At 41.7% G+C, this 71,232-nt stretch overlaps 3 protein-coding genes, 1 long non-coding RNA gene and 2 other non-coding genes across 7 annotated transcripts; 1 reads left to right on the top strand and 5 right to left on the bottom strand.

The window, feature by feature from the left end:
- Window positions 1-24,205: 24,205 nt before the first annotated feature.
- Rpsa (ribosomal protein SA) lies at window positions 24,206-28,839 on the bottom strand. The gene is made up of 7 exons (XM_046437447.2): window positions 28,736-28,839; window positions 27,643-27,809; window positions 26,729-26,847; window positions 25,608-25,853; window positions 25,103-25,231; window positions 24,827-24,992; window positions 24,206-24,567 (listed from the first exon to the last, which is right to left on the bottom strand). The coding sequence occupies exons 2-7, from the start codon at window positions 27,773-27,775 to the stop codon at window positions 24,473-24,475; spliced, it is 888 nt and encodes a 295-aa protein (XP_046293403.1). The 5' UTR covers window positions 27,776-27,809; window positions 28,736-28,839; the 3' UTR covers window positions 24,206-24,472.
- LOC124088240 (small nucleolar RNA SNORA62/SNORA6 family) lies at window positions 25,406-25,554 on the bottom strand. Its single transcript, XR_006850308.1, has one exon. It is a non-coding gene; the product is annotated as a small nucleolar RNA SNORA62/SNORA6 family (small nucleolar RNA).
- LOC124088239 (small nucleolar RNA SNORA62/SNORA6 family) lies at window positions 27,002-27,151 on the bottom strand. Its single transcript, XR_006850307.1, has one exon. It is a non-coding gene; the product is annotated as a small nucleolar RNA SNORA62/SNORA6 family (small nucleolar RNA).
- A 66-nt stretch (window positions 28,840-28,905) lies between the features above and the next one.
- Window positions 28,906-33,049, top strand: LOC124087989 (uncharacterized). The gene is made up of 2 exons (XR_006850242.2): window positions 28,906-29,050; window positions 32,779-33,049. It is a non-coding gene; the product is annotated as an uncharacterized LOC124087989 (long non-coding RNA).
- On the bottom strand, window positions 32,211-48,863 carry Slc25a38 (solute carrier family 25 member 38). 2 transcript variants are annotated; one of them, XM_046437233.2, is made up of 7 exons: window positions 48,416-48,860; window positions 42,103-42,224; window positions 41,436-41,520; window positions 38,862-39,041; window positions 38,430-38,598; window positions 34,997-35,163; window positions 32,211-32,996 (listed from the first exon to the last, which is right to left on the bottom strand). In XM_046437233.2, the coding sequence occupies exons 1-7, from the start codon at window positions 48,482-48,484 to the stop codon at window positions 32,874-32,876; spliced, it is 915 nt and encodes a 304-aa protein (XP_046293189.1). In that variant the 5' UTR covers window positions 48,485-48,860; the 3' UTR covers window positions 32,211-32,873. The 2 variants fall into 2 exon arrangements, with proteins under 2 accessions (XP_046293189.1, XP_046293191.1); XM_046437235.2 differs by lacking the exon at window positions 34,997-35,163 and having other exon boundaries at window positions 48,416-48,863.
- A 6,865-nt stretch (window positions 48,864-55,728) lies between these two features.
- On the bottom strand, window positions 55,729-60,328 carry Ccr8 (C-C motif chemokine receptor 8). The gene is made up of 2 exons (XM_046437184.2): window positions 60,202-60,328; window positions 55,729-59,095 (listed from the first exon to the last, which is right to left on the bottom strand). The coding sequence occupies exons 1-2, from the start codon at window positions 60,240-60,242 to the stop codon at window positions 58,015-58,017; spliced, it is 1,122 nt and encodes a 373-aa protein (XP_046293140.1). The 5' UTR covers window positions 60,243-60,328; the 3' UTR covers window positions 55,729-58,014.
- Between the last annotated feature and the right edge of the window lie 10,904 nt (window positions 60,329-71,232).

The raw sequence follows: 71,232 nt of genomic DNA, 5'->3' as shown, positions 1-71,232 counted from the left end.
GTGCTAGCTTATATAGAAAGTGAAAGTTATCTTTTTTTTTTTTAAGAGAGAGAGAGAGAAAAAACTTTAATATTTATTTATTTTTTAAAGTTTTCGGCGGACACAACATCTTTGTTTGTATGTGGTGCTGAGGATTGAATCTGGGCCGCACACATGCCAGGCAAGCGCGCTACCGCTTGAGCCACATCCCCAGCCCCAAAACTCAGTTATCTTAAACCAGGAGGCTCCCGGGGTCAATTATAGTAAAGGTCAGGTCATCACCTATGGTGCTTGCACGTCCGCCCTGCATAAAATTCATGGGGATCACGAACTGTTCACGAGCACGGAAGATGGGAGGACCAATTAGAAAATTTTCAAAATAACTGTTATCCGCCCACTGGCAACTTGCCCACTGCCATGTTACATTAGGGGCCCCTTATCTGAAAGGCCCGGGGAGTTCTAGCCACCCACTGGCAATTTGCCCACCGCCATGTCTGAAAGGCCCGGGGAGTTCTCAGGGAAACTCCCAACACTTTCGATATCGTATTTTGTTCTCCCAATAACACTGTGCCATGGCACTCCTATTCTAATATTTACAGATGAAAAACTAAGGCACAGAGAAGTTAAATTGGGTCTCCAAGAACTGAAAGGCAGTGCCTGGTCTTGAGCCTGAGCTCTCTGGCTGCCGAGATCACACTGATACAGCAGGGCTTCTGCCCCCAAAACAACCACATCAGGATGCACCTCTGGTTTCTACAATTTCAAGTCACTTTCTTCCTCCCTTTGTTGTGGCAAAGAAAAGTTCTAAGAGTACTTCATGAACCATAAGCAAATCTTTGGGTTATATTCATTGATTTTTCCAATGTCATCCAAGGAGTCACTATGGACCAAGCCTTTTGCAAAGCTTTAGGGATAAACAGAGGTGGAAGACAAAGTCTCTGGCCTCAAAGAGACACCTATATTTGCTGGGATAAGGACTCTGATAGGGTTAGCTGAGAGAGCGTAGAGGAGGACACTTAATTCAGCCGTAGGAGACTTAGGAAATCTTAGGATGAGACTTCCAGGCTGAACTGTAGAGGCACACTCAGATTCCCAACCCAGTCCTGGCCTCTGGACCTCTATGCAGGGCTTGATGGGAAGAGAAGAGTAGGTAGGGAGAGGACCCAGGGTGCCCAGGACAGTGGCTCCCACTAGGTAGGCTCAGAGCTTCCTCTCTCCCTCCCCTACCCCCAACTCCCTGGTGAAGGAGCTCTGGCTCCTCTGATGTCCTTGTCTAGACATAAGAACCCTCTTGTCTAACGTATGTCAGCATCACAGGTCCTGACAGTGGGGCGGATGCTGCTCCTGTTGAATCTCCTCATGGCCACAGATTCAGGTAACAGCTACAGGCCTGGGGAACTTCCAGCCTTAGCGGAGCCCTGCAAATGCCCCTTCCAACAGAACCATGAAATGGTGACCTGGTGAAGGCGATCCCCCACTCACTGTCTTGACAGGGTCACAGTGAGAAAAAGTGTCGGCAAAGCCGCTCTCCCACTGTCTTGACAGGGTCACAGTGAGGATGAATGCTGGCAAAGCCATGCTGGTTGGTGGGAAACCGAAACCATGATACCCTTTTTTATGTAATTGGGACTTTTCATTTTCATGCTTATGTTTCTGACAGGAGGCATGAGTATGTTAAATGCCAAACAAATTAAAATTCAGATGGCTAGAACATAACAGGTAGTTCATGCCTTGAAGGCTGTTCTACTACCCCTCAGCATATCAAGGACAAAGTAGAAGGCTGTTCTTCTATCTCAGTACATTGTGGATAAACCTGATAACGGACAACAATCATCCTTTGAAAGGTCATGAGAATTTTAGGCACCACGTTGATTATATCAACTAGAACCCAAGCCCATATTTCCGGTCTCTTAGAAAACCTAATCAGTATGCTTATTTCACAAAGTTCACCACAGGCAGTTTTATTTTTGATTAAGGAAAGTTATATTATACACTTAGAAAAGTTAAAACATATAAAGATATATTTTTCTCTTTTTATAAATCCTTTCTTACTTTACATAGGGATATATGATGAGCATAGTTAATATTGGTGGAAAGTGGATTGATTTTTAGAACTTACTTTCTATTGAGAAAGATTATAAAGATATGAGAACTAGTGCACCTTGACTGAGAAACAAAGAAACTCTTTGAGAAAGCAGCTCAACCAGTTTTATGAGAATAAATTTAGGAATTAATTAAAACAGCTTTATAAGACACAGTTTCAGAATAATGTTAGAAATGTTATTTTATTTAGATTCTTTTTTTTTAATGTATTTATTTATTTATTTTTTTAAGAGAGAGGAGAAAGAGAGAGAGATGGGGAGAGAGAGAGAGAATTTTTTAATATTTATTTCTTTTTTAGTTATTGGCGGACACAACATCTTTGTTTGTATGTGGTGCTGAGGATCGAACCCGGGCCGCACGCATGCCAGGCAAGCGCGCTACCGCTTGAGCCACATCCCCAGCCCATATTTAGATTCTTAAGTTTAGAAATTCTTAAGTTTTTAGTTGTATAGGTTTCTGATATGTTTTAAGAATGATTCATAAACTTTAGGATATTTTAAATATAAGATTTAAAGGGACTTTTTTAGATGGGAATTTTAGATTAGAAATAAAGTACAAGTGTACTTTAGGTTAATGATTGGTTAGGAGACTTAGAGTCTGGTTATGTAGTTTGGCATTAGTTAATAAGAAAATAACATATCTTGGGAAAAATAGTAAATCTTGGGAAAATCTGAAAAATGTAAATTAGTGACGTATTTTATTAATGATTCTGTACTTTTAATAATTATATAACTGAAGGACATATCCTGGAAAAATGTAAATCAATGTTACATTTTTTGTACCCCCAATCATGGTTAAGGAAATGTCATGTCTTGGCAAAGTTTTAAATTATATAATCAGTGACGTATTCTGAATCTATAATGATGAGAAAAATTGTAATAAAAGATGACCCAGAGAAAGCTGCATTAGCTCTCTCTCTGGAGATTGCTCCAACGGAACGACTCCTGTCTCATCTTTTCGCCGACACCACTCATCCTTCAGGACTCCCTGGACCCTGCTAGGGCAGGACCCCGGCAGTGACCAACTGCTCCCCGATTGGCATCATCTCAGATTTCCATCACCTTCAAACAGGCGACTAGCAATGTTCCATAGAGCACCGTCCTTCTGGGCACAACTCAGGAGTCCTACCATGACAGCCTCACAGCTACCCGTGCCAAGGGAACAGACAACCACATTCAGATATTGGTGGCTTTCTTGGTGATTTTGTTCTAATATTGAGAATTTTATCTTATGTTCATATTAGATAATATATATATGTATGTATGTATATATTAAATATGTACATATATACTTTTATATTTAAAGAGAAATTATGAATGGAATCATTAATGAACATAGTACTTTTGTTTAAGGAAAATCATTCAGAGACTAAATGAGAAAGAAAATGACATTCAGTTTTAATTTGGAGAAATTTTCTATTTAAAATAATAATATACGGGCTGGGGTTGTGCTCACTGATTCAGCGCTTGCCTAGCATGTATGAGACACTGGGTTCGATCCTCAGCACCACATTAAAAAATAAATAAACAAAATAAAGGTATTCTGTCCATCTACAAAAAAAAAAAAAGAAATCTTTAAAAATAATAATAATGTAAGCTGATTATTCATATAGTATGTTGTAAAAATGTGTAAAAATCTCTTTGATTATTTAGGGGGAAAATATAATGCTTGAGCATTGAAGATTACAAATACCCATTCAGTTCCAGTGCTAACACGATAAAGCAGTTCGGGCCTCATGTGAGGCTGTAGGTACTCGGTTCCATGGAACCAGGAATTGAAGAAATAAACACTGATAGACAGGACTAGCATCCAGGAAGACTAATAAGGAACGTGTTACATCTCTCAGCATCTGCAGTGTCTGTGTTAATCACACAAAACGTAACTTTGCTTCCTAATTACAAATGTCATCAGCCTGTGTACAGGTTTGAGTGTAGCAAGTCCCAATCAGACATTTTACAACATAGATTTCTAATCAAACAAACTATTAACATTTGTACATTATTAAATTGCAGTAGCTGTTTTCAAAAACAAACTACTGGCGGGGGGGGGGGGGCGGTGTACTTACAGCAAAGCATATGCTTGGCATAGATGAGGCCCTGGGTTGGATCCCCAGCAGCAAGAAGGAAAAACAACTAAAGGCCAAATACTGTTGTGTGGTTAAAAACAGAATCATTTTCTTAAGAAACTCACTGTACAGGCTATATTCTATGGTCAGTATTTTCATATGAATATTTGATAACAGTTCATTTTATTTATTTTTTTAGTGAATTGCAATGTTCAACACAACTTTATATTTCATGTTTATTATGGAAAACTTAAATGTCCATAATTAAGGGACTCTTCTTATTTTTTTTAATCTGGCCTCAGTAACTACTAACATTGTCTTTTGTTTGTTTGTTTGTTTTATTGATCCTTCATTCTCCCCTGTTCCACCTCCCTCCCCAACTGCATACTGTTTTGGTTTGGTGGGGGTGTCTGGAGTTTGGAAATCAAATCTCAGTCATCATATTATTTCACCCACAGTCTGAATACATGCTATATGTGTCTAACAGATCATTATTTTTTTAAAGAGATCACAATGCCATTGTGATCTAAACATTTCAGCCAAGCTCCGTGGTATATACCTGTAATCCCAGCAGCTTGGGAGGCTGAGGCAGTAGGATCTTAAGTTCAAAGCCAGCCTCAAGAACTTAGTGAGGTTCTAAGCAATTTAGTAAGACCCTGTCTCAAAATTTAAAAATTTTTAAAAACTGGGTGGTTGGGGATGTGGCTCAGTTGTTAAGTGCTCCTGAGTTCAATCCCCAGTACCTCCCCCCACCAAAAAAAAATTTAAAATAATTCCATTGTTAACATAACAATTTATTAGTGATTGTTGTTGGTATAAATAACTCAAACTGGCCTTACAGAAAAACAACAACAACTCAGAAGGTACTTTATTTGCTACTGTGAAAATACCAATTGTAACAAGACTTTTTCTTCTGTTTCAAATTCACCTGCTATTTTTTTTCCAGCATAGTCAGTAGATTCTGGAAAAAAAGAACATGGAGCTGTTATTGTAGGTAGAAATGTTTGAGGCTGTACACAAAAAGAAATATTCTCTACCCTTGATTTTAAGTACAAAATGCTTATACTCTGTTTTGTGCAGTCCAGAGCAATATTTAGGACTGTGCACACAGTTGAGAGAATGTGTTCGTGCTTGGTTACTGAGCTGGGGGAAAGAGGGCCCCCAGGATGTGTGAGACTTAAGGAATAAAACGCTGCATTTCTCTGCAATGTCAGTTTCACTCTAGTGCATTATGGATTAAATCTCATAATTTTAAACATAAACAAGAGTATTTAAAGAAATATCATTCCCCTTTGGGTCGCTTTCCCAGCTCTCTTAGATTTCAGTATGATCTCACTCCTTCCTCCACTGCCAAAGGGGAGGGGCTTTCTTTGCTGGAGAAATTTGAAAAGAACAGAGTGCATAGATAAAGAAGTATAGCCCAGCATATTGAAGGAGAGCTTTATTAGGCAATGCGTTTTAGTGGGTTTGCAGATGGTGAGACTGACTTTGGTTATTCAATCCATAATTCAGGATGTAAAACTCAGGGCAAAATCTTTACTAGTGTATTTGGTCATGCCAGAACTGAAATCTTCATCATGTGGACCCAAATAAATAATTACAAAGTCAACATTCCAGAAATATATATATATCTCCACCTCCACTTCTATGAATATTTTTTATGTGCTGTGAGTCCCAGCTTTCAAGCATGTTGTCATTAACTTACCATTTCTGCTTCCACAGTAACTGATTGGTATGAATCTGCAGTCATCCAAAAGGCAGAGCAACAGACAGAATGTCTCCAGCACGTGTGGTTCAGATAGGCACGTAGGACACAGATCAATGTAGATTAAGCCTGTGAGATGTATGTATGTTGTGCTTTTTTTTTTTCAGTGTTGGGGATTAAACCCAGTGCTTTGCACTTACTAGGCTTGTGCTATACCTCTGAGGCAGGGTCTTTGAAGTTTCTGAGGGTCTCGCTCAATTGCTGAGGCCAACCTTAAACTTGCAATCCTCCTGCCTCACCCTCCTAAGTCTCCAGAATTACAGGTATGCACTACCACACCTGTTACAGTTTTCTAATCTGGACATTAAACCTTGCTTCCGTTTTATCATTGGTGTTATTTTTCTTTGCAAAATATGTTGCAAATCATAATGTCTTTCTTTGTAAATATTTTATAGTATCTAAAACTTTTGTTTAACTTCTTTAATTTCCTGATATCCTTTTACTGCAAGTCAGTTGAGGACTTTGTGGACTAGGACAGACATTTTCTGAAATGATTGTATTTCTAGATGTAGGAAGACAAAAATCCTCTTTTAAGTATTCAGTGTATGAGATATATTTCTCTGGCTTGGGATTTTAAACAATTTAGATGTAGTTTCTCTTTATTCTTTGTGGAACTTGTTGATTATAAGATCACTGTTTTCAGTTCAGCCAGCTCTTGTTTTCTATGGTAGTAGAGACTTCTTGTGGTTGCAAAGGGCTCTTTAGCTTTTTGGATTTAGCTTGGATTTTTGCTTACCTAGACAACCATTCAAATTAGTGGGCATGCTCTGGGGATTTACTAACTTGAAAATAGAGAAAGAGTCCCAGATGGTGAGTCTAAGGAGTAACCAGGGGCAACCTAGATTTAAACTTTTTCCACATATATGCTTTTAAACAAATAAATTGAGCACAGATGGTTAAAAGTTGGCACCATGTGAGACCAGCTGCAATTAATTTGGGAAAGACATTTAAAAGAAATATTTATGTAAGATTTTTATTAAGAATTATCAGCATGTAGCATTTCACTGTTGAATAATAAAACAAAACTGTGTTCTCTTCTCCAAAGAAAATCACAAAAGCTGCCGAATGCAAAAAGCAAAACCACAAAACTGCAGGAAGGAGGAAGAGTTTCTGTAAAGTTCTAGAGAGGAGAGCAATCAGGGCTGCTCAGGGTGAACTGAGTATGTCACTGAAGGGCAGAATTTGAAGAGAAGGATAATGAAAGAGGCCTGGAGAAGTGAGCTGAGAACAAATGATGACATTCCTGGAGAGTTTAGCCTGAGCAAAAGTGGTTTGTTATCTAACATGTCTGAATTCTGGCCACTATGGCCCCAGCATCAGTGCAAAGGTTGGATCTGAGTGCATTGGGTTTGGGGTAAATAAATGGATCAATCATTATTGTACTTGTTAGGTGCAGGACAGGCTGAATAAGCTGTCTGCAGGGCATGCCAAACAAAGTTAGCTGCAGGGTGACCTGGCCACTCAAACCCTCTGTCTGGTTCTTTGTCACCTGTTTGCTTCAAGCCCAAACGCCCAAGCCCCCACTCAAGGCTGAACACTCAACCCCCTGCTCAAGGCTGAGCACTTAACCTCCTTGTGTGCCAACAAGGCAGCTTGCAGACCCAGAGACCCTATTAGATTTGGGCTATAAAAACTCCCTCCTGCCAGACCCCTCTCTCTCTTCTCTCTTGCTCTCTCTGTCTCCTTTGTGTGCGTGCTCTCCCCCCCCCATATCTCTCTCTCTCTCTCTCTCTCTCTCTCTCTCTCTCTCTCTCTCTTCTGTTGCACTTCTGCAATAAAAATCTCTTGGTTGCTCTGAGTGTTGTGGTCACTTTCCTTTCATGGGTGCCAAAACCCGGGAGAGGGTTAAAACCCACTTTTGGGTCCCTCTTCCTTCGGAAGTGCCACTCACCGGATGACCTGAACCCATTTTCTCGATCACCAGAACTACATCCACCACCGGCCTTCGATTGGTGAGTTTCCCCTTCCTGGAGTCCTAAACCCAATGGTGGTGTCGGGAGGTTTGCCATTGATTGTCCGGCAAACCTCTTTGCCCACCTGCGGGGAGGAAAACACCCCACCATAGCCTTCAAGGCCACAGTGGTCCTCAGAGACTCTTTCCTAGGGCAGAATAGACTCCTGGGTTCAAACTTATTCCCTCCCCTTCCCAGCTGGTAGTTTACCAGCATAGGCTTTGTAGGTCTCCCTCAAAGGACTGTGTAACCTCCAGGGACACATAACAGAGAACTGAACATCACACCTCACCCAGACCTTCACGGTCTCGGTGGCTCTCCTAAAGTCCTAGTCCTCACACCTTCAAGACTCGGCCGCCAGAGAGATGCTTACCCTCCCCTTCCTCTCTCTTCCCCTGTCTCTCTCTTTCCCCTCTTTCCGGCCCTGGGAGTCTCCGGCCTCTCCAGGAGGGGTCCCTAAAAGCCTTGGCCAAGGTCTCCCATGGCTCCGGCTCCACCTTCTACTGTCAGGATTCAGTGACGACCAATCTCTGCAGCTCGAACCTGCCACTAAGGCACTCCTGATTTTTGGCTCTAGCGGGGATGCCCCTTTTGCCAATAAATCAGTTTCCTCCTCCTCTCTTATACTATCTTTGAGTCTCCTTCCCTCTCCCTTATACTACGTTTGCGTCCTCTTCCCTCCTCCTTATACTACTTTTGCGACATGGGTAATATGTCCTCTCTGTGGTTCGACTCTCCCCTACAATGCCTCTTGGATAACCTCAAAACCCTCTCCTTGACACCAGACATCAAACCCCAAAAATTGATCAAATATAGCACCCAGGCCTGGCCCACTTATCCCTTAAACAACCAAAACAGATGGCCCCCTTTTGGGTCCCTGGATCCCTCCATTCTAAGTGGTCTCTACAATTACCGTGAGCATTCAAAAAAATGGGAGTGATTGCTTATGTCCAAGCTTTCTTCTTGCTTGTGCTCTCTGCACCTCTTGCAAACCTCTGCAAATTTTTCTAGCTTGCAAACCAACACCCACAACCACTGATCCCCAACTTTCTCCTCCTCCGGACTCATCCACTACTTTTGATCCTGCTGATGAACCTCCACCCTATAACCTGGCTCCAATAGATCCTCACCTTAGCCTTCGGCCCCAGCCCCTCCACCGTCTCCTCCACCTCAATAACCTGCTTTCTCCCCTCCAATTACTAGATCAAAAACCTACATGACTTCCCTTCCACAGACTGTTGCCCCATTGCATGAGGTAGCAGGTACTGAAGGTATCCCTCCACCCATTCACTCCTCTCTTCTCCTGACAGTGCCTACACCCAGTCCCACCAGGTCCTCTTACCAGCTAACCCAAAGCTCAAACCAGCTGAGGAGAGCCCTCAGACCCCTATCCAAGATCTAATGAAAATAGCCTTTAAAGTTGCTTTGTCATCACTGAAAACAGGTTACTAAGGATTAAAGTCCCTTACAGGCTTTTTGGGATACTCACTCCCGTCTTCCCCTCTGCTCTACCTGTTCTGCTGCTCAAGTTTTCCTTGCTAGGGAAAATCCCAAACCCCTTTCCCATTATTCTTTTACATCTTCTTCCTCATTCTCAGATCCACTGGAGCTGCTCTCAGCGACCTTCCCGTCTTCCCCCTCCCTACCAGGCCCACAGAAAAGTCTTAACTGACCTTCTCCAGAAATCTTCACCATGGCTGATTTTAGGACTTTCAGCAAAAGAATCTCTACAAAAGAGTTTAGTGTAGATAAACTTCCTATTTTAATGTTGCCCTGTTTTACTTGGCCACTGTCTGGAAAAATCAGCACTCCAGATGCTGGACACCCCCTTACTAGTTTTTCACAAGATATGTGAACAAGGCCTCTGGCCTTGACCTGGGCTTCACAGAGATGGCTACATGGGAGTTACTAACTGGGCTCCATGGTAACAGCTGGCAGGGGGAGGAAAGAAAAGGGAATAAAAGCTCTCCCCCTCCCAGGTGTCCTTGAAGGGTTAACTTGCCCAGAACAGAAGGAAAAAAAAAAAAAACTGCTTTTTGTGAACTTCTGCAGACTGTGAACTTCTGAGCCCCTCCCCTTACATGTTGGGTTCAAATTTCTAAACTACCTGAACTTGGGGTTCAGGGATTAATTGATTACAGCAGAAGCTGTGTCCTCTGAATCTGGCTGCAACCAAATAAGACTGTTTCCCTGTCTTTGGTGCTATCTTAGGTGCCTTGCCTTGTCCGTCCCTACAACAGCATAATTCTATACACTTAAACATTGTTTATGTTTTCATGAAATGGTAAACAGATGTGATTAATTGTGTACTTCAAATAACAAAATATCTCTTATCAAAATGGAATAACTTGCCTAAATTCAGAAATTTACAAGGATTGTTTCGAAGTGTAAATAAAGAAAGAGTTAAAAGATGGGAAAGAGAAATTAGAAGGTTCTAAGTATGGATTTAATAGAAGGAAAAGGTGTTTCTGGATAAGAGAGTCTATGTGATTAAGTAAATAAGAGGGTTTAAGCAAGTGATAAAGAAGGTCTGCGTATGTTGACTATTTAGGTTAAGTAAGTGATAAAGAAGGTCTGTATATGTCGGTTATATATGTAAGTTTTTTGAACAAGTAATCTTGAAGGAATTAAGGATTATACAACTATGGTTAAACAACAACTGTTATTTTGCAATATTGTAATATGTTATTTCTTTAAGAGCTAAACTTGATTAATATAAAAACATCAATGTAATTGTGGTACTATTACTTTTCTTTATATATTAAATGTGTTCATATTTTCCAGGTATATAAGTCATTAAGATAGAAGCTTAAAAAAAATTATATCAAGCTGATGTTCTCCAAAAGGTTGCATGGTAATTTTAGGCTTATAAAAATAACATATTGGAGATTTATTTATATCATTTAATTTTCTATAACTGGACCTGTTATTAATAAGATTAATATAAAGTTCTATACACTGGGTACAATTTAAATGTAATATCATATTGTGTTAATATTCATTTGACATCAAGCAACAATATATGTAAACTTTATAAAATAATATTTAAAAAAAAAAGATCAGCTTCAATACTAGAACACTTTACCTAAGATTTATAAAGAGCCCTGGCTTACCTGAGATAAGGCTATTCCTCCCATCTTACTACATGTCAGAATGACTCCAAAGTAGGCCAGACTTCAGCTAAAGCCCAGTACTCTTAATTTAAGGTGAAACTGACTTTGCTGGATGTTTAAGATCAAGACTTAAACTTAAATTAAAATGGCCAAGAAAACCAATATTTGGCTCTGGCCCTCTGAGTCAGTCTGAATCCAGGGAACTTCTCTAAAGCGCTTTGCAACTCTGGGCCACATAACCTCCTGATCAGGGAGATTATTGAGACCACTGGAGAATGAAAAGCCAATCAGTGCACTTGCTGTGAATACGAGGTTCATTGGAGACAGGAGACATCCCTGATGCTTCCAAGGGAAGCCACATGGTCAAGCAAGACCTGGACCCATCCTAGCGCAAAAGCACTAGCAGAACTAAAAAGCTGCTCTCAAGTTCCCCCATGAGCGACCCCTATGGGAACTCGGCTGACTCTTAACAATAGATAGAAATAAAATCAATTTTGACCAACTTGATCTTAGACACCTACCAAAACCAGTTAAGCCAAAACACAGTCATTTCTGGGAGTAATGAAAGACAAGAACAGCTAGAAAAGAGGAGACAGCAACTAAGCCAACAGGCTCCATGGGGAATGTTCAGTCAACTATGGCCTTGGCTCCTCCCCCTCACAGGACCTCTATTAGTCCTTTTTATGTTTCTCCTAATAGGACCATGTATGTTAAATTGCCTACAGAAGTTCCTGCAAGATCAGATACACAAATTCACCAAGTCAGTCAATCAACTACCAGCCCCTGATGCCCAAGACAGAGACCTACAACTCATGACCAACTCCTCTAGCTCCAGAGACTCTGCCCCCACCTAAAACCCTCTCTAACCCCTTTTCCAGATTTTACAACCCCTCTTTCACCTCCTAGGAATGAGAACTACTCTCCAGCAGGTCCACTCTGCTTGTTCAGTCTGCTCTACAGTATCCCCACAAGGAAGCATCAAACCTAAACTCCCCACACATCAGTTGAGGAGCCACCAGCCAGACAAAGACTGATAGATCAAATTCGCTCACATGCCTAGGCACAAAAAGCTTCGCTACCTACTTACTTTGGTTGATACTTTTTCAGGATGGATAGATGCCTTCCCTACATCCAGGGAAATTGCTGACACCATTGCCTCCATCCTCATTGAGCAGATCATTCCCGGGTTCAGACTTCCCACCTCCACCCAGTCAGACAACGGTCCAGCCCTCACTTCTCAGGGAACATCAGACCAATGCCTTCCTGCACCATTCATTGCCTCAATCCCAGCACAACCACACACTGAATTGGACCCTCTTCAACTGGGTGACTCAGTCTTACTTCAGGAACTGCATTCTCAATTGTTGGAACCTCAATGGTCAGGACCCCATACAGTCATACTTACTACCCCAATAGTGACCAAGCTTTTAGACACTCTCCCTGGTACCATGTCTCCTGCCTTAAAAAGGCACCTGTTCCAAATGTCCAGTCCTGGACTTCCACCACACCCACCAAACTCAAAATTTCTCGCCAACCCTCTTCTTCTTTTACTAATCATTATACTCTCTCAAGTTTTTATCCCAACCACAGATGGCACTTTAACATCCAAGCAACATGGCACCAGGATGACACCACCCATTCTCAGCTCATGAGTCAAGGTGATTGTCCTTCCACTGGCTGCAATCGGGCTGTCACCCTTAACATTACTGGATTCAACCAAGCCATCTCCAATACTTCCTAGAGTCCCTGCTACAGGACCAGTGGCTGATACCAAGAATCTCCTCCATCCAGGATGGGTTTGATGCCATCTACGACTTGTGGCTTCAAGGAACTTTTATGGACTTTACCCCTACCAAAGTAGTTATCTATAGCCACTGAGTGTTATTTTTGGCTGCCCTGGTGTTCTCAGACCTGTCCTCCGAACATTCCTCCACTTCCCCTTCTAGGCCCAACGCCGCCCACCATTAAGCAGGAAGTAGCTAGAGGACTTTACGCCGTCCACCATGTCACTTAGAAAAACAAAAAGGGAGGAATGTTAGGTGCAGGACAGGCTGAGTAAGCTGTCTGCAGGGCATGCCAAACAAAGTTAGCCACAGGATGACCTGGCCACTCAAACCCTCTGTCTGGTTCTTTATCACCTGTTTGCTTCAAGCCCAAATGCCCAAGCCCCCGCTCAAGGCTGAGCACTTCGCCCCCCTGCTCAAGGCTGAACACTTAACCCCCTTGTGTGCCAACAAGGCAGCTTGCAGACCCAGAGACCCCATTAGATTTGGGCTATAAAAATTCCCTCCTGCCGGGACCCTGTCTCTCTTCTCTCTTGCTCTCTCTGTCTCCTTTGTGCGTGTGCTCTCCCCCCACCCCCCTCCTTCTCTTTCTCTCTCTTCTCCTCTGTTGCACTGCTGCAATAAAGATCTCTTGGTTGCTCTGAGTGTTGTGGTCACTTTTCTTTCAGTACTATTATATGATTCAGAAGCTGTAGGCCCTACATGTTTGCAATCAGTACATTACTCATCTGCTCTTCATAATGATTATCTCCAGGAGCCCAAATTAGACCAGCAGGCAAGGGGAGCGGGGGGGACATGCACAGCCCAAGGACTCCTAGTGTAGTGGCACCCCTCCTCACAGAAAATCTTAACTAAGCTTCTCCAGATATCTTCACCTTGGTTGATTTTAGAACTATTAGCCAAAGAGTCTCTATAAAAGAGTTCAATGTAGGTAAACTTCCTACTTTCCTGCTGCTCTATTTTATTCAGCCACTGGCCTGGAAGAAATCAGCACTCCATGTGCTAAATGCCTCTTTACTAGTTTTTCACACACATTTATCCAGTATAGTAGTTTGTAGAAGCAAATGCAAAATGTGATAATAAAAAGACAAATCCTTTAACAAGGCCTCTGGCCTTGAGTTGGGGCTTCACAGAGATGTCTACATTTCTAAGATAAGAAAAGTTACCAGTTGGGCTCCATGGTAGAAGAAAGAAAGGGGAGAAGAAGCTCTCCCCTTCTCAGGTATTATCCTTGAAGGGTTAACTTGCCCAAAACAGTGAAAGAAAAAGCTGCTTTTATATGAACTTCTGCAAACTGTGAATTTGTAAGCCCCTCCCCTTACATTCTGGGTATAAAGTTCTGAAACTACCTGAACTTGGGGTCCAGGGAAGTAATTAATTACAGCAAAAGCTGTGCCCTCTGACCTGGCTGCAGCCAAATAAAACGGTTTCCCTCTATCTTTAGTGTCCTGCCTCGTCTGTCCCTACAACACTGGAAGCCCACACTGACCTGATGTGCTCTCCCCAAGGAGAGCTCCCAAGTGTGTGGGTCCATATGGGTGCAGTCAGAGTTTTTCAGATCTCAACAATCTCTGCCTTTACCCCTGCAGTCTGACCTCCAAGATAATGCAATTTTTTTAGAGACCTTTTCCTATTAGGAAGTCACAGCCCAGGGAGAAGTGAAACAAGCTCCAGCAGAGATCCATCCCTGGAAGGGCGATGCACAGAATAAGATGCTGCCCCAGATCCTGCTACCAACAAAAGCCACTGGGGAACCCTGAGAGGCTGCCTCCTTTTTTAATTTTTCCATAAAGCCACTAATTTTTGTCAGATCATTTGGGAGAATTTATGGTTGGTCTTTGACAGATTCCTTGAAGAAAAAGAAACTTAAAGGCCACACAAACAAATCCCCTATTTTGCAAATAAAGTGAAACTTTCAAACGACTGCTCATTTTATTTTAAAATATGCAACAAAATATGACAATAAATGACAAAATATGCAACCTTTGTAAATATAGCACTACCACTGCCCAGAAGTGAATGTGGTTGTGACTCACTTTGCTTGTTTTAGTGTCTTGCCTGATTAAAGAATGTTTTTTTAAAAATGGAACAAATGGATAAAGTAATCCTAATTTTGTGTTTCTGTATTAAAAAAAAAAAAACTGGATAGCAAGGTGATTTTAATATTTCTGAAACCGATCGCCCAAGACCCTACATCCCTCATTTTGTTTATTTTTTATGTGGTGCTGAGGATCAAACCCAGTGCCTCATGTATGCTAGGCAAGTGCTCTACCATTGAGCTATAGCTCCAGCCCCAGAATTGAAAATAATTTATATGTTGCCATTAACTAAACTAAATGTGTAATAAAGAATTAATCTTACCAAAGAGAAGTCTGACCTTTGCCCTGGGCTTCTGCAGGGTGCTCTTTAAGCTCCTGGAGAGTCTTGCCAAATTATGAGTGTCTTTGTTAATTAGACACACCAGGTAGTCTAATGATAACTAAAGGGAGCAGAAGACTGAAGATCATCCATGTGGGTGGACATCAATCACATCTACATGACCCGGCACCAATAAGAACTTTGGGTGCTGTTTTAGTCTGCTTTTTGCTGCTGTGATTAAAAGACCCAACCAGCACAATTTTAGGGGAGGAAAAATTTACTTAGGGGCTCACAGTTTCAGAGGTTTTAGTCCATAAAAGGCTGGCTCCATTCCTTAAGGCTTAAGGTGGGGCAGAAAAGTGTGGCAGAGGGAAACAGCTCACCTGATGATCAGAAAACAGAGAGAGAGACTCCATGCCAGATACAAATATATTCCTCAAAGCCCTCAGTGCCCACCTCCTCTATCCACACCTTTCAGTTAACACTCAATTAACCCCATCAGGGGATTAATTCACTGATTGGGTTAAGACTCTCACAACCCAATAATTTCTCCTCTGAACTCTCTTGCATTGTCTCACATGTAAGTTTTTGGGGGATACCTCATATCCAAACCATAACAAATGCCAAGGCTCAGGAGAGCTTCCTGCAACCCTGTAGAAACTGCCACATATTATTACCACGAGAATTTAGCACTTTCAGTGACTCTGCAAATTTGCGAATGATTCATGCATTTAGGATACACATAATGAACTAGACTCCATCTCCTGCCCATGCCAGAAATAAGACAGAATGACATAAATAGAAAAAAAAAAATGAGTTTAATTGCAGTTTGGCCAAAACTGGGAAGACAGCTACTATGTCTTCCCACTTCTCCAGAAAGGTTACAATTTTATAGGAAGAAAAGCCCGGAAATATACATTTGTAGATTCAACTAGTCTGTGCAAGCCAGACATATAATTCTGGTTTTGATGGCACCCACCTAGGCCAGGGGACCAGATCTAGGTTTCCACTCTCAGCATGAGGATGCTGGAATGGAGATCATTATAATGATGTTAGTTACATGGTTTAAATTGGTATAACCAGGATTAAGAGTTCACTCTCTATAGTTTGACCACCATCACTTTCTCATATTAATGGAAAATGGAGAAATCATAGATGTTTCTATGATCAAGGGAATTTTGCTATAATTTTTTTTAGTTGTTGATAGACCTTTATTTTATTTATTTATTTTTATTTGGTGCTGAGAATCGAACCCAGTGTCTCACACATGCCAGGCAGGTATACTACCTCTGAGCCACAGAACCAGCCCGAATTTTGATATAATGCATAAGTCCTATTTATTTATGGTGTATGAAGGAATGGCACTTCCTGCTGAAATCTCAAAGCCCTTTTCTTCTATTTCAGTGATTTTCTTTTTCAAGATATAAGTACCCCTTCAACTCCCTGATCCTGAGATACAGAAGATGGGGCCTGTCTGAGGAGTAGCAGAAAGAATTCAGGGCAACTATGTGGATACTGAGAAGTTATAAAGGGAAAGACCACCACGAAGGACAAAGCATATCAACATCGTCACCCCCAGGTTATTTTGCTGCAGCCAGACTGCGGCAGTCCTGTTTTCACCCCAAGACCCTACATCCCTCACATCACTGCACCCCAAACCCTCTTCATCAGAGCACCGAGGCCTCATGATCTCAACTCTACTTTCCTCCCCAGCATCATCCCTCTGCACGGGGCCTCCAGTTCTAAGGCTCTCAGGTTAAGGCCCTTTCCCAAGTCCTCCAGGGGATTACACACCCCTGTTGCACTCAGCTTCAATGCCCGCCCAACCCCACCCCTTCACACACACACACACACACACACACACACACACACACTCACCTGTCAGCTCCTATTTAACCCCCTGGCCTGCTGAAACCCCCCTAGGGAGCCTTCCCAGTGCCAGCCCCGCCCAGCAGGGGAGCACGTGATCCAAGGGCACCTTGGGAGGTCAGGTGGAGGGAGGTGGGGTCCTTGGGGCAAAGCTAGGGCAGTTGGAGTTGACCAGTGACCTTTGGGGGCTGGCTGGGGGATATTGGGGCGGGGCTTCAAGCCCTGAGGGAAGCCAGACGTGCTGGGTGGGCGGTGGAGCAGGACAGTAGGGGCCAGAAGATGGGAGTCCAGGTGTAGGCTCATGGGGACACCCGCCCACTGGCGTCCTGCCCTGTGGTCTTCACCCTGTCTGGCGACCCAGGGTAGGGAGGAATCCGACTCGGAGCCCCTAACTGCCTGGGCTTCTGCAGATTCAGCCAGGTGGTGGCCAAGACTCAGTCTGATGAGGGAGAGACAGGCCTCCCCGGCACAGCCCGCTGCCTCAGCTCCTCTGCAGGCGACAGGGCGAGGGCGCAACGCAGGCCCGGGGCCTACATGGAGTGTGTCTGATCCGGACTGCCAGGGGCTCAGCTTGTCCCCAAGTCCAAGTCGTAAGCTGCGTCTGCACAGGGCCATCAATGAACCTCCGTGTCTCCAGGAGAAGCTTGGGGATGCTGGACTGGACACAATTTCCCGTCACACTGGGGTTGTTTCCCAACCTGTTTGAACACAGGCTACAGTTTTAGAGGTTGTGAAGAACCTGTGCAGGGACACCCCTAGCTTCTGATACCTCTGATATCTGGTAACACCGGAGAGACCTGTGATCTAGGTGGCTTAGGTCTGGTCTCTGCTTTCAGGCCTTGATCACCTACCTAACCCATGTTAGGGAACTCCCTTTTATTTGATGGTTGGTCCCCTTTTGGGTCTTCTCATTTTTCTGTGGGTGTATTTGCTCATCCCTTCCCATATCCACACTCTTGGGTTACTTCAAATCCTGTTACTGGGTTTGGGAAGGTGAGTTGCATTGATCAATGGAACAATAGCAAAAATGATGCAAAAAGAAACTGGAAAATTTCTTACTGCTCCTGAAAATCTGATTCCATAGGTGACATGGCCCAGCACCCCAAAAGACCCAGCTAAGAGACAGACCATTTGGGCACTCCCAGCTCCCGGCATACTGCCATCTGATCCTAGGTCTTGAGCTAAAGTGCTGTTAATTTTGATAGCAAGAGATAACCTTACATGCCACTGAAAGCTTTAGATCCCATTCCTTGCTTCTCTCCCCATTCCATCCCCATTTCTCTGTCTTGACCTTTACTCTGCACACAAGCCTAGAGGAAGACCAGTAGGGTCTCTAAGGAAGTGTTGTCTAACATTTTTTTACACAGATCTCCTTTATCAAAATCACTTGGAGAATCTTTTAAATCCTGGAAATGCTAGGAATCTTTGGGGGAGTGGTAGGAGAATCTTCAGTTTGGCTAGTCCCACTGTTCCCTAGGACACTTTTTAATAATTCTCCTTCTCCATCTGCAGTTGTGGCAGTGTCTTAACTTTCCCGGGTCCCTTAGCACCATCCAGACGTGAGCCTAAGAAGATCTCCTCATGGATTTTGGAGGATGTCATTAGTACAACGTGCCCCCAATGAGAATGGGGAGTTCGGCATCCCTGCCTCTTCCCCTCCTCCATCGGTGCTCTGCTTTAAGTCACTCCACAGTTGACTCACAGGACCAACCTTCTCTAGGGATGATCCGCAGGACTCAGGAACTTCTGAAGCCTGAAAATGGTGCTGAGGAACATTCAAGGTAAGGTCTTGAGAAATGGTCTTTTCACATTTTTATTTTGAATTCAAGAATCAACTAAGGGGAAATCGATTTTATAATTCTGTCTCTGTAGTCAGCGCTCCTGAGTTTACTCTTCTAAAAATTTTTTTTTAATTAAAAAAAAAAAGCCCAGGATTTATACCTTAAAAGGAACACTGTCAACCTTTCACAACCCCATATGACCATCTCCTTCTTCCAGAAAATGATTTCCTAGGAGAGAACTTAGCCTACTGCTATCTTCCCTGTACCAGCACAGAGTGCTCAGAATGCCTTGCTGGCTACCCAGCAAGTTCTCACCCCACGGCTATGTGCTTATGGCCAAACCAGTGAGGACCAAGCTACTTTGTTCTACCTAAATTCCTTCATGCCTCCTTTTTTTCTAGCAATGACTGGACCTTAAGATTTCATATTTGAAGGCTCTCTGGTCAAAAGCAGTTGTGGAACCATCATCCAGAGACAGACATCCTTGTTATAAGTTTTATTAGACAATACAAATCTCAGAGAAGGGCCAACAGAGGAATTTGGGGATGTGAAATCTGAACTCTGAAAGTGGTACTATTTATTGTTTCTTGAAAAGAAAGGAAGGACACATTCATTGTGTGCCTGCCATATGCTGCACCCTGTGATTGGTCATTTCACAAAGATGTCCTTTATCCTTACTATCAGGTATACATTACCATCCTTGTACATGTGAGAGCATAGATAGATTTGTTTCCTTGTTTGAGATGATTGGCATTGAGTGCTAGTGGGATTAAGGTGATTTTTTTTTATTGGTTGTTCAAAACATTACAAAGCTCTTGACATATCATATTTCATACATTTGATTCAAGTGGGTTATGAACTCCCATTTTTACCCCGTATACAGGGGTAAAAATCACATCAGTTACACATCCACGTTTTTACATATTGCCATACTAGTGACTGTTGTATTCTGCTATCTTTCCTATCCTCTACTATCCCCCTTCCCCTCCCATCTTCTCTCTCTACCCCATCTACTGTAATTCATTTCTCTCCCTTGTTTTGTTTTTTTTTCCCTTTCCCCTCACATCCTCTTATATGTAATTTTGTATAACAATGAGGGTCTCCTTCCATTTCCATGCAATTTCCCTTCTCTCTCCCTTTCCCTCCCACCTCTCATCCCTGTTTAATGTTAATCTTTTTCTCATGCTCTTCCTCCCTGCTCTGTTTTTAGTTGCTCTCCTTATATCAAAGAAGACATTTGGCATTTGTTTTTTAGGGATTGGCTAGCTTCACTTAGCATAATCTGCTCTAATGCCATCCATTTCCCTGCAAATTCCATGATTTTGTCATATTTTTTAGTGCTGAGTAATACTCCATTGTGTATAAATGCCACATTTTTTAATCCATTCATCTATTGAAGGGCATCTAAGTTGGTTCCACAGTCTAGCTATTGTGAATTGTGCTGCTATGAACATCGATGTAGCAGTATCCCTATAGTATGCTCTTTTAAGGTCTTCAGGGAATAGTCCAAGAAGGGCAATAGCTGGGTCAAATGGTGGTTCCATTCCCAGCTTTCCCAGGAATCTCCATACTGCTTTCCAAATTGGCCGCACCAATTTGCAGTCCCACCAGCAATGTACAAGTGTACCCTTTTCCCCACATCCTCGCCAGCACTTGTTGTTGTTTGACTTCATAATGGCTGCCAATCTTACTGGAGTGAGATGGTATCTTAGGGTGGTTTTGATTTGCATTTCTCTGACTGCTAGAGATGGTGAGCATTTTTTCATGTACTTGTTGATTGATTGTATATCCTCCTCTGAGAAGTGTCTGTCCAGGTCCTTGGCCCATTTGTTGATTGGGTTATTTGTTATCTTATTGTTTAATTTTTTGAGTTCTTTGTATACTCTGGATATTAGGGCTCTATCTGAAGTGTGAGGAGTAAAGATTTGTTCCCAGGATGTAGGCTCCCTATTTACCTCTCTTATTGTTTCTCTTGCTGAGAAAAAACTTTTTAGTTTGAGTAAGTCCCATTTGTTGATTCTTGTTTTTAACTCTTGTGCTATGGGTGTCCTATTAAGGAATTTGGAGCCCGACCCCATAATATGTAGATCGGAGCCAACTTTTTCTTCTATCAGACGCAGAGTCTCTGATTTGATATCAAGTTAACTTTTGTGCATGGTGAGAGAAAGGGATTCAGTTTCATTTTGTTGCATATGGATTTCCAGTTTTCCCAGCACCATTTGTTGAAGATGCTATCCTTCCTCCATTGCATGCTTTTAGCCCCTTTATCGAATATAAGATAGTTGTAATTTTGTGGATTGGTTTCTGTGTCCTCTATTCTGTACCATTGGTCCACCTGCCTGTTTTGGTACCAGTACCATGCTGTTTTTGTTACTATTGCTCTGTAGTACAGTTTGAAATCTGGTATCGCTATACCTCCTGATTCACACTTCCTGCTTAGAATTGCTTTTGCTATTCTGGGTCTTTTATTTTTCCATATGAATTTCATGATTGGGGATTAAGGTGATTTTTATTAAGTTGCCTCAATCTACTTCTGGTTGCTCAACCACCAGTCTCTCTCCAGGATTAGCTGCCTTACTTGGGATGGACTGAGGTTGACCAAAGGATAAAGCTATAAAAGATAGGAAATTTGCCTAGTGACTCTGTTCTAAGGGGCAATTTCCCTCCAGAAACTACTTGGTTTTGTTCTTCTCCACTATCTTCTAGCAGTCCTTTTTAATACATTCCCCAGAGTTTTTAGTGGTTATGTATGGGAGACTATGTCTGATAGCAGATTTTAGCAGGATAATAGCAGATTTGCATTGACTGTTGCTTGCAGAATGGACTGTGATACTACCTTGACCAACTTTCCAGTTCACGGAGAACCACTTTCTTACAAGCCAAACCTTGCAGTCTCTTCCTGAATATCCACATCAAAAGCAGGTTGAATCTGTTAGCAAAGTTTTAAGAAATATGGATAGATAAAATTTCATGACTGGGGCTGGGGTTGTGGCTTAGAGGTAGAGCACTTGCCTCATATGTGTGAGACAATGGATTTGATCCTCAGCACCACATAAAAATATTGTGTCTACCTATAACTAAAATATAAATACTAAAAAAATTTCATGACTGGTCCCTAAATTAGAGACCATACTTGCAAAGCAACATTGCTCTTCAGAGGATTCACATGTGAATACTAGCAATGCTGTCATTGCTCAAAACATGCTTGAAGACTTCTCACTGGAAATTTGTTCTGGAGCCAGCTTAGAAATTATATGAGAACTTGGCATCTTTCCTATAGTCAATTTACATTTTTAATCTCAAATGATGTTAATGCTGTTTGGTGACCCTTTTGATCACCTTCATTTGACAAATACCTATTTGTCTCTCTCCAAGTTACAGAGTAAGGTCCTGGAGGATGGGGTAGGTTTCTAGCTCCATCAGATCCCATGTTCCCAGGACACAGGGTTAGTTTTCAGCATGTATTGTTGAGTAGTCATATTACAAAAGTTTGAGAGTTTACTTTTCTATAATACCATGGATAATGCTTATTGTAAATTCTAAGGGGAGAAGCTAGTTGGCTGTAGTATATATAATTAGTTACTCTTGTCCAATTGCATTGCCCAATAAAAGTTCATTGGTATGATTAAAGTGACAGTAGGCATGTCTTATCTATTCTTCAGTTAACTTCTCCTAAAGTTAAATGATTAAAGCAACAACACTTATTTTTCTCTCTCACAAACATACAGAGTTTGACAGGAATGACTTGCATGTGTTCCACATGGCATCAGCCGAGATGGCTTGAATTGAGACTGGACAACACTTCCAATACACATCACTCACTTAGCCAGCAAGTTAGTGCTGACCCTTGGCAGGGAGTTCAGCTGGGATCTGACCAGGGACTGGGGACTTTGGTCTTCATGTAGATCTCTGCTCAGTTTCCAAGAAATGTCCCAAGTGATCCAGAAAAAAGGGAATGGCACTTTTATGCTCTATCCCTTGGAAATCACATAGAACTTCCACTGTCTCTTATTAAGAGAATCAAAGTTATACTCAGGTTAACAGGGAGAGGACATAGATTCCACCCATGGGGTAGTGGCAATAGCATATTGTAAGATAAGTCTGTGGGATGAGACATTCATGTTGTAAAGTTGATATTTAAACATTTTATCTTCCACATATTCTTAAGTTTTTTGAATGAATTTTGTTGAATATTTTATTTTGCTTTTTACCCCAAAATTAGACATTTCATTATTTGAGACCAAGGGAGACATCTCTATAAAGAATATAGCTTGCCTTTACCCATTTTTAACTTTTTTCTATTGGAATCACATATTATGAATAATTTTCTGTAATGCTTCCTTTGTCCAAGGTTCTAAGATTCAGGCAAGTCACCGTGTTGCTGTACTTTGTTCATGTTCACTGTCGCCAGGCCCTATATACCATAGTTAGCATTATAGATGGGCCTCTTCTTATTTAGCATTTTTTTTATTTGTGTGTGGTGCTGGGGTTTGAAACTAGGGCCTTGTGCATTTTAAGCAAGCACTCTACCAACTAAGCTATATCCCCAGCCCCTCAATTAGCATTCATGTATATTTGTCTCAGTGCAAACAGCCATGCCTTTAGTATATGCCCCCAAATGTGACAATGCAAATGTTCGTCACTAAATAATATAAAACTGCACCAATTTATATTCCCACCAGCAAGTATGAGCTGAGCCCCAATTCCCAATACAAGGGGGGAAAAATGGCTGGTTGGCTTGAAGGAACTGGCTCTGCAGCTATGGGGTTGCTTGATCCTAGAAGAGTGAATTGACTCTAATCTTGACCACCTTGCCAGTTATCTGTAGGTGTGGGCACTTACCACATGGGGTCTCACCTGTGGTAGGGTGTTTTCCATTATGTAAACTGTTAAGTAACACTAGGATTTTCCTAACCTGCTTGCTGTCAACCACCTCCAATCATAATTTGCTGATACCACATCCTGGGTAGAGCTCTTGGCACCCACTCCAATGTACTTGGGCTACCCTTCCCACAGGCCTTTCCTTGACTGGTAATGCTATTTGTGGTTCCAGAAATCAAATTTGAGCACCCTTCATACTTAAAACCCCCAGCCAGGCATACAGCAGACTGATCTGTTATGCAGAGCTTATGCATGGAGGGGTCCAGTTCCCTCACGGCCTCAGCACCATGAGAAGGGGTCCTGGAAATGTAGTCACATGAACGTTTTTATAAATTCTTCAAGACAACATGAATATAGAAATGGATAAGAAAGCATAATACAAACATTCCCCACCACAGCCTGTAGGAAAACTGATGAGGTAAAAGCAAATGTCTCTCAGTGTTGGGAAGATCATGGCCCCTTCATGGATTCCAGCAATAAGACTAAACCCCAAGTTTGCCCAACACAGGTATGCAGATGCCACAGTCACTTGTGCACAAATTGTAAACAGCAAGGTAAGCAGTGAAAACTAATTTACTATCTTGGTTCTCAAAAATTTTACCAATATAAATGATAGTGGAAGTCCACTTTCAGGACACGTTTCTTGTAATAGAAAATTCAGAAAAACTCCCAGCAAAAGGTGTTAAGAGAATCTTAAACAGTTTGATCTAGAATTAAACTGAAATAGACAAAACTTTTAGAAATTGGTTGTTTATTCTCCGTAAATTGGTGCTTATTCTCCTTATTTCCACCTTGCTTATTAATGTGTGACTGCAGAACAACTCAAGACCACTCGGTTGTTGTTCCTACCCACTCAGTGGCCTGAGCAGTGGGAGCTGCAGACCAGTCTTCAGTGGCTGGCTGGGCACTCCAGTCTTCTGTTAAGAAAAATACCAAAAAGCCATTAGCTCTGTCCCCAAAAGTACTACTATCCCCACTCTGCCCAACAACCCATCTATCAGATACTCATGGCCTTCTTTCACATAATATACCAAAGACAAAGACTAAGGCTAACATATTCCAAAAACACTTGAATTCAACAGCAAGGTTATTTGTAGATAAGCACACTAATTAAAACCTCTTAATGCTAGCATAATTTCCTGAGATTAAAAATTTAAAAGTTCCCTGGATACATACCAGTAGGGAACTGCTGGATAGGCACAGAGGGCACCTGCACACCTTCAGACCAGTCTGCAACCTCAGGTTGAGTAGCAGTGAACTCAGGAGCTGGAGCAGTCCATTCACCCTGAAATTCCTCCTTGGTCACAGCCTTTTCAGCAGCAGCCTGCTCTTCCTTTTCAATCTGGTAATATACATATTGAAGTTTAGAAGAACCAACATATTTAGTTTCCAAGAAGCACACACCAACGTAGCCCAACGCTCATGTGACAGCCTTTTGTGGAAGAAGCTTACCTCTTCAGGATCTCTGTAGAAGTATAGATCAGGCATAACCTCCCATGGGTGCTCACGGGAAATGGTGCCACGCATGCGCAGAACTTCTCGGGCCAGCATCCACCACATCAGACCCACAGAATGAGCTCCCTGCAAGTATTCTGGGTTATTAGTTGACATCTATTCAACCCCAAATGGCAAGCAATTCCCTGTTCACTTTACCTGGCCCATATCATTTAGGCCCCTTGGTACCAAAAGTCATCACGAAAACACAGGCTGCTTTCCAAATTATCATCTCTCTTCGCTATTATACATTAACAGTTTACTTGTAGCAAGGATTACTATCAAACTCCACTCACTGGGTCAGAATGGAGTGTTAGCGAAAAACTTGCCCCTCATGTAGCACACTACCTACACTTGCGAGTTCATCAGCCAGTTAATGGCCTCAACTCCAAGCTCTAACAATGTGCATAGGAATTTCCAATTCTTTTCTACAGCATTCATTTACAAACTGTAAAGTTGTTACCTTGTTGTTGCATGGAATGGCAATGTCCACATAGCGCAGAGGAGAGTCTGTGTTACACAAAGCAATGGTAGGCAGATTGACATAGGATGCTTCTGTAAGAGGCTGGTGGTCAGCCCTGGGATCAGTAACCACCAGAAGACGTGGCTCCCGGAAAGCTGCCTGGATCTGGTTAGTGAAGGTTCCAGGAGTGAAGCGGCCAGCAATAGGGGTGGCTCCAGTGGCAGCAGCAAACTTCAGCACAGCCCGCTGTTAGAATTAAAGGAAGAATTAGCAATAAGTACTCCAGGAATGGTTTCATAAGAATACCACACACCATCCGTCAATTCTGTAGTCACATAAACCAGCCCATTTAGTTGGGAGCTTCAAAACAGCCTTTTCTTAAAAATGAAAGAAAGCATCACCCTTTCGTAAAAGCATCTAACAATTCTGGGTTAACTGAAAAGTCTTTTCAGGTCCTTCCTTACATGTCCTACCTGAAATGCTCTTCCCACTCAACCTCACTTCCTCCACTACTTCTGGTAGCTATATAACTATACTGCCTGATTTCAAATACCAAGTAAATCACTTGGTCAGTGACTTGGATAAGGTATTCACGTGCCTTTAAGTTTCTCGCTTAAAGGAACTAGCTATGAGAAATGCATACACCTAACAGAACAGTTTGGCACCTAATACACATTTCTGAGGTCTGGTCAAATTTAATCAGTCACCCAATGTGAAGAAAAGTACATTACCACCTTTCTTTACCCTCCCTTTCTTATTCTCCAGAGACTATTACCTGCATGAAATGGCAACGTCCACATAGCACAGGAGTCTATGTTACACAAAGCAATGGTAGGCAGATTGACATAAGATGCTTCTGTAAGAGGCTAGTAGTGGTAGCCCTGGGATCAGTAACCAGTCCCAGATTTATTTTTCTGCCATATCCCACAGATCTAGCATGTCAGGACCAGGCTAGATATGCTTGGTAAATTTTTGCTGAAAACAAGCAAGAGCAGTCCCTTAGTTCGTTCTATAGGAATAACTCAAATCTGTAAATATTTGGAGTGTATAAAATCCTTAAAGAACTTCCAGAAATAATTGTCTATTTTGTTTCCATAAAAATTAAGCACTGTTGCACATACCTGGCCAGTATTCCTAGAGGATATGACACTGACATCAGCAGGGTTTTCAATGGCAACAATGGCACGAGCTGCCAGCAGAAGCTTCTCCCAGGTCCTCTTCAGATTTATGATGTAGATGCCTAGATGAGAACATTTTTTTTTTGTACTAGGGATTAAATCCACAGCCTGGAGTAAGATTAAATATACACTCCACCAGAGCTAAACCCCCAGATGGATATTTTAAAAACATGTGAACTGGCTATGCAAATGGCACATTCTTTGATAAATGTGAGTGTATGTGGCAGTGAGTACTATCAACTCCAGTCATAGAGATAAACTCTACTGGTGTTAGCGAAAATCCTGCCATTGATGTAGCACACTTCCGACACTCAGAAGTTCACTGGCCAAGACTGGCCTCCACCCTGAGCTTTAATAGTGTGCACTGGCAAAGTCCATCTTTTTCTTTCTCTTCTTCTGTAGAAATCTTTGGACCCCTGGGCTCCTCTCTAAATTCTTACCCACTTCCAGGCCCTCTAGCCACTCTTCCTTTTCTATCTCCATTGATAACATACTCATTCTACATCTCAGTTACAGCACTGCACTCCCAAGCTTAAATCTTTTACTCCAGGTTGTTATCATAACCTATCTTTCCTTCTCTGTTTCCAAGCAAAGTTGCTTATCCCCACCCTTTGCTGTACTTTCTTCTTAGAATTCAGTTAAATAAACCTTTAAGTAGGAGGAAATATAGGAAATAAGGTACTTGACATTTCACATCTTTTCAAATCCCCAAACCTAAGATATAAATAGTCTTCCCTCCAGAATTCAAAAATATTTTCTCCCCCCCACCACCAAAACCCTTAGTACTATCCATGAGAAGGCATAATCAAAACTTGTACTTACAGCTAAAATAACAAAAAATTAAAGCAGTAACTGACCATCGCTTTTCCTTTTGTAGATATACTGTTCCATCTGGAAATCAAGGTTGGTGCCACCTAAGTGGGTTCCTGCTGCAAGGAATTTGAGGACATCCTCCTCCTTCATTTGCAGGACATCAAGGGCTCCGGACATTGTGACAGTTTCCCTTTAAAGTTACGACGGGAATCTGAAAGAAAAATGTTAACAATCTAGTGTGAATGAAGTGAAAGAGGATTGCTTTCTAACTATACCAGCAATAGGGGTGGCTCCATTTAAACTTCAAGTTTAAATGCAACCAAATTTCATCTTCTACAGTGTCAGGTACTGAGCTTACAAGGTAATGAAAGAGCAAGACAGAAAATTAACGGGCGCACAGCATACTAAGAGTTACAGCAAATTAACTCTTTTTTGGTACCGGTAATTGAACCCAGAGGCGCTCACCACTCAGTTATCTACCCAGTCTTTTTTGAGTTAGAAACTCACTTGCAATTCTCTTGCCTCAGTCATTGGAGGCGCTGGATTTGCAGGCGTGAGCCACCACGCCCAGCATATCAAATCTGGTAAAGAAAAGTAGCGTGGATCACAAAACACCAAAGTAATTTAAAAACCAGCTAACTAAATTTAACGATTCTCAAGGTACACAAGAATAAAGCAAAGTTATGGACAAAGGTAACTAGATGTGAAAAGAGCCGCCATGTTTGAGCATATGCCAAGCTTAACAGGTTTTTTCCCCCCAGAAGGTTGTAACCCTAAGTTTAGGAATTTACTTCCCCAAGCCATCACTAGTTTCCGAAAACCTTGCTAAGAATTTTAATTCCTGACCCGCAAGGCGCTAACAGAAAACACTACAGCCAAGCAGGTGGTGTAGATCGCCCCTTGGGTCTCTGTTTACTGACATTGGGGGGGCGAAGGGACCCAGCCCACTCACGCCATGGTCCGTACCTCGGCCCGGGAGCCTAGCCACGTGTGGGCCGCAGGCCTGAGGCAGAGCACGCCGACGGAAGGCGGCCCAGGCCCCACGGGCCTTCATTTTAGTTTTCGCGCCCTTTATCTGCATAGGAAACTGGTTCAGGCTGATTAAGAGAGCGCGAGGAACCCCCAAAAGAAACGCACCAAGAACAACGCCGTACGGATCCCTCCCTGGGTAGCGCGGAAAAGACAGGCAGCCGGAAATGACGTTCTTATATAGCCCATCATCAACCAATGGCAAAGAAAATCAAGCGGAAGGAGGGCGGGCGGAGCGGTGCGACGCTGGGACGCGACTTCCCGCTCCGGAAGGCGGACTCACAGAGCAAGCGCAGACTATTTTGAACCGAGAGGTTGAATTTCGGGTTTAACCGGGCTCCTCCGACAGCCTGTCAAGAATGCTTGCTGGAGCGCTGGGACGCGGCCGCGGACCTAGTGTGTGACCGTCTTACCGAGTCGCAGGTGAACTTGGGCCGTTTCGTCGTCTGAGTTTCTCTTATTGTAATGTAGGACAGTATGTGCACCACATCAAGCCTAAGTATTAAGTAAACAAAACCTGGAGGAACTATTATCAGCATGTAATTCAGATTTCAAGTGTTCACTTACGGAAAGTTTTCCCGAAAAAAAAGACTGTACACATGAGACTGTTAGTTTTTGGTAGACCCCCCCCCCACACACACACACACACACAAAATGCAGTTTCTATCTGTAGGCCGTTAATAAAGATTTATTCCATCCAATACAATACCATGCAGCCACTTAAAAATAATGAAACTTGGACTCAGTGGCAGAGCACTTGCTTAGTGTGAGGCACTGGGGTTCAACTGTCAGCACTGCGTATCAATAAAGGTCCAATGACAAAAAAAAATGTTTAAAAAATAATGAAGTTATGTTCTGTGATACCAAAAATAATTTTTAGGATGAGGATAACTATGAAGGTTTAAGTCCTGTGCTACTAAAAGATTACCATAAAGAAATAACAAAATTTAAATTTTTAATAATACAGCAGATCTCAACCCTGGTTGCACTTAGAATCTATTTGGAGAGTTTTTAAATGTATAGTGCCCAACCCCAGATTTTTTTTTTTTTAATTTTTGTTTATTTTACAAATAACTCCCAGATAATTCTATGTGAAGTTAACCTGAGGACCACATATGATGTAAGGGCATTGGCTTTCCCTGCCCCCTCTTTTTCTAGTATATTAATTTTTTTTTCAATGAGGAACACAGGTTTTCAAATTGAAACAAAACAATACAGGGCAATGGGCAAAGTTTCCAATGCCAGATGGAACTCCTAGTCACTTCATTTCTGAGCTTCAATCCCATGAGACATGAGAAGAGAGAAAAGGTGAGTTATCCTTGGGGCTTGGAATGTGTTCTAGGACCACTTGCCACTGGAATAAGGATTTCCAGTAAATTTCAGTCTTATTTCATGTTTGGAGAAAATTAAGCTATTTCTTCTGTTTATTTGCACTCCACCCCCTCAAAGCAAAACGAAACACTACCCCAGAGCTCCAGTGACTGAAATTCACCAGGTGTAAGGCAGCAAATCCACATGGGGAAGTCCATACATCCAGATTCATCTCTGCCCCTCTTCCCCAAGGGGCCTCACCTACAGGTTCTCTGGCCTCAAGGGTCAAAGGAGACTGAAGAGATCCTGAGGACATGGAACAGCTACCATGTCCCAAGTTTAAGAGATAGCTACTCTCTCTCTAACTTGCCTTCACATCTTAAGTGCTTCTCCCAGCACAGGACTCACAACATGGAGATCACCACACTGGTGGTTTGGGTGCCACTATGAAGCCAGGAACTGCTTTATGCTCTCCCATAGTCCTACCCAAATTATTTTAAATAGGACAGTTTTAATTTAAAACTTAAAGTATAAACTTATTGTAAACTTATAAATCATTAAATATATTTATGCTATGGGATGAAGCATGCCCCCAAAATACATGTTGGAGTTCTAATCTATAGTAGCTGTGGATGTGAACTTTTTTGGAAGTAGGGTCTTTATGCTAAAATGAGGTCCTGGGTCTGGATGACTGGAGTCCTTAAGAGAGATATTTGGACATGGAGAGACATACCCAGAGAAGAAAACATATGAAGACAGAGGTAGGGGATCAGAGTGATGCATGTGTAAACCCAGGAACACCAAGGATTGCCATCAATCACCAGAAGAACAGACAAGAAATGGTTCTCCAGAACTTTCAAGAGAGCATGAAGTAAATGCTCTGCTTTATCTCCAGAACTGAAACAACTTATGTTGTTTTGGTGATCCAGCTTATGGTTAATTTGTTGATACAACCCTATGAAACTAATACAATGTTCTAGAAACATTTACTCACTCAACCCTCACTACCACCCTAGGAGGTAGAAAATATTAACTATTCCCATTTCCTAGGCATAATTTCAATATGTCTAAGTGAAGTGCTATGTGGATCAGAACCCAAGATAACCACAAGACCACACAACTCCGTCTGCTCCTTGGATAAAGCAATGACTCTTCTAAATTTGAAAGAAAATACTTGGATAGCCCCAGTAAAAGGGGACAGTAACAAGTGTTGAAGGGGATGTGGAGAACCTAGAATTTCTACACACTCCTGCTGGTAATGTAAAATGGTGCAGCTGCTTTGGAAAACAGTTTTTGAAAACTTCCAAAAGTATTAAACATTTACCATTTGGTCTAGTAATTCCACTCCTAAGTATATGCTCAAGAAAAATGAAAAAAAAATCCCAACACTTGTACATGAATATTCATGGCAGCATTATTTACAACAGCTTCAAAGTGAAATTAACCCAAACATTCATCAATTCAAGAATGGATTAATAAAGCACAGTTGCCTGGCTGGTCCTAGAGTTACATGTGTGTAAACTCAACTAAAATGTGATTAAAAAGGTTAAAACAAAAAAAACTTATATTTGTACTGAACATGTATACACTCTTCTTGTCATTATTCCTTGAACAATGCAGTGTGTCAACTAGTTCCAAAGTATTTACATTACATTTGAAATAAATTATGAGTAATTTGGAGATGATTTAAAATATAAGGGAAGATGATGTAGGTTATATGCAAATATTATGCCATCCTATATAAGGAAGTTGACCATCCATGGGAGGGCCTGCATAAAATCTCCATGTACACTGTAGGTCAACCATACATGCATACAATAGAATGTTATTTGGGCGTAAAAAAGAATAAAGAATCAAACATGTCACACCATGAATCAACCTCAAAAAACATACTAAGTGGAAAGAAGCTAAATACAACAGACTTCATTATTTATTATTATATGAAGCGTCCAGAAAAGGTGAATTTATAGACAGAAAGTAGATGAGTGGTAGGCTGGGGATGGAAATGAAGACTAATTATGAATGTATGAGAGATCTTACTAGGGAATGAAAATGTTCACAACTAATTTATGGTGATGGCTACACCATTCAGTAAAGTTACTGAAAATCACTGAATTGTATACTTGAAATGGATGAATTGTATAATATGTAAAACAAGGTTATTTTTTAAAAATTAGGTTTTAATGACCTATATAAGTTAACAACCACCCTAGAACTAATTTATTATTTTCAAACAGAATGATAAATATACTATTTAAATTTTACAAACAGCTTTCAAAGATAAAGAATATTACTTTATTAATCCAAACTTTAGTTGTGGAAAAAGGCCAGAACAGCTTACAGTTGAAACAGTACGGGGGCCAACACCAAAAATTTTTCTTTGGATGTTTAGAGACTAGGAAGTTACTATCCCCATTCTCCAGAGCCTCTGAGAAGATGATTAGGAACCAAATAAATGAAATATTTTCTTCTTACACTTGGTATACTTCAGACAGTCTTCACCTGGTGGACATTACTATGTCTCTTCTCAGATCTAGTCTTCCCCATGTAGAGCTCCTTAGACATGGAAGGAGGCCTACAGCTTCTCCGGATTATGACTCCTTGCCCAGGCACATGCTCAAGGAGCTGTAGTGTAGGCAGGTGGCTAAAGCAGAACCACCTGGCAGACATCTCTCTGGAAATGTCTTTCAAGTAGTTTGCAGGATATACGAACCTCTGTCCCAACTTTTTAGTGGGCTGTGTTGTGCATTGGTGACTCCTTTTCTGGGAATCTGAAGCCTCCAGGCAGGTCTCCTTCAATGGGGGACTGAAGGCAAACATGTTTCTTCCTGGCTTTCCAGGTAGGACTTCACCAGACTCCAGATGCTGCGATAAAGCAGTGCTTGACAGGAACCAAGCAGGACAGCAGATTCCACCATTTCCTGGTCCTCTCTTATCAGGACTTTAGGCCCATTTTGGCCATCATCTCTTCATAGATCGTCCATGCCATTGCTGCCATCAGAGTTCTGCGGAGGGCCCGGGGGACACTGCCTTGAAAGAAGCCACGCAATCCATGGTCCTATGATGAAAATAAATGTCAAAACTCCAGAAATAAAGTAGTAATATAATTAACTATCCATCTGGCACCAGAGAGTCTCTGTTACCTTGTTTCTGAGTCTTAGTTTCTAAAATATATGCCATATCTATGAATAAGACCCGGTGGTACACACCTGTAATCCTAGTGGCTTAAGAGGCTGAGGCAAGAGGATCACGAGTTCAAAGCCAGCCTCAGCAAAAGCGAGGTACTAAGCAATTCAGTGAGATACTGACTCTAAATAAAATACAAAATAGGGCTGGGGATGTGCCTCAGTGGTTGAGTGCCCCTGTATTCAATCCCTGGTACTCCACTACCACCACAAAAGGAAAAAAAAGATAACTAATGAACTTTAAAAAATGTTTTCTGACCAGCTGTGATGGTGCATGCCTGTAATTCCAGCAATTCAGGAGACTGAGGCAGAAAAATGCATATCAAGGCCAGCCTCAACAACTTGGCAAGATCCTGTCCCCAAATAAAAAATAAAAAGGGCTAGGGATGTAGCTCAGCATGGAGCAGCCCTAGATTTAATCCCTGGTAACAGAAGAAGAAAAAAAAATCATTTTGCATACCTGCTAGGCTTTAAGCCTGTTCTATCTAAGAGAATTTCTTAAAAATCTTTTTGTTTTATGTTTTTGAGTGAGGGGTGCTAGGTACTGAATCCAGACTTGTACATGTTAAGCATGCTCTCTACCATGAGCAACACTCACAGGCCCCCTACATCATGCAAGATTATTGTGTATAGTTGTATGGTCTGTACACTACACAGAAGCACTGAGCCCCAAGTAGCAGATGAAATCCATGCCAAGGTTTGTTTGCCAAACCTGGATCCTGGATACAGGCTGAAGGAAGAGTAGGCTTCTTAGCATTTGTCTATCAGGAGGGAGTACTTTTTGTGTAATTCACTGTGTGCTCCTGGTAGCCCTATCTGTATAAGAATTAAAGGCAAAACACCTCTTCATTTTTTTTTAGGGGGTAACAGGGACTGAACTCAGGGGCACTCAACCACTGAGCCACATCCCCATCCCTATTTTGTATTTTATTTAGAGACAGGGTCTCACTGAATTGCTTAGTGCCTTGCTTTTGCTGAGTCTGGCTTTGAACTCCTGATCCTCCTGCCTTAGCCTCCTAAACCGCTGGGAGGCATGTACCTCTGCACTTAGCAAAACACCTCTTCTTTCTCCCTCATAACCTGAAATGATTTGCAATTTCACATATATTTAAAAATATATTATTGTTGTACTTCATGACTTTATGTACAGAGAATAAGAAAGCAGACAGCCTAAATGGTATGAGCAGTATTAGAGTCACAAATTCACATTTATTTTTAACAGGAATATCTGGTGTGTGATAACAGTACTGTGTTCCAAAACGGCCAATCCACTGGTTTTTAAATAGTGCTTTAGAGCCTTTTATATCTTTTATAACATTTTATTTTCAGTACCATTTGTATTAGACCAAACAGCTAGAACATAATATGTATGCTTCTTTTCTGACTATCTTTTTTCCTATGTCCTTAATTAGAGTACTGAGACCACCCAGACGTCCTGTTCAGCAGATCTGGGCTATAGTCAAACAATCTGCATGTTGATGAACAGGGGATCCTAATATAGGTGCCCCTCCCCTCAAAACAAAAACAAAAACACATAAGCTTTTATGGTTCTCAACCTTGGCAGCACACTGGGATTACTGGGACCTTTAAACAAAACTTTTCTGATTTTTTTTTCTTTTGGTGCTAGAGTTGAGCCCACAGTCTTATACATGCTAAGCACATGCTCTACTACTGAGCTACACCCCAAGCCCCTAAAAAAATAGTTCTGATACTGCCCTTCCACCAGATCGCTGATATCTTTGGCCTAGATTTTGACATGGGAATGCAGATTTCTAAAAGCTTCTCAAATGATTCCAAATGAATGAAGGACAAGAACTACTGCTTTAGAGATCCTTATCCACTACAAGAAACTATACTCATTCTATGGTCTTACTTTGAAAATGATAGTTACTGCTTGGCCTATCCACCGAAACTTCACTGGGGAGAGCTGCATGTGGGTCTTGATAACATCTGCAGGTTGAGTTACCAGGGAGGCCAGAATACCAGCAAATATCCCACAGCTGAAATTTATGACAGGAATAAAGACTGCATCCAACTGGTCTGAAAGAGAACACACATAACATGGAATTACATATCTCATACTTATCAGATTTATCAGATAAAACTCAGTGTAAGTTGTCCCTTCATTCTTCCCAAAATTCAGAAAGATGTAGATTCAAACAAGTTTAAGGATTAAATATTTGAAGGTGCAACTAATGGGCTTGGGTTGTAGCTCAGTGGAAGAGCGCTTGCCTAGCATGTGTGAGGCACTGGGTTTGATTCTTAGCACCGTATATAAATAAATAAAATAAAGGCTCACCAACAACTAAAAAATATTAAAAAGAAAAAGGTGTAACTAATATCCAAGTGATACAAGTTATCCATAATGGATCAAGCACAATGTCATGTGCCTCCTGATATAAAAACTGTATCATATCCTTGGTCCACTTGCTGAAAATAAATAACTAAATCTAATCACTGAAAAAACACACTATATAAACCCAAATTTAGGTATACCAACTGGCCTCTATTCTTGGAAATAAAAATTACTACAAAGTACACTACTGGAATGATTAGAGAAATCAGAATATGGACTATGTGTTCAAGAATTTTACCTGTATTAAACTTCTTGAATTTGAAAAAATAGATGGTTACATGAGGGCCTGTCCTTGTTCTTAGGAAATACACACTGAGATATTTAAGGGTAAAGATGAGTCATGTCTACAACTTACTCTCAAAAGATTTACAGATTTATATATTGTATTGTTCTTGTGGCCTTTCTCATAGGTTTAACATTATTTCTAAATACCCAATTTAAAAAATTTTAAGATGGATTGAAAATTAAAAAATACACTTCCAGGCGTGATATTGGCACCAAAATAGACATGTAGACCAATGCAAAATAGAAGACACAGAGACAAACCCTCATAAATATAGCTACCTCATACTAGACAAAGGCACCAAAAACATACAGTGGAGAAAAGACAGTTTATCTAACAAATGGTTCTGGGAAAACTGGAAATCCATGTGTAACAAAATGAAATAAAACTCTCTCATCCTGTACAAAAAATCAACTCAAATTGGATCCAAGACTTAGGCACAGAGACCTGTACCTCATAGAAGAAAAAGTAGGCCCAAATCTTCATCATATCAGCTTAGCTTACTTCCTTAACAAGACTCCTAAAGTACAAGAAATAAAATTAAGAATCAATAAATGGGATATATTCAAACTAAAGAGTTTCTTCTTAGCAAAGGAAATAATCAATAATGTGAAGAGAGAACCTATAGAATGGGAAAAAATCTTTACCACAAGCACCTTGGATAGAGCACTAATCTCCAGGATATATAAAGAACTCAAAAAACATAACACCAAAAAAACAAACAACCCAATCAATAAATAGGCTAAGGAACTGAACAAGCACTTAACAGAAGAAATATAATCAATCAACAAACATATAGAAAAATATTCATCATCTCTAGCAATTAGAGAAAAGCAAATCAAAACTCCAGTCAGAAAGGCAATTATCAAGAATACAAGCAATAAAGAGTGTTGGCAAGGATATGGGGGAAAAGGCACACTCACACATTGCCGATGGGACTGAAAATTGATGCAACCACTTTGGAAAGCAATATGGATATTCCTCAGAAAACTTGGATTGGAACCACCATTTGACCCACTATCCCACTCCTCAGTCTATACCCAAAGGACTTAAAGTCAGCATACTACAGTAATGCAGTCACATCAATGTTCATAGGAGCTCAATTCACAATTGCTAAACTATGGAACCAACCTAGGTGCCCTTCAACAGATGAATAGATAAAGAATATGTGGTACACATACACAATGGAATATTGCTCAGCCTTAAAGAAAAATGAAATTATGGCATTTGTAGGTAAATGGATGGAACTATAGAACATCATGCTAAGTGAAATAAACTAATCCCCAAAAAACAAAGACCAAATGTATTCTGATAAGCAGATGCTGATCCGTAGTGGTAATAGCAGAAGAATAAAGGAACTTTGGATTGTGCAGAGAGGATTAAGAGGAGGGAGGGACGTGAAGAAAGGTAGAATGTGACAGACATTTTACCCTATATACATGTATGATTACACCACGGGTGTGACTCTGCACCAAGTACAGCCAGAGAAATGAAAAGTTGTGCTCCATTTGTGTAAAATGTGTCAAAATGCATTCTACTGTCATGTATAACTAATTAAAACAAATTTAAAAAAAATAGAAGGGAGACCAGTAGAATAGTAGAAGGGGAACAGGGGAAGGAGGAAGGGGAGATACTGGAGAATAAAATTGATCAAATTATACTGTTTTATTGTGTGCATGTATGAATATATAACAAATTCTGCTGATATGTATAATTATAATGTGCCAATAAAAAGGGGGGAAATACACTTCCAGGGATTATGGATGTAGCTCAGTGATAGAGTACAAGCACAAGGCCCTGGGTTCAATCCCTCGCACAAACAAACAAACAAACAAAAATTCACTTCCATGCTTTATTGCCTTAATTTTCTGTTATAAAATAAAGCTGTAACCTGCAGGGTCACACCTCCTGCGGCTTGGGGAGAGACAGCTAATCTCCCAAAGCATTCTAACTGCAGCAGATCACCAGTCTGGATGGTAGGCATTCCAGTTTCCCTAATTAGCCACAGATACTTTACTGAATGCAGGTGCATTCTACAGAACAACTTTCTACATCTTGCTCTGCTTGGGTGGATGTTTACAACTTACAGATTTCACCCACATCTAGTCCAATATAAGCTTACTGGTGAGGTGGGCCTAACTGAAACTCAGATTTGGCAGCTTTACCTCTACCCAAAGGGAGGACTCAAAACAACATTAACTAGAAACACAGCAAGGATGAAAATATTTTTTTTTTCCTTCAAACTTGAATCACAATAAGTCTTGTAAAAAGATACACCTCACAGGTTTGTACCCCAAAGTTTCTCATCTAGGAGGCCTTGGATGGGACACAGGAATTTTACAATGTATTGTTTTGGGATGTACTATTACAGAACCTCTGCAAAACACACGTTATTCCTTACCCAGTCCACCCCAATCTGCCAAATTATAGTAGCATCAGTACTCTTTGATTGAAGAGCATATAAACTCCAAAGGGCAATGGCCAAGTCTGTCACACCCACCTTTGTGGCCCAGCACTCAGCCCCAAACTGGACACAATCTTAGTATGGCTCAGATCCTAAAACTGGTAAGAATAACAAACAGAATAACAAAAGAATAACAAATAAAACAGCAAGAACCCAATGTCTCAGGGATACCTCTTTTCCACCACACCTTCCTTTATCCTTACCATGGAGCACTAGGCCTTTGGTCTGGCTGTAAAACATCAGGTAAATTCCTGAAAAGGGTGCATCACGAAGGAGAGTTGCTGACAGGCCGCTGAACAGGCCTCGGTGTCCCTCACTGCGGTAGATGCTTCTCAGAGCTGCGTAGATGCTCTCATAGCCGTATTTTCCACTCTGCAAAGGGAGCACAGATCCAGTGACAGATATAGAGGTCTTGCACTGGAGCAGTGACCCCAGCTGACTTTTCAGGTTATTCAGCGTCACCAAGGCACTAATGGGCTCTAGCTCACACATGGCTTGGCCTGCCTACACAAATGAGTTCTGTGACCACATCCAACTCCAAGTTGGACTATAAATCAAGAGTTGACACTAGTCACTTCCCAAGAACCCAGTGGCTCTGTGTACCAACCCTGAAGTGCTAGAGCTATCAAACTCACCTCATAGCGTGTCTTGATCACTGTGATAGGTGACATGCAGACCCCTGCAACAGAGCGAGAGCTCATACCCAGCATGATCGATTCCAGGGGAGTAGGGGGATGGCCTCGCAAGAAATACTGCTTCAAAGAGTAGAGAGTGCCAAAGTAAATTCCAACACCAGGGACACACCTCACGATGGACTGCAGAAAAGGCCAGGGGGAAGAACAATGAAATCAAAGAGCCAACACCATTAGATACTGTCTTAGCTGGGTTTCCCCAGAAGACCCCAAGATGATTTGCATGCAAGTAGTTTATTGAAGGTGCAGAGAAAACACCAACAGGAAGTGGGTAAGAGAGACAGGAGAGATGGCAGCTAATAAAGGATGAACTACAAAAGCAGTTACAGCTGTGGGCAACTCAGTCCTTTTGGGGAACTCTGGGAACCAGTGAAGAACACACCTCAGAATTAGTCCTCCATCGGAGGGGAGATGGTGAAGTTTAAACATCAACCCATTATTCAGTGGTTGAGGACTGTGTGGGTTGGGGTAAGTATTAACACCTTGGCAATCCTAGCAAAGTCAGTCCTTAGGGCTAGTAAAAGCCATTAGGGAAAGAAATACAGGTGTGAGGTTCCAGCCCACTTTCAATGAAGTGGTAAGGGGCAAGAATACACTGAAAGGCAGGCAGAGGGAGGAGGTGGGTCATCTATTTCTGCTGCAGACTGTGCTACACTAACAAATCATACCCAAGGTATACAGGTGCAATATTTCCTTGAGCCCTCAAACAGAAGTTAGTGACAGTACAAGAGATGGGTGGGAAGTGCAGTAGTCCCCTCTTATCTGTGGAGGATATGTTCTAAGACTCCCAGTGGATGCCTGAAATAGTGGATAGTACCAAACTCTACAAACAGTATGTTTTTTCCTATATTGTATATACATAACTATGATAAAGCTTCATTTATAAATTAGACACAGTAATTAATAAAAATACAATTATAACACTGTAATAAAAATTATATGACTGTGGTCTGTCTCTCTCTCCCCCCCCCCCTCAATACAGCTTACACAGTACTCACCCTTCTTCTTGTGGTAATAGATGACAACGCCTACCTCGTGAGATGAAGTGAGATGAATGAAACAGTATGAGGCTACTACTGGCGTTCTGACAATAGGTCAGAAGGAGGATCATAGAGCCACCAACCTCGATGGCTGAATGTCAGAAGCAGATGATATCAATGGTTGGGGAGCTTTGATAGTTGAAGGGCTTTTTGCCAAAATCTTTTGGAAGAACACTGTATTCAAGAGTTATCTCTTTCTCACTCATCCAAGTGTTGCTTCAGTGGCCGTCATCTCTTGGTGATGATCTGGGTGACTTTAATGCTGTGTTCTCTCCATAATTTTGTCCTTTAATGTCTGTGCAATTCAAAACACTTCACCAAATTTTAATAATATCCATGTTGTTGGCTCTGCTTCAGTTTCTTCCTCTTCTTCTTCCTCTGTTCATGACTCAACAAGTGTTTCCAATTCCTCATTTGTTAACACATCTTCATGGCCTTCAATATGTTCTTCCACCCCATCAAGCACATCCTTCCATGATTTATGCCATGGTGCCTCTTCTACACTTTCATGAATACAGATCAACTTCTTATAGGAGAGCCTGGCTTCATCAAATTGAAGACTTGCTTTTTCCTTAATGAACTTCTTCAACTCTGCCAGAAATGTGGCAGCAATTTCATCAGCAGATACAACCTCTCGGGTAAGTCTTACATTTTTCAGTCCAAACCTATCTCTAAATCCATGTAACCACCTCTTACTTTCAGTAAATGGCTTGCTATCATTCATCACAGGGGACACTTTGCCAAAGTCTTCCTCTAGGTTCAGTGCGTTCTGGTGCAACATACTGTTATCAATTAGAGCATGTTTTTTTTTCATATCTTCCACTCACAAATTTAATGCCTTTTCAATCTGCACTAAGTACTTCTCACACACTGTGTCTGTAACTTTGCAGTTTGAAGTGTGACAGCAAAACTAGAATGAATTTTTTTCCTTCTTCACAACTTCACAGATAGAATATTCACTTTTGCCATAGCTGTTAGCAACCTCAGCATATGCTTTTTTTTTTCTTTGCTTATTAACTCAAGAACTTTTACCTTTTCACTTAAAGGAAGAACTTTACAGCTTCTCATTGGCACATCCTAATTGCTAGCATCATTGCTCTTGCATTTGGGGGCCATTATTAAGCACATAGGGTTACTTAAACATAAGCACTGATTCCCCAACAGTCAATCTGATTCCTGACATAGCTACTAAGTGACTATAAAAATGGGTGATTCACCTATAGGGCTGGGCAGTGAACAGTGTGATATTTCATCACACTACTCAGAACAGTGCACAATTTAAAATTTATAAATTGTTCCCCTCTGGAATTTAATATTTTTGGATTGGGATTGACTGAACCCACAGAATGTAAAACCACAGATAAGGGGAAACCACTATACTCCCATCACTTCCTAAGGAGCTGGTGAGGTACATGAGACATGACTGGTTATCAAAGTAAAGTACTGCAAGAGAACCCAGACCCAGAAGGTGGCTTACAGGGGACATCCCTTTCCAAAGGCCCCAAAGACTCTCAGTGCGAACCACCTTCAAGAATACAGCCAACATGCCAACACGTCTGGACCTGAGGGCAGACAAAAGAAGAGGAAAAGTCACTTAAATCACTTCCTTATAAAAAAAATCTCCACTCAAAGATTTTGTATTTACTCTTTCCTAAAGCACTTAGGAATCCCTACAATGCATCGTAGAATTACTCTGGACTTCCCACGTGTTCCTGGTTTGACAAATGTTCATCTGTCCATTCACAGATGGAATAACCTCCCATTTTAAATACACTTTATATATTTCCCATAGTGCTGAGCTCCATATAGCACAAAACAGACACAACTGATGTTATTTGTAGAAAACCACCCCCTATCAAGCAGTACAGTTATGATCACGAGCTAGCACAATAAAATGCAAATATCACTGAGGCAGATTCTCTGGAGCTGCACAGGAAAGAATCCCACTTAATGAACAAGAAACATCAAATATAAAAAAATATATATTCACTGAAAACACATTATACGAAACACAGCAGTTGGACACAGCTTGTGCTTCTCCTTGAGCATCCAACAGAATGGAGGTTGATTTAACTGGAAAGATGATCCAGTGCCTGAGAAATGGAGCCGAGTTCCTCAGTGAAATGTGGAGCAGCAGGCCCTACCCGTGGTCTGAGGGCTGGAGAGTCTGCAGGCGTGTTTTAAGGAGATCCAGGGGCTGGAAAAGGAGGGTAGAGCAGGTCCCACTGATAGAGCCACACAGGAAAGCCTTGATCACTGGATGTAACTGCAGAACAAGAGAGCATTGTGTCAGCAGCTCTGCTAGTACACTATGCACCTTTCTCCACGGCTGGGCCAGTAACTCCAGGCTGGTGCCTCATCTTTATATATTAGATAAGAGAAACACATGGCCGCAAATTCATAACACAGGAATGTTGCTGAGGATATTGTGCCCTACAAGAGCTATTCCTATGGTCTTAGTGTTGCTAATAATTTTACTCCCTGAGCAAACAGACTGAGCAACATGTCTATTTCCATGCACTGTCCACACTTAACCACACTTTGTCCTACTTGAAAAATTACACATATCTCTTTGTCTTTGGAAAAGCAAACTCAATTGAGTTTAACTCTAAACTTTGGTTTCCAGGCTCCCTTGGCTGTACATCCTATAATATACTATATAATCAGGTCAAAAACAAATGAAACCTGAAGCTTAGTCACAATGTATGAGAAGTTCCATTTCTGGTATAATCTATGAATTTCCTTCATTTAAAACTTTCCCTTTCTTCTACCCACCCATCTCACTGGGACCTACAGAGGTGACAGATGGCTCTATAGACCAGTAGGCACTCCTAGGTTTGTTGCCTCTACTTCAGCCCTGGCACTGTCTCACACACTGGATTATCTATAGGCAGCATCTGGAGGAGTATAACTCCTTCAAAGACTAAACGTACCTCCCTCAAGCACAGCCCAGGAGCCTCAGCTCCTAGCACTGGTGCTAGTATGACGCTGTGTTTTCTTTCCAGGGCCCCAGAACCCAGCAGCACAAATGATAGTGAAAACACACTTAAAAAAAAAAAAAAAAAAAAAAACAACCCTCTTTTCTAAAGAAGTCACTTGGCAAATTCCATCTAAAAAAGACCTTTTCCCTCATTTAGTAGCACTTATACTACTGTAGCCCTAAAATACTATTAAGATAAATACAGTTTGCCATTATACATATCACATAATCACTTACAGGAACTGAAATGTCTAATATGTAGTACTTGTTTCATAGAAAAAAACAAACCATATATATATAAACAGAAAAGACAGATCATCCCAAGTGCCAGCATGAGCAAGTTACAACTGCAATGACTTAGAAAACCACTTGGAAGGACTAAATAAATTCAGAAATTAAAGGCTTGAGTTTACAACCACGTTCCAATAGCCCTGAAATGACAGCAGGTGTTTTGATAAGACAATAGGTAAACTCAAACAAAGATATATATATATTTTGTACTGGGGATTGAACCCAGGAGTGCTTAACCACTCAGCCACATACCCAGCCCTTTTTTATGTTTATTTAGAGACAGGGTCTTGTTGTATTGCTTGAGGTCTCACTAAGTTGCTGGGACTGGCTCTGAACTCATAATCCTCCTCAGTCTCCTTAGCTGCTGGGATTCCAGATATATGTACCACGATGCCTGGCAAAGGTGTACATTTTGTCTGTATGGGCCCAACTCCCGCTTGCCCAGAGATGTCCTCCTTTTCTGCTAACCAATATCCCAGGAGATCTGTGTTTCTCAGCCTTACCTGAGACTTTGCAGCATCAAGGAGTGCTGCTGCTTCACACACTGGGCCTTTGCCTTCCATTGTTGGCTTCTCTTCTCTGCCTGATGCTCCAAAACCGTCTTTCCAGACAGATCCCTATATCAGCTTAACTCACACTTTGCCAGTCACTCCTTGGGCGCTCAGTGTGCCATCTAGCTAAATATCCTTCACTAGAGTGGTTCTGAGGGCTCACCAAGGACGTGCATATTCTTTCATGTCCTGTCCCTGTCTTTATCTTACCTGGATTCTCTGATGCATCTGATACAGATGATTGCCTCTCCTCTCAGTCTTGGTTTTTCTTTCTCTTTGTTTCTGGCTCCCCTTCAAAGTCTCCTTTTCCTTGACCTGCCACTTAGATGTTGCTGCTCCTCTTATCTCCTCTGTCTGCAGCCTTCTCAGGGCAACTTCACACACATGCTAGTAACGCCCACATCTCTGGCCCCACTAACTCAACACCTCCTCCTTCAGTCTCATAAGAGTCTCAAACTCAACAGATGCAAAATGGAAACTTGGTCAACAGTTCTACACACACACACCTGTTTCTCCTCTGATCCACACTGGGATACTTCAGGTATCAGGCTGGAAACCCAGAAGACATGAAGGCTTTCTCTGCCTGCAGCTTCATGACCATGTCCTGCTGGCTGATCCCTTGGTCTTCCCAGTCTGCCCCCTGTCAATCTAGAAGGACTCTAAGAATACTGAGTTTGTTGGTACACACCTATAACTCCAGCTACTTGGGAGGCTGAGGCAGGAGAATCTCAGGGCTAGCCAAGGCAGTTTAGTGAGATCCTGTATCAAAAATAAAATAAAAATGGCTGGGGATATAGTTCAGTGGTAAAGTGTTTCCCTACCATGGACAAGGTCCTCAATTCAATACCCAGAACTGCATTAAAAAAAGAAAAAAGAAAAAAAGAAATAGTTTATTCAGGAATGAGTAGGGGATTTGCAAATCTGCAATCTGTGTGCTATGATGGATCATAGGCCCATTGGAGGAGGTTATTGCAAAGAGAAAAATTTTAAGGCAGAAGGAAGTCCACCATGTAAAGTGTTTTAAACAAGAATCACTAGTATTTTAAAAAATAATAATAAAATCATTAAAAAAAAAAAAGAATCACTGGTCACAGAGTTCACTGCAGGAGCTTCATTAGCTGATTGGCAGTATTGGCTGTTACTAGGAATTTATCTTCATTGAATTGACCTTAACAAAGTTGTGTTTAACAAAGCTACTTGCAAGATTGTGGTTAGATTTGGCAAAGTCTCTCGTGATCGTTCTTGCTATCAGGCAAATAGGCACGAGGACCCTGCTGGCTCCGTTTAGTTTCATTTTGACATAAGTTACTCCATTTTGGTGCTAACTCCTTATATACCCCCATGTATCCATCCTTTTGGCCTCCTTGACAGTCTCTAGTCTCAAGGGTGCAAAGTCATCCTCCAGGCCACTCCCAGAGTAGCACTGGGTAAATCTCACAACCCCAGGAGCTATTTAAATCCATTTTACAGATCAAACTGAAGCTCACAGAGGTTGTGAATGTGTCCTAGGTCAGAGGTGTTGAAGCCATTGGTCAAAACTCAAAATTCATGCTCCACTGAAGTGAAAATCTAGGATATTCAGGCTGCTCACTCACACACCACTGCTGACCACTACTCATTTCCTCTTGAAATGCTTTTTTGGGGGGCTTCAGGTATTAACAGTGTCCATGGTTTCCTCCCACTTCTCAGGACACTCTTTTAAATGAGGACCTCCTTTATTTCCCCTGGAACCATGCTTCCACACCCCTCCCATGGCTTCACTTACCATCTCCCTCAGGAGATTCAGGCCCACACAGTCACTTGCTCAGATGTCCCCCATACACCTCTGATGATATTTCCAAATATGAACGATCCCCACCCCTCACCTTCAACTTGCTCCTCCTCTAGGATGCCCCATCCCAGTGAATGCACTGCCATTTATCTACCCAGCTTCCTGGGCCAAAAACCCAAGCACCATCCACACTCCACACTTGCTCATTCACCTCCTGAACAGCGCTCAAATTTATGTCTTGTATCCATCCTGAGTCAGGATACATCATCTCTTGCCTTCTTGACTGCCATCATCTCTTCACCTCATCTCTTTGACAGCCTAACTCACACTCTACCCTGCAGCCAGAGTCATCTTTCAAAACTGCAGATCTAACCATAGTGCTTTTTGGTATAAAACCCTTCAATGAAAGAGTTAATGTTTTATACAATTTTAAGTTATCAACTTAAGAGGCTGGGGTTATGGCTCAGCAGTAGAGCGCTGGCCTAGCACGTCCGAGGCCCTGGGTTCGATCCTCAGCACCTCATAAAAATAAATAAATAACATAAAGGTATTGTGTCCAACTACAACTAAAAAATAAATATTTTTAAAAAGTTATCAACTTAAAAAAGAATAAATGTGTTGAAAATATAAGTACCAATAAATGTGTTAGAAACTACAAAGTATCCCTGGGCATGGTGGCACATGCCTATAGTCCCAGCCTGAGCAAATCAGCAAGAGCCTGTGTCTCAAAATAAAATATAAAAATGGCTAGGGATTTGGAGTGGTAGAGAACCCCTGGGCTCAATCTTTAGAACTAAAAAAGAAAGAATATTAGTCATTAGTACTTATTGAAATAAAAAAAAATTTAAAAGTCAACACCCTTTTATTGCTCTACATTCCTCTCAGGATAAAGTCCAAATTGCGGGCTGCAAAGTCTTCATGAATCATGCAGCTCCTTCTTTATCATTTTTGTGCTTGCTCTCACTCTCTCTCAAATACAATTCCTCTGCCATAATGGAGGCCTATTACCTTCCCCTCACCCCAGAAAACTGAGGTATTGTCTCTCTGCCCTAATTCATCTACTGCTCCCTAACTCCCCTGCTTCTGGGTTCAATGCCCCCTCCCCAGGATTCCTGCAGCAGCACCCATGCCCATCTCCTTTATAACTAAGGGTCCATGACAAAAGATATGGTAACTCCTATCTTGTCTTCTTCATGGTGGTATCTCAATAACTGGGCACAATAGGTGTTCAACAGTGATAAATGAAAGGCTCTTGTCACATAATAGAAAATGTGACATGCTCAAAGCCTATCCCTTGAGCACACATCCATAGGATAAAGTTCAGTGGGCTCAGGGTGCCTCATCCCAGGACAGGTTAATCCTCCTCAGCTCCTTCCAGCCCTTCTCCCTCCAGCAGTTATCTTGGTGCTGCTTCCCCAAGGCTCCCTCTGGTATTGCACTTAATTTGTTTCAAGGCTGAAATCCTTCACCTCTGGACTCGGATGTCAAAAACTATCTTTTTAATATCTTTATTTTTCACAGCACAGATTGGAAATATTATTGAATCAATATTTGTTGAATAAACTAATAAAGCCCATAATATATATAATTTTTCAGGTCTTTGAACACAGACTAGATGCTAAATATATATATGCCAGAAGTATCGATTATCGTCTAGTAGGTAAACTAAAAAAGGCAGGTAATTAACATTTTGTCAATGGTAGATAGCACACCATTTGCGAGTGGACTTTTCTTTCTTCCCTCCCTCCCTCTCTCTTTCCCTCCCTCTCCTTCCATTCCCCTCCCCCCTTTCTGGTGGCCTTGCTCATGCTAAATATGTGCTGTACCACTGATCTACACCTCCAGCCTTCAAGAATAGACTTAATTTTTAAAAACTGCTAATTATTCATGGAAAATAAGATGAATAATTTATTTCTTTTTTCGGTGTGAGAAGGGTAGGGCAAATAAAAGAGAAAAGAATACAAACACAAAGGTAACAATAACAGTTTGCAAAATGATTCCACAAATAATTTTTATTCTACAAAAAATATCCTAAATCCAATTCAGATCTGAAGGCGAAGGCTGGAGGGGTAGAAAAAGGTAAGCAGATTTTCAAAATCATGAACGTATAGCTGCTGCGGCTGCCTTTAAACTTTTTTAAAAAAACAAAAAAGCTAGCCACCTCATCTAACTAGCTGCCCAATTCCTAGGGCCCGCCCCCAGCATAGCCACACCCCCGCCTTCACCAATCACCGGCGGGGATTAGGAGACAACACCCTGGGGGGCCGCCGGCCTCGCCCACCAACACCTCCGCCTCCACCAATGGCGGCTGGGCGGCTCGCAGGCTGCAGCCAGTACGGACCGCAAGGGGCGTGGCGTCTTTGGCGCCCGCGAATCCGCCTGCCACTGCTAGTCAAGAGGCTGCGCCCCGGAGGAGCCTAAGCGGTGGCCCACTGGCTTCCTGGACAACCCTGGGACGGCTCGCTCCGGCTACTACGGCTCCTCAGGCTTGGCGCGATCCCTGGCCTTGCTATGGTTCAAAGCTCTGCCCGGCTGCCCTCCCATCTATCGCTCCAGGACTCGCACTCGGAACAACTTCTGGTAGCGCGCACGGTGCTGGGCCCGCGCGGGCACACTCCCCGACACCTCGTCCCGGCCGCTGCAATACCGCAGCTCTCCCCAGACGTCAACCCAGCCCGTCCCAGGGTTTGGGCGGCAGCTCCTCCAGTCCCGCCTTGCGTTAATCCCACAGCCCAACTTTAACACTCCGGCCACGTCCCAATCCTGCGCGCTATCTGACTGTGCCGAGGGTCCCCCTAGAGCCTCGAATCCGCCCGAGCTGGCGGCCTCGGAACCCCTTCCTTCCCTCCTCGCAGGCTCCTCACCATAAGTGTCTCCACCTTGTCTCCGACATCTTGGGGAGGCAGCAGCGCTGCGCGCACCTTCTGATTCATTGGAGAGGCGAACAGCGAGAGCCCGGGGCCGGGTGCCTCGGTGGCCGCGAGGCCCGGCCCTGGAGACTGTGGAAGGGAGATGAGACGACGCGGTAGCCGGGCAACGCGTCGGGGTCTCCGGAAGAAGGAGCCCCGAGCTCCCAGCACCTGGCTGGCCTGCGCGTCCCAGCTACGTCCACGCCCGGACTTTCCGCGGGAGCTACTAGCCCTTCTTCATTAGCTCCGCAGGCTGCGTGACTCGGCTCTCCAGCCTACCTTACCCATCACGCCCAGCCGAAGTCGGCAGCGCTAGAGGAGCACCGTCCTACGTGTATCGGGGAAGAGAAAGCCAGGCGAACCCAATGGAAAGGCACGGCGGAAAGATTTCCCTTCCGGGTGTTTCGCTGGGTCACGCCCCTGGTGAGCGTGTCTTTAGTGCCACCTTGTGGAAGCTCATAGAATTACCGCTGTTCTTGCTTGGGCCTGTTGAAGGAGGGTTGAGAGGGAGAGAGAGAAATTAGCTCAGGGGGGCTCTTACAATGAGCTATACACCCCAGCCCCCTCCCTTTGAAAACCCAATGTGGCTTTTGCTTTCTGGGTTAGCTGTTCAGGTCACGTGATGCTTTCCCATTCCAGGGATTGTAGACACCCTCTATCCAGGAAGACATATACAAGTGTAAGTTTGAGCACAGGAACTCTTCTTAAAATTTTATTCACAGCAAAGTTTGACACCTGGAGAAGTTTCTGCCATCAGAGTGAGGGCTAAAGTACACATGAGAGCTGGAGTGAATGGGACCAACAGAATCTACTCCAGCAGAATGTTTGGTTCATTTTTCTTCTCCCTGCAAGGGCAGGGGAGATGGGCCTTGTAGTCTTTGCAGCTGGGTCAGTTTACATGGAAGAAAATGACTGGAAAGGCAAAGAATACAGGTGAATCATCCCCATGCTTCCAGGGAAACCAGTCCAGCAAGGTCCTTCTGCCTGCCTGGAGTCTAAGTTCTCACTTTTGATGCCAAAGCAATAAGCCTACCTTTACCCTTTGGAAGCCAGTAGGAGTAGAAAGGGGATATACCATGATATTCTGCCATTTTCATAAACCTCTGTAAGCTTAGTGCTCTCAGAGAGGTCTGTGGATATCTTGTGATGATCTCCATCCTTAAGGCTGAAATCTTCAGCAAAGGGGGAAGCCACCGTCTATGCCCACCCATATGGATGGGCACAAACAGCAGGAAAAGAGAATTCCAATGGCCTAACCAGCAGCTGTGGCCTAGAGGATGGTCCTGTTGCTGCTTTGGGCGTCACAAGAGAGAAATGCCTTTCCTCCTTCTGTGCCAGTGACCTTTGCTTCAAGTCTTATCACCTCGCCCAAGGTGACTGGGCTACAAGAGATCAGTAAATGAGAGCAGCTCATGGGCTGGTCTCTAAGATATAGATGGGTAATTGTCAGGGTGGCCTGTGTCCCTACCAGAGTGGGGTCCTCAGATCCTATTCCAAGGGCTGAGATGTCAGCGGTAACAGAAGAAAGATGAGCTGTGAGCCAAGCCCAGACAGTGTTGTATTATGTTCAAACCGTGAATCACTCCATCAACATTTTGGCACACCAATTCCCCATCTTGTGGAAAAATCAGATTCTTCTTTTACTGTTGTCTTCCCACACAGGAATTTTATGCAACATTGTTGCTACACATAAGCACATATTTTCTGGTCATGATTCTCCCACATCCTAACTGGTGTGAATTGCCCACAGGGATGAGAACCCACTTTGCAGAAACTACTTTACTGTTTGCCTACTATCAAGTAGCTCTACCCACAGGGGAGAGGTTTCATCTTTGACAGAATGACTGTATTTATTTATAAAACAGTATCCCCTATGTGATGGTCAATTTTATGTATCAACTTGGCTATTATACCCCAGTTTTTAACTTAAACACTTCTCTAGGTGTGGCTGTGAAAATATTTTATAGATGTTGTTAACACCGTCAGTTGACTTCAAATAAATGAGATTATCTTCCATAATCTGCAAAGGCCCCTCAGTTGAAGGTCTTTATGAACAAAACTGAGGCTTCCCCCAAGAAAGCAGAATTCTGCCTCAAGACTGCACCACCAGTTCCTGCCCTCTTCCTTGGATGGCAGAGGGTATGGGCTGCATTCAGATCTTCTCTCAAGAGACCACTGAGGCAGAGGAGTATAGTACAAATTCCTGCATTTGGTCCTGTCGATGACCCAACAACGTGTATATTTACCTCAAATCCTTATTTGTCAACTTGAAGGTAACATTACCTAACCTCCCAGGGTTATTGTAAAGAGCAAATAAAACAATGTATATAGAAGTGTTTCATAGATAATAAAATGTGAGAAATCATCATTACATAGGGGCTCAGTAATTATTTGTAAACTGAGTTAAGTATTTATTTATAAGCATCTTGATCAGTTTTCTCTCAACCGTAGGCAGTGAAACATAGTTCATCATCATTCTATGCAGAATATTTATAATAGAATATTTATATGTACATTATTTATTTATTGTGGTACTGGGGTTTAAACACAGGGCCTCACATATGCTGGGCAAGCACTGACCTAAATTTCCAGCCCTTTTTAAAAAATGTTAATTTTGAGAAAGAGTCTTGCTAAATTGCCCAGGCTGGCGTCAAGCTCATGATCCTCCTGCCTCAACCTCCCAAGTAGCTGGGTTTACAGGTGTGAGCCACTATGTCTGGCTCTCTGTAGAATATATGTTTGAACACAATAAGTCATCTTCAAGCTTCAGGTCCTTGGGAAGAAGACTCATCTAAAAAGTTCAGATTGCTCCAAGTTAAAAATCAAAAGCAGAAAACTCTTTAGGGTCAGGATTGTTGTGTGAACCTTTACTTCCCACCATAACCCATGGAATGACCCTCTACCAGCCTACTTCTAACTTGAACGCAGACAAGGAAACAGACCTCTTGATGGTGATGTTCATTGTTCTTGTAAAGACTGTTGGCTGTCATGAAAAACGTGGTGTCTATCATGGTCCTTAGTGCACCTCCATGGATAATCCGGTAGGGCCACATGAGGGGAGAAAGGGAAGAAGCCGGCCCTGTACTCCACATGGCCAGGTACTGGTGAAGTGAGATGCCCAAGGGCTCTCTTCCAGCCAGCACCACAGTACTGTCCCACTCGGTGTGGAGCAGATGAATTGGGGACAAAACAAATGCAAAGAAAAGACCAAGGTGTGTAGAGGGAGTTGCACCTGCTCAAACAGGGCAAGCCCTCTGCCCCAGCTCTATCCTCACTCTCAAATTCTGATGGATCTGTGTTCCCTCCTGAATTATTGTCAATATAATGATGCAGGGAAAACAGCACCGGCTCTGCAGGCAAACACCTCACTCTCGATCTTACGTTTCCAGTTGGGTCGTTTGTTGATTCATTTATAAAGCAGGAAGAAACACTCTCTTCTAAAAGTTCTTGTGACCATTACCTTAACATAGCCAAGGCTGGCAGAGGGAGGGGGCAGGCCCTGGGTTTGATCCCCAGTTGGGTTGGGGAGTTAACATAGCCCAAGTTCTTGGTGGTACAGGGTTTGGCATGTGGCAACCACTGAATGAGAATAGTTTCCCCCTTCTCATTCTTAAGGTCCACTTCTTACTCCTCTACAGTTTAGGAGGGTGGATATCAAAGGGGAAGAATTCCCACAAAGTACAGGCCACACCCTGGACCAGTGGTTGGGGGAGCTTCGACCCAGGGAGCTGGTAGAATGAGGCCGGTCTCCTCTGCATTTCGGTAAACAAGAACTTGGTAGCCGCTTTCCAACTGGCCCTGCTGGCTGGGATGGCCATCTGTGCCCTACCCAGGCAGCCCTTCCAGCCGGAGCCTAGGCTGGAACAAGCAGATGAGGACGTACTGAAGCCAGGTCTTTCTGTCTGTGTGAACCTGAGCAAGAGCATCTTCTATCATTTGGACTAGAAAAAAAATGTCCAGGTCTGTAAGAGGACCTCAGGATGGTGTCTGACCCTTAGGATGGTCCAGATCAGAAGGCACTTGACCAGAGGAGGACCTCGGGAAAGCCCTCTTCCCTCAGGATCCCTTCAAGCTAAAGAGATACTTCCAGGAAGGGGAAGCAATCAGTGGTGTAAGGGTCACAGAGGAGGAGTGAGCTGTCCGTGAAATCAGGATGCTACTGTTTCTGTCAACCAACTGGGAAATACTAATCTGACATGCACTGATTTGAACGGAAAGGAAGGATCTCTGGACTTTCTTTAGGGTGAACAAGTGTATCCCCTCCTTTAACACCCACGGGTTTTGGGGGTCTGTTCAAATGAGGTCTGTCTATAGAGTAGGACCTTCAAGGGGGATTAACAGGTTTATAGGACTTAATTAGCAGTCTTGAGTGAAATCTCCAGTATATAAAATCCAAGTACAAAAAAAACCCCTGCATTTTACCAAGAATCTTAAGACAGAATTTCTAGATTAGTAGTTTTCCAGCTGCTGCCACCACCTCCCGATTTTATATGCTAAATTCCCTTTCCTCCCTTTCTTTTTTGTCCATCATTCTTTATACAATCAGGACTCAGCTCAAATAGACCACTAGAGGGAGCTTGTGTCCTGTCCCCAACAGATCCTGGTTACACTAGGGTGAAGGCAATGTCCTCTTAATCCTGGTCCACAGGGCGTGGCTGGCTCTAGGCGGGGCAGTAGGGCGGCCAGGCTGAGAAGCACTGGGCCTGTGTGAGCAGGACAGTGGATTTACTGGCCCATGTGGGAGGTAGAGTAGGAAGAGCCCAGGACTTGGGGATATCCTACACTTGGGATTCCAGATTGGCAGTCTCTTAGGTTAACTATACTCCTCTCTTTCTCCCTTATCAAATAAGTTTTAATGCTACTTTCTGGTTACAATAGACCCCAATCATAACATAACAACTGATGGATTTCTTCCTCAGGTTAGAATTAGCTTAGTTTAATTTAGCTTAGATGCTGGGGATTGAACCAAGAGGCTTTTTACCACCAAGCTATATCCCCAGTCCTCTTCTTCTTATTATTATTATTATTATTATGTGTGTGTGTGTGTATGTGTGTGTGTGTTTTAAATTTTGTTTTAGTTGAACACAATTGTCACGAGCCGTCAGTTCATGGGCTGTGTGTGGACTGTTGCTCATAGTAGGCTCCTAAGGGGATAAGTTTGGCATTGGGAACTCTGGTGGCACCCCCCACAGGGATAGATTGCCTGATACAGATGAACTTCCCCTTCAAGCTCTACCTAAGATCCCACCCAGCACCTGAGATGGGTGTGACCTGCCAAGATGTCAATCAAGCTGCAGACTGCAAGACATGGGGAAGCTAGGCTCCGCCCTTGAAACCTTAAACCACTGGAACTATCTAGTTCCAGAACCCATGTGGACTAGATCTATCAGGGGATTCGTTTTCTGTAAATATTTCTGAGTATTTGTGCTTTGTTATTTTAATTATTTGAGACTGTAAGTCTTAGGGTGGCTTGGATTATCCTTGGCAGGAAGAAGGACCCCTTAATGAGTCGCTGGCCATGGTCCCCCGTCCGATACACAATACCTTTATTTTACTTATTTGTTTTTATGTGGTGCTGAGGATTGAACCCAGTGCCTTGCACATGCCAGGTAAGCACTGAGTCACAACCCCGTCACGTCATATATATATATATATATATATATATATATATATATATACCTTTAGAAACAGGGTCTCACTAAGTTGCCCAAACTGGTCTCAACTTGCAATCCTCCTGCCTTGCTCATGATTCTATAGTTTGGGAATCTTGCTCATGATACTGTAGTTTGGATCTGAATTGTCCCTCAAGAGTCTACATGTTGGGCTGGGGCTGTGGCTCAGTGGTAGAGCACTTGACTAGCATGTGTGAAGCCCTGGGTTTGATTCTGAGCAGCACATGTAAATAAATAAGATAAAGGTCCATCGACAACTAAAAATTATTTAAAAAGAAAGAAAGAAAAGGGTTCATCGATCTTAGTGTGGTGCTATTGCAATATGAAAAATTTTTAAGAGATTGGGCCTAGTGAAAGGCATATCCAGTCCCCAGTTCCCTCCCCTTTCTTGCTCTTTTTGCTTCCCAGATGCCATGAGATGAGCAGTTTCCTTTTCCATGTGCTCCTGCTCTGATGTCCTGCCTTGCCACAGGCCCAAGAATGACAGAACTAAGTGACAGTGAACTGAAACCTCCAAAACTGTGAACCAAAATAAACCTTTCCTCCTTTTAAGTTGATTATCTTAGGTATTTTGTTCTAGCAAAAGAAAGTTTACTAACACATACCATCCCATGTAGATCACTAACCTTGCAGAATGTATTATTGTCTGTAATTAAAATTATATTGTTAAACTAGAAAATAAAAGATAAAAAAAACATTGTAAAGTCAGTCTTTTGTAGAGAATATTTTACCTAAAAGTGATATTTTAGATCTCTCTCTCTCTATCTCTCTCTCTCTCTCTCTCTTCTGAGAACTGAACCCAGGAGGCAGGGGGCAAAGTATTGAGACAGGTTCTTGCTAAGGTGCCCAGTTTGGCCTCAGTTTTCTAATCCTCCTGCCTCAGGCTTCCAAGTAGCTGAGATTACAAGGGTGTGCCTCCAGCAGAGTCTATCAATTTTTGGATTTTGTATATATCCTTGTGGTAATACGATCCTCTCTGTTACACCAACTAAATTATACTTACAAAAGAGGTCATTTAGTCATAGGATAGTAATTTGGTTTAAGCAATGCATATACTTATGAAAAGAAAGCCAGTGTTTCTATGCTGAATAGAGTAGACTTTACGAATTGGATCTGAATTGTCCCTCAAAAATTCCTAATACTGGGTGCGGTGGCACATGCCTGTAATCCCAGTGGTTTAGGAGGCTGAGACAGGAGGATAGCAAGTTCAAATCCAGCCTCAGCAAAAGCAAGGCTCTAAGCAACTCAGTGAAACCCTGTGTCTAAATAAAAAATACAAAATAGGGTTGGAGACGTGGCTCAGTGGTCAAGTACCCCTGAGTTCAATTCCTGGTAGCACCGCCCCCCCCCCCCCCCCCCGCAAAAAAAAGTCCATCTGTTAAAGACCTGATCTCAGCTTGGTGCTATTGCGACATGAGGAATTTTTAAGAGGTTGGGCCTAGTGAAGTATTGCTGGAGAAAAGAGATATTGCAAAATGATAAAGGGACCAATTCAATAAAAAGGCATAACAATCTTCTATTTGTATGTACTTAATAAGGTAGCTTTAAAATATACACTGAAAAAATAAGCTAAATTAAAATGAAAAAAATAGACAATTCACAACCACAGCTAGAGATTTTAATGTACTTCTCTTAGTTACTCACAGAGTAAGCAAAAGAAAAAGCCTGCAAGAGTATAGAAGTCTTGAACAATCTAATTAATCAGCTATGGACAACAACTTCAGAATACAACCATTCTTTTTCTTTCTTTTTTCCCTCAGAGCTTTATATTTAAACATAGTAGTTGGTTTCGTCCCAATAAACTCATACATGCATGGAAATTGATTTCAGTTCATGACCCCCTTTCCCTCCCTACTATGGCCATTCTTTTTAAGTGTAATGCAACACTTATTGAAACAAACCAAATCTTGCATCATAAAATAATTCTCAACAAATTTCAAATAACTGAAAGTGAACACATATATAGAGTCTGCATATGTTTCAAAATTTAAAATTAATTTCTAAGTAACTCATGATTATAAGCAGGAGAACATAATGGAAAATAGAAAATAATTTAAACTGAAAAAATAATGAAGATCTATTACATTAAAATGTACACGATACACCTAAGGCAGTGCTTTAAGGGAATTTTGTAGATTTTTTTTTGTTGTTGTATTGGGTATTGAACCCAGGAGTGTTTTACCACTGAACAACATCCCCAGCCCCTTTTAAATTTTATTTAGAAACAGAATTGCTTAGGGCCTCACTAAGTTGCTGAGACTGACTCACAATCCTCCTGCCTCAACCTCCCAGACTGCTAGGATTATAGGCATGCACCACTGCACTCAGCTTGTAGATTTAAATATATGAACAACAATTGGCAATTAATGATGGAAGGTTTTATTTCAAGAAACTAATATAAAACAGTAAATTAAGCTCAAAGAAAGCAAAAAAGATGAAGATAAGAGCAGAAATCAAGGAACAGATGAGGCAGGAAACCAACAAAGCCAAAGCTGGTTCTTTTAAACGATTAATACAACTGATAAGCCCCAAAGACTGATCTAAAAGAGAAAGAGAACACTAGTTGTCAGTGTCAGGGCTGAAAAGGGACATTACTTAGCTCCTCATGTATTTAAAAGGTAATGAGAAAATATTAAGGACAGTATAATGCTAGTAGACTTGACAAATAAAATGAAATCACAACTTTTCAAAACTGAGACAAGCAAAACTAAAAAATCTGAATAGTCTATCCAGGCATGCCTGTAATCTCAGCAACTTGGGAGAAGGAGTCAAGAGGATTGCAAGTTCAAGGCCAGCCTTGGAATCTTGGTAAGACCCTGTCTCACGATATAAAAATGGAAAGGGCTGGTGATAGAAAAAAGAGAAGGAAGGGAGGGGAAACTGAATAGACTGTCACCGAACATGTGTGCATAATTTGAAATTCTCCTGGAGAGGAACCCCAGATAAATTCATTGGTGAATTCTACCAAACATTCAAGGAGGACATCATATCAAATTTGTACACAAAGTGTTTCAGAAACTGGAGAAAAGGGGCGTACTTCCCAATACATTTTAAGAGGCCAAATATGACCAGGTCATGAAAAGAAAGGAAACTTCAAGACTAATGAACACAGATATAAGAATCCCAAGACCAAAGGGTCATTTTTAATTTTTCAGGAAAAATGTAGGTTGACTTAAGATACTAAAATCAGTGTAATAAACCAAATTAACAGTGGTGGAAAATTATATGGTTACATCAATAGATAAGAAAAAGGGATTTGATAACATTTAAATTTGTGCCTAATAAAGACATCAAAGAAGCAAGAATAGAAGTTCTTCAATATCAAGATTATGGTTTGGTTTTGTGGAAGGCGTTGGTTTGTTTTGTCTCTTGAGACAAGTTCTTGCTAAGTTGCTGAGGCTGGCCTCAAACTTGTGACCCTCCTGCCTCAGTCTCCTAAGTAGCTGGGATTACAGGTGTGCACCACTGCACCGGATTAAGAATATTTTTTTAAAAAAATACCCTACTGCTAGCATTAAAATTAGTAGTCGAGGGGCTGGGGTTGTGGCTTAGCAGTAGAGTGCCCTCCTAGCATGCATGAGGCACTGGGTTCAATCCTCAGCACCACATAAACATAAAATAAAGATATTGCATCCTCCTAAAGCTAAAAAATAAAAAAAGTGGAATATGTAGAATATTTCCAGAATAGTACCAATGTTTTTGAAAGTTGAGATTAACTTGCAATAGTAGGAATGGATTAAATATATAAAATATGTCTGTATCTTAAACCAAAGTTCCTAAGAGTTTTCCTACATGGCTTCACAGCCCCCACGGAAGTCATTTTTATTTCTTTAGAGAAAAGTGGCAATGAAGGCAGAGGACACTTGGAGGCACGCCCCCCCCTTACAAAATGTAGTCTATGCTGGAGGAGCGGGAGGCCATAGGGTGGGAAGATGACCGCCTTTCCCACCCCTCCCTGGGCATCTGTCTTCCCATGGAGGGGAAAATGTAGCTGAAAATTTTCTGAAATATTTCTGAGAGGCATTTCTTGAACTTCTCACCCATGAAAGCATAGATAACAGGGTTCACACAGCAGTGAGTGAAGGAAATGGTTTCTGTGACATGGGTGGCATAAATCAGCTGCTGGTTCAGGATGCACCCATCCAAGACGTGCATGTCGTGCAGGGACGTGAGGAAGAGGACCACGTTGAATGGGACCCAGAAGAGTAAAGATGCGATGACCACAATAAGCACCAACTTGATGGCCTTGGTCTTGTTGTGGTTTTGGCAAGTCTTTAGCTGGTGCAGGATCCTGGCATAGCAGAACAGGAGGATGGCGAATGGGATCAACAAGCCTAAGATGTTTATTTCAAAGTGGATGAAGATCTTCCACTTCAATGTCTGTTGATTGTAAAATGAATAACACTGGAGAACACCATCTTCAGAGGCCACCTGGTAAAATACTAGCAATGGGCCAGTGGCGATCATGGTGATCAGCCACACTGCCAGGCTCAGGACTGTGCCCGTCCTGACCGTCCTCACCTTTATGGCATACACGGCGTGGACAACAGCCAGGTACCTGTCCATGCTCATGAGGGTGATGAAGAACATGCTGCTGAAGAAGCCAATGTAATAAAAACCAGAGAACACCTTGCACATGACGGTCCCAAATACCCACTGATCCAGCTGATAGTGGGTCTGAAAGGGGAAGGAAAAGACAAAAAGCAGGTCAGACAAGGCCAAGTTCAAGAGGTATATGTCCGTGATGCTCCTCAGCTTCTTGCAGACCACAAGGACCAGGATAACCAGGCTGTTTCCCAGAAGGCCAAATACAAACAGGAAGCAGTAGATGATGGCAAGAAGCAACTTGCTGTCTCTCTGGATAAGTTCCCCATCGCAGGGGCTCGAGAAGGTGTCAGGATAGTAGTAGTCGGACGTCACCGTCAGGTTGGGCTCAAGGGTATAATCCATCAAGGCAGGGGACCTGGTCAAAGAGACACATAAGAGGGTACCGCAAAGTCACTCATTCCTTAAAAATATTTTTATTTAAACAAATGTTGTGTATGTTATGGACCCAATTGTGTCCCCTCCCCAATGCACATGTTGAAGTCCTCGCCCTCAAAGTGACCGTGTTTGGAGATCGTACCTTTTAGAAGGTAAATAAAGTTCAATAAGGTCAGAAAGGCCCAATCCCTCCCTTTTCCTCTCCCTCCCTCTCCACGTTCTTTCTTGCTTTCCTTCATTATTTTCTTCTCTCTCTCTCTCTCTCTCTGTCCCTCTCTCAGTCTCTCTCTTTCCTTACCCCCCCATTCTTTTCATGCTTATATGTAATATTGTTCTGTGTTCGATTTGAAGTTACACAGATGACAGAATGTTTCTCATTTTGTATTTTAGAGATACATCAACGTGATATTCATAAGTTTAGCTCATTCTTTTAATTGCTTTCCTAAGCACCAGAAATAGCTAAGTTTGAAATGCACTAGGGAAAAAAAAAAGTGATCCCAATTGTACTAAAAATGAAAATCACCAGATTCACTAGTAGTAAACCTAATGAAAACTGCAATTCAGTTGTATAAAAAATTATAGGGCCCAGGAATATAGGCCAATGGTAGTGCATGCTCAGCATGCACAAGTCTGGGTTCAATTCCCTGCACACACATACACACACACGCACACACACACATATACACGCATACATGCATACATGTTTCTTCACTGAAAAGCATAAAAGAGAACACATTGAGCCCAATGAGATGATCAAAATAAAGTATATTCTATATATTAAGACCAAGTCTCCCCAAATGCTTAATGAAAGGAGGTATCTTTTCTTATCTACTTTTCACTCATGTATGAGCTTTGATTCCCTCCTATGTCCTGCAGAGAAAATGGCATGGCTCGCTGACTTGCTTCTCTCAGCCACAGCCACAGGCAGCCTCTAAGACACATGCAGTTTGTGGGCTCTGAAGACATGCAAAGTTTCTTAAAATTTATCTCTAAAATATCAGCCTTTTCTGTGCCTCTCCCTAAGGACATAAAAGTGTCCCTGCCTACTCATCCCCTCCTTTCCCAAAGCTGATTATCAACACATACCTTAATAGACCCTTCGTTCTGGAGGTTTCTGTGTGGCTCATTTCTTCTCAGTCCTCCTGTGTCCACACATTTTTTTTATATGACTTTGCAGTACCTCTGACTGTCACTGTCATTCATGTAACTTTCTTTGGCCAATCAGGTGCAAGTGAGCTGAAGGGCTTTTATGAGGAGGAAGACTCTCTTTTATTTTTTTAATTTTTTTATGTCAATGGACCTTTGTTTTGTTTTGTTTTTTATTTATTTTTATGTGGTGCTTAGGATCGAACCCAGTGCCTCACAAATGTTAGGCAAGCATTCTACCCCTGAGCTACAACCCCAGTCCAAGATTCTCTTTTAGAACTTATCCATTGTTTAATATTGTGTTATTAGCAACATAAAACAGACCAATATACTATCAAAGATCAACTGGGCTGCCTCGCCGGCCACCCGGGGTTGCATGAGCAATTTAGATACACTTGGCATTAATAATAACAATTATGAATTCTTTTTAAGCATAACTGAGATTTTGTCATTGCTATGCAGCATAGTTTTGATTAAAAACTCACTGATAGAAAAGATCTTGCCAGATTAGGAATCTTAGAAAAGTCTGGGAGATATAGAGTGTGGGAACCAGTGAAGATCGTAGGCATCGCTGCTCTTTGATTTTGGAATGCAGTTGGGCTCACAGCTCATTGGTCTTCCATTCTTAGCTTGTTTGTATGGAAAATGTACAGCTTCCTTCTGGAGTGCTTGTGAGGAAAAAATAATAATAATAATGTCAGTCTGAAGGGTGGAGCCCATGACATGCTTTTAGGCAACAGTAGCTTTTTCCTTTTTAAATGTTTTATTTTTTTTTTTTCTTCCAGAGCTGAAATGGAACCCAGGGCTTCATGGATGCTAGGCAAACACTCTACCAGTGAGCTGGGTCCCCCTGCCCCTCCTATCCTCACTCTTCCATTGACTCCATCTAGCTTTTCAACCCAAATCTGGAGTAGGAGCAGATAGAGGTCATCACCATCCCTCAGGACCTAGTAAGTTTGGGAGAAAATTTGCTAAAAAAAAAAAGATGTGTTAAGACAGAACTCATGAAAGTGAAAAAGTAGCTGAAAATGTTTCCAGAGGCCTGACTCTGGAGGTGTCAACAAATCGTACCCAGTTACTTGCTTCCCAAACCCAAAGGATAAAGTAATGGTAAAAAGCAGGAAAGGAGTAGGGTGTGGAAGCACACACCTGGTATCACAGTGGCTGGGGCGGCAGAGGCAGGAGGATTGCGAGTTCAAAATCAGCCTCAACTTAGAGAGACCCTAAGCAACTTAGTGAGACCCTCTCTCTAAACAAAAAAATAAAAGGTGCTGGGATATGGCTCAGGGATAAACACCCCTGGGTTCCACCACCACCCCCCCAAAAAAAAGGAGGAAAGGAGCTTTAATTAGTGTAACTACATCAGGAAGAAATAGGGGACTCATGTCCTTAGAACTGTCTTTGAGGGATTGACAATAAATTTAAGGTTTTATGGATAGGGAAATGAGGGCAAGGGTTGGGGGCGGGGGTCACATTGCTGAAGGGTTTGCACAAATGGCAAGGCAGGTAATCTCAGTTGGGCACAGTCCAGGCACACAGTAGTATACACCTGTAATGACTCGGGAGGCTGAGGCAAGAGGAAGCCAGGCACCTTAGCAATTTGGCAATTTTTTGTCTCAAAATATAAATTAAAAACAGCTTGAGATATAGCTCAGTGGTAAATTGCCCCTGGGTTTTAATCCCCAGTTAAAAAAAAAGAGAGAGAGAGAGAGAGAAAGAGAGAGAGAGAGTTAGGTCAGCTGCTGGGCCCTCCTTCAAACACAGGAGATAAAAAGAAAACCACTAAGACAACCAGAGAAGCCTCTGCCACTCGGCCGTCACGCAAAGGGACATCGGAGCACATCTAAAGGCTCAATTTGGGAGTCAGAGAAGAACGTGTAAAGTGTCCAGGGGAACTTGGGACCAACTTTTGGAAATCTATCCTAAGATAATAATCCAAAATGCGGGAAGGAAAGAAAGGCTTCCAACTACAATACCATAGCATTTCTATTAGGAACGACTTGGAAGGTATTTAAAAAGCAGAAAGAAGAGCAGACTGATTAATTCTACTATGGAAACTGCACCGTGATTGGAACTGTACAATGCTAGATGGAAAAAAAGCAAAAATGTCACATTTTTTTTTCCTGTATTTTGGCAAGAACTGTTGCCTCACCTGTCTTAATGCTTTGTGCTTTCTTCCACACAATGACAGCAACGGGGCTTTTCAGAGATAGAACTTCAGCTGACAGATATATGGTTTATTTCTGCTATTTGCAATCAGCCCACTGGGGAGACAGCCACCAGCACATTGGGATGGTGCATTGCCAGGTTATCAAGGTCAAGGACCTATCTGAAAAATAAAAACCCACTTAGCTACCTTATCACACAGGTCTCGGGCCCAAATGCCATTGCTGTGAGGTCTAGGTTCTCCCAGGAAGGCAGGAGAGGTGGACCCAATAGGTTAACGTGGCCTAATGGAGGACAAAGGATGAACTCTCCTCAGCCTGTCAAGCATGGAAACTTATCCTCCTCCAATGAGGGGCAGCAAGGGAAAGGGAAAGAGGAATTGTAATTTCTCCTCCTACTGTTTCTCCCCTCCTGGACACCAGTGGGAATTCTTTATGGAAATGGGAGATAGCATGTTCCCACTTACAGACGACACTCTCCGGCCTAACAGTTTAATCTTTTAGAAACATCTGCCTGTGGCTGAACACATATCCAGCTAACTCCCCTCCCCAACCTCATTTGGGTTCTGACGAAGTCTGGGGAAAACCCTAGCTCTTTTATGAGAATGTTATATGCGATAAGCAAAGATCAGTGGTGAGCTGGCAGTGAACTCAGGGTTCCCTGGTATAGCTGACCCCGGCTGCGACGGTGGAAACTGTAAGGTCTCCCTTGTCAGCAGTGGAAGCTGGGCTCCTCCCTCCCCCACCCAGCTAAGCAAGGCCCAGGTGGAGTTCCCGCAAGCCCACTTCCAGGTGGGGCCAGAATGACAGCCCAGCACCTAGGACAGAAGGTATAAGATGACTGAGTGCAGGATGTGGGGAGCCCAGCAGCAGTGGGATGATTTCCATCCACCACATTTCCTGAACTCAGCAGAGCTGGGCACTGGGTGAAGGCTTACTTTTGCTATGGCACTTGACTTGTATAGAAGCAAACACACTTAAAGGAGGCAGCTCTGGGGCCCAGTGGTGCCCCAGACAATCTTTCTTGTGAATTCCTTAAGATCCTTTAATCTGTCGCTTCTCCACGCCTGGCACAGGGCTTGGTGGACTGGGATTTCTTAAATTAGTGAAGGGAAATGAGACACGATGAAGATGTGGGAGTCAGGTGAAGCTCTGGGGAGAAGGAATACACAGCCCAGAGTTAAGGGTGACTCTGTTCTGAGATCAGAGGGCTGTGTGGGCCCCTGAACTTAACACCACCTTCCCTTGGCCTGTGTATGAGCATTTAGATAGATAGATAGATAGATATTCTTTTATTTTTTTTACAGGAAAGTATATTTTGAAATATTATACATAATAGAGTAAGTATAACTTGTTCCAATTAGGATCCCATTATTGTGACTGTGCATGATGTGGAGTACATTGGTCATGTATTCATATATGCAGATAGGAAAGATATGTCTGATTCATTCTACTGTCTTTTCTATTCCCATCCCCCCTTCCCTTCATTCCCCTTTGTCTAGTCCAGTGACTTAATCTTCTCCTCCTTTGCTGTGGGTAGCATCCACATATCAAAGAGGACATTCTGCCTTTGGGGAATTGGCTTATTCACTTAGTAGAATAGCCTCCAGTTTCATCCATTTACCAGCAAATGCCAAAATTTCATTCTTTTTATGACCTAGTAATATTCCATTGTGTATATATACCTCATTTTCTTTATCCATTCATCTGTCATAGGGCACCTAGATTGGTTCTATAGCTTGGCTATTGTGAATGGAATGCAGATGAGCATTCTGAGGCTACTGTAACAAATGAACACAAACTCAGTGGCTTAAACAAATTGAAATTTATTCTCTCACAGTTCTGGAGACCAGGTGACTGTAAGACAGCTGAAGTTGCCTCTCTCTGGGACCTCTAAGGGAAAATCCTTCCTTGTCTCTTCCACTACTTGTTGGAGGCCCCAGCGATCTTGGACTAGTGGCCACATCACTCCAACCTCTGTCTCCATCTTCTCATTTTCTTCTCAGTGTGTATGTATCCAACCTCCCTCTGCCTCTAATTCATTAAGATACTTGTGATTGAATTTTGGATCCATACAGATAATCCACAATGATCTCTGCATCTCAAGATTATCAGTATGCAGAGGCCCTTTTCTCAAATAAAGTAACAAGGACAAATTCTAGTAATTAGGACTTGATATCTTTGGGGGGCCATTAGTCAACCTATCATATCTTGACTCTTTTTCCCAATGGGAGTATTTATGTCCACAAGGGGAAAGTGATTTACTCAAAGTCACATAGTAAGTTGGTGGTGGAGCCAAAGCCAAAATTTGAATTTTCCACGCACGGCACATGACCCAGGATGCTTTTCCCATTGCTGTGCATTAAAAATTCTCATCTTTATATATCATGGAGATTAGTGCTCTATCTGATGTGTGTGTGGTAAAAATTTGCTCCCATGGTGTGGGCTCTCTCTTTACCTCAATGATTGTTTCTTTTGCTGAGAAGAAGCTTTTTCGTTTGAATCCATCTCATTTATTAATTCTTGATTTTATTTCTTCTGCTTTAGCAGTCTTGTCAAGGAAGTCAGGGCCTAATTCGACATGATAAAGATTTGGGCCTACTTTTTCTTCTATGGTGTCTGGTCTAATTCCTAGGTATTTGATCCTCTTTGAGTTTTGTACATGGTGAGAAATAGAGATTTAATTTCATTTTGCCATATATGGATTTCCAGTTTTCCCAGCACCATTTGTTGAAGAAGTGCCAAAAAACAAAACAAAAACAAAAACAACCCAATCAATAAATGGGCTAAGGAAGTGAACAGATACTTCTCAGAAGATATATAAGCAACCAACAAACATATGACAAAATGTTCAACATCTTTAGTAATTAGAGAAATGCAAATCAAAACTCCTTTAAGATTTCATCTCACCCCAGTCAAAATGGCAGTTATCAAGAATACAAGCAATAAGTGTTGGAGAGGATGTGGAAAAAGGTATGCTCATACATTGCTGGTGGGACTGCAAATTGATTTGACCACTTTGGAAAGCAGTATGGAGATTCCTTAGAAAACTTGGAATGGAACCACCATTTGACCCAGCTATGCCACTCCTCGTTATCCTGTAGATAATATTAGCTATCTCATACCCAAAGGACTTAAAATCAGCATACTATAATAACACAGCCACATCAATGTTTATAGCAGCTGAATTCACTATAGCTAAACTGTGGAACCAACCTAAATGCCCATCAATAGATAAATGGATAAAGAAACTATGTATATACACAATGGAATATCACTCAGCATTAAAAGAGAATAAAATTATGGCATTTGCAGGTAAATGAATGGAGTTGGAGAATATTATGCTAAGTGAAATAAGCCAGTCTCCAAAGACCAAAGGCAGAATGTTTTCTTTGATTACTGGATGCTGATCTATGATGGGGTGGCATGGGAAGAATGGAGGAACTTTGGGTTGGGCAAAGGGTAGGGTAGGGAGGGATTATGGGGATAGGATAGATAGTGGAATGAGACGGACATCATTACCCTAGGTCCATGTATGATTGCACAAATGGTGCATTTCTACATTATGTACAACCAGAGAATTGAAATGTTGTACTCCATTTGTGTATGATGAATTGAAATGCATTCTTCTGTCATGTACAACTAAGTAGAACAATAAATAATGATAATAATAATAAAAATTCTCATCTGACAATATGAAGAACAACTGTGGGGGCTGGGGTTGTGGCTCGGTGGTAGAGCACTCACCTAGCACCTGTGAGGTCCTGGGTTCGATCCTAAGCACCACATAAATAAATAAATAAATAAATAAATAAATAAATAAAGGTATTATGTCCAACTACAAGTAAAAAATAAATATAAATATACATTAAAAAAAGAACAACTGTGGATAATATTAGGAGAAATGTTTTCAGGATTTCTACTGTGAAAGTTGTCAAAATCAAAATGGAGTTGATCGTGTCAAATCCAAAAATTAATGAAAAAATAAAGCCAGGAGTTTATGAGGGAAGTCTTCTCATGCACAACTGCCCAATAGTCACCATCACAAACACTGCTTACCAGAACAATACCTTGCACAAAGACTAATACAATGTGACACTCAGTAACTGTTCAACTGTGGGCTGCTGCCACCCTTGGTATTAATCCTCTTGGCCAAGGATTATTGTTTTAAAACATCTCATGTAATCTTCGCTATTTTTGCCTTTCAAAACTTCTCTTTGAATATATTAAGGGTTTACTATGACATGTGCATTTCCATTGCAATGCTCTGCTTGTCCTGAATAAATATTATTAGTCTTTGGAGAATCTCTCTCTCTGATTGTTATTTAGGTTAACACTTTGCTTTTCAACTCTAAGTCCACCAATGATTTGCAAGGTAAGAAAGCATTTGCTCAACAAAAAGTGCTAGACAGAGGCCTGAGTTTCATACAGGCTTACGTATGAATAATACATATGAATAATAGCAAACCCAACTTGTTGGAAAGATTTTTACCATTGATATTATTCAATTCCCCACATACATTACTCAAAAAATGTTACAAAACCCATATTTTTCTACCACCAAATATTTGTTTCCTCCTTGAGAGTAGTCAGGAACATTGTCTGCACACGATCTAAGGTATAACCACAGTATTTCTTTGAAGGCATGAACATGGAGAAATATGTGGTAAGTGGCCTGATGTTTGTATTTTGAGATGCATTTTCAAGATATTTATACCACATTGTATGCAAGAAAAACTGATTGTATCTCTTTCTCTCTCTATTTTTTATTTTTTGGTGCCGGGGATTGAATTCAGGGGCACTCAACCACTGAGCTATATCCCCAGCCCTATTTTGTATTTTATTTAGAGACAGGGTCTCACTGAGTTGCTTAGCACCATGCCATTGCTGAGGCTGGCTTTGAACTCATGATCCTCTTGCCTCAACCTTCTGAACCTCTGGGATTACAGGCGTGTGCCACTGCACCCGACCTATTATATCTCTTAACATTTTGATGGTCCTTTATTTTTCCCAGAATTTAACTTCCACTAAAACCCTCTCTTTTTTCAAGGCTACTAACACTTGTTAAGTGCCAAGCATATGTGTAGCCCTGCTATCATCATTAGAAGGGATAAAATGATGGAATTACATGGTTTCCCCTTAAGGAATTTAGAAATCGTGACACTTTTTATTACAGGAGTCCCAGGAGGAATAACATATAATAAAAGGAAAAGCTATCATTATTGAAACCCAGAGAAATCTTTATGATTAAAAATAATCAGATTAAGGTGATGTGTATGCAATAATTGTGTCTCTGCCACACATGGATGGATACAGGCACATCTCAAAATAATAAAGGCAGAAATTAAAATAAAGGGTGATAATTTCCACCTGAAGGTGTTGTTAAGATCAGCAGCTTCCTCTCAAGAGATAAAGGCCAAGCAAGTGTTAATGATTACACTTTGAATTCCTGCTCACCTGTGTGACCCTTATTATTTTACCTCTATGGTTTCTCATCTTCTAGAGGTGCAAGTCTTCATTGTATACTTATCAGTTTGGAATAATATCCATAAAAGGAAAATTGCAAGACTATACAAAGAGCTCCAATAGAGTCTTCTCCCGGATTCACTGAATGGTAACATTTTAATGTATTTGCTCCACTATTTTCTCTCTCTACATGTGACATATACATAGTGGCTTTTTTTTCCTGCATCATCCAAGAAAAATACAGGCAGCATGTTCCTCCTCTCCTAAACACTTCACTATGAACACCCTAAAAACCAGGATGTTCTCTAGGTAACCAGGGTACCATTATCAAAATCAAGAATCAAATCAACTCAATAATCACTACAATAACACTGTTGGGTAGTAGAGAGCAATGAGCAAGGAAAGGCATGTCCAGGTGGCAGGTTTAATTCAGGTTACTTTTTAAAAAATTTTTTTGGCAATAATTAGTATGTTTTTTTGCCTTGAAGCAAGAAACAAATTTTAGGGGGTACATGGTGAATGTTACTTTGTGATCACTGAAAATAACCTTTCAGAAATCTGTTAACTGGATATTATGCTTTTCAACTTTTAAAATTTTGTTCTAATTAGTTATACATGACAGTAGAATGCACTTTGACACATCATACATAAATGGAGGATAATTTCTCAATCTTCTGGTATGATAGAATCACACTGGTCATGAAGTCATATGTGTACATAGGGTCATTATGCCTGATTCATTCCATTATTCTTCCTACATCCATGCCCCCTCCTCCCCTTCTCTCCCCTCTACCTAATCTAAAGTAACTCTATTCTTCCCTAGCACCACTCCCCCTTATTGTGAATTAGCACCTGCATATCAGAGAAAACATTCTGCCTTTGTTTTGTGGAGGGGGGGGATTGGCTTATTTTGCTTAGCATGATATTCTCCAGCTCCATCCATTGATGACAAATGCCATCATTTCATTCTTCTTTAAGGCTGAGTAATATTCCATTGTGAAAGTCACTCTTAAAGTTTTCTTTACATTACTGCCAAGGCAGATTATAAATAACTTGTAGCTGATCACCTGTGGAAAAACATTGGTACACAGGCCTTGAGAGTAAGTAAATAGAAACAAAAGGAGCTAATAAGTGGATGGGGAGGCTAATTGGGGAAATGCACCAAGAAAGAAGGATTAACGGGACTAACTCTTGACAGGGTCCACTGAGGTCAGGAAACAACTGGAAATTATGGTCATAGGTGCCTCCCTATATCTTGGAAGGAGGGTTTCTTTAGTAGTGCAGAAGAGATAACGTAACTTCTGACCAACCCATGACCCCAGCATCCACATGAACATGAGATTGACTTGTAGGTGAAGCCTCCCTAAATAGGATGGCCATCATGACAGTTCCAGAGAGGACCAACTAGGGTCCAAAATTGCACTGCCCCATGTGAAGGAGGAGTTGAACACCTGACTGACGAAGACATCCTGGTTTGCAGGGTATTCATAGTGAAGTGTTTAGGAGTGGAGGAACATGATGCCTGTATTTTTCTTGGATGATTCAGTCCTGACATCCATCAACAATGTAATGATAAACCAGCTGCAGGAGGCGGTCCCCAGTTCTCAAGGCAAACATCAAACAGTAATACATTTGGAAGCAGCAGTTTTCCTCTGTCATTCTTTGCTCAGAGATGACCCTCTCTCCCCCCAGACGGTGCTCTGCCTGAGCCTTACTTAACTTTCACTTTACTTTCTCCTATAATAAAGTTCTCTTGCATGGCTTTTAGTGTCTGACTTTCAATTTTTTCTCTCATCAGAACACAAGAACTGAGGTTTGGAGTTTCAATTTCCCCACTTTCCTGTGATAATACTACCAAATAAGTTCATTTTACAATACCAATTAATTGTTTCAATAATGCCCTTTACAAAACTTTGGTTCTCTTAGTCCAAGATGGCTCTCATTAGGAAAACAAAATCTATAAGTGTAATTCACTCACTGCATGAAAAGATTAATGGGAGAAAAATGGCTGCTCACATGATCATCTCAATAGGTGCAGGAAAACTGAATTCAACATGCATACAAAACAAGCAAGGTGCTCCCAATCTGTTGGAAGGAGTAGAAATCAACACAACAACTTTAGAAAAATATTTTGGCATTATCTATTGATGTAGAACATCTGCATATCCTATGACTTATCAATTCTCCTCCAAGGCATATGTCCAATACAAACGAATACATTTCACAAAAGTCATTTGTTACAGCATTCCTAGCAGCACTATTCATAATAGACTCCTAGACTCTTTCCACATGGATTAAATATGTAATCGTGAGAGGAAAACATCATTAAAAAATTAAAGAAGATAATATAGGAGAACTTCTTTATATCCTTAAGGCAAGGGAAGGATTCTCAAACAAGCCACAGAAGCACCAATCTTTAAGGAAACCACTGGTAAAGCCAAAAACATTAAAATTAAAAACTTCTCATTGAAAGACATCATAAAGAAAAGAGATAAAAGCAAAAACATCAAGAGAAGATATTTGCAACACGTATGACTTCAGCACTTTTATCCTAAATATATAAAGATATTCTAAAATGTATAAGAAAGAGTCACAATACTATTTAAAACAGGCAAAAGAAGAAAATCATCACAGGGAAGTCCAAATAGCTAATAAACATAAGAAAAAGACACTTGACCATATTAGTTATTGGGGAAATTAAAATTAAAACGTAACAAGATGTTGTTTAACACCCACCAGTCTTTCAAAAAAAATTATATCTAATAATATCAAACATCACAAAGGATTTCATAGCTATGGAAACTCTCCTAGAATCCTGGTGGAAGTCTAAGTTAGTTGAATCATTCTGGAAGAGCTGGGCTTACCTAGTAGAGTTTGGGCATTCTTTGTGACTCAGCAATTCCATGGATGAAAACTCACCCCGTGCACCGGGAGACATGTTTGAGACCAGTCATGGTAGCACTGTTTATAATAGCAGAGTTTTCTCAACAATCCTGACAACCCATCGACAATGTAATGGCTCAACCACCTGGGACATCACTGTACAATGGAATATACAATAGAGAAGATGAAGGCATCTCAATTACACTCAGCAGTGTCATGAATATCACAAATAAAATGTTGATCTAATGAAGCAAGATGCAACCTAAGACATCCAGTATCACTCGATTTATATAAAGTTCAAAATACACATAAAATTAGAAGAGGAAGCATTCCTACCACAGTCTAGGAATTCAACTTACCTCTGAGTGGGAAGGTGGATATGACTGAGGAGGGTGATATAATAGATTTAGGAGGTAATTTCAATATTCCCTTTCTTCATTTGGATGGTGGGTATATT

This window comes from Marmota monax, unplaced genomic scaffold (assembly GCF_021218885.2).
Source record: "Marmota monax isolate L192 unplaced genomic scaffold, Marmota_monax_Labrador192_F-V1.1 WCK01_AAM20220418_F8-fsc00021, whole genome shotgun sequence".
NCBI lineage: Eukaryota > Metazoa > Chordata > Mammalia > Rodentia > Sciuridae > Marmota > Marmota monax.
Note: the sequence above shows the minus strand (reverse complement) of the source record. Positions and strands in the feature narration are given on the sequence as shown.

Excerpts from the sequence above, each read along its gene's own strand:
- Rpsa (XM_046437447.2), bottom strand. The coding sequence starts at position 27,775 with ATGTCCGGAGCCCTTGATGTCCTGCAAATGAAGGAGGAGGATGTCCTC. Across the intron at positions 25,854-26,728 it reads CCTCTAGGAATACTGGCCAG|CGGGCTGTGCTGAAGTTTGC; the intron begins GTATGTGCAACA and ends TAATTCTAACAG. Across the intron at positions 24,568-24,826 it reads TATCCAGCAGTTCCCTACTG|AAGACTGGAGTGCCCAGCCA; the intron begins GTATGTATCCAG and ends TTTTCTTAACAG.
- Slc25a38 (XM_046437233.2), bottom strand. The coding sequence starts at position 48,484 with ATGAATCAGAAGGTGCGCGCAGCGCTGCTGCCTCCCCAAGATGTCGGA. Across the intron at positions 39,042-41,435 it reads TTTGGAAAGGGATGTCCCCT|TCCATCGTGAGGTGTGTCCC; the intron begins GTAAGCCACCTT and ends CCTTTTCTGCAG. Across the intron at positions 35,164-38,429 it reads CAAAGGCCTAGTGCTCCATG|ACCAGTTGGATGCAGTCTTT; the intron begins GTAAGGATAAAG and ends GTTCTCTTTCAG.
- Ccr8 (XM_046437184.2), bottom strand. The coding sequence starts at position 60,242 with ATGAGCCACACAGAAACCTCCAGAACGAAGGGTCTATTAAG. Across the intron at positions 59,096-60,201 it reads AGAACGAAGGGTCTATTAAG|GTCCCCTGCCTTGATGGATT; the intron begins GTATGTGTTGAT and ends CTCTTTGACCAG.